This window comes from Echeneis naucrates, chromosome 15, assembly GCF_900963305.1.
Source record: "Echeneis naucrates chromosome 15, fEcheNa1.1, whole genome shotgun sequence".
NCBI lineage: Eukaryota > Metazoa > Chordata > Actinopteri > Carangiformes > Echeneidae > Echeneis > Echeneis naucrates.
Genome location: NC_042525.1, coordinates 5,562,348 through 5,629,997, shown reverse-complemented (window position 1 = coordinate 5,629,997; position 67,650 = coordinate 5,562,348). Strand labels below are relative to the sequence as shown.

The 67,650-nt window shown below is 42.0% G+C and overlaps 7 protein-coding genes across 16 annotated transcripts; 3 read left to right on the top strand and 4 right to left on the bottom strand.

The window, feature by feature from the left end:
* Positions 1-2,193: 2,193 nt before the first annotated feature.
* On the top strand, positions 2,194-27,863 carry micu1 (mitochondrial calcium uptake 1). Of its 3 annotated transcripts, XM_029520592.1 has the most exons (15): positions 2,194-2,336; positions 4,630-4,799; positions 5,762-5,951; positions 7,885-8,047; positions 10,653-10,696; positions 13,628-13,639; positions 19,697-19,702; positions 20,442-20,556; positions 22,107-22,189; positions 22,626-22,826; positions 24,061-24,198; positions 25,071-25,179; positions 26,807-26,896; positions 27,029-27,208; positions 27,320-27,863. In XM_029520592.1, the coding sequence occupies exons 2-14, from the start codon at positions 4,636-4,638 to the stop codon at positions 27,187-27,189; spliced, it is 1,476 nt and encodes a 491-aa protein (XP_029376452.1). In that variant the 5' UTR covers positions 2,194-2,336; positions 4,630-4,635; the 3' UTR covers positions 27,190-27,208; positions 27,320-27,863. The 3 variants fall into 3 exon arrangements, with proteins under 3 accessions (XP_029376452.1, XP_029376453.1, XP_029376454.1); XM_029520593.1 differs by lacking the exon at positions 13,628-13,639; XM_029520594.1 differs by lacking the exons at positions 13,628-13,639; positions 19,697-19,702.
* Positions 27,864-30,252: 2,389 nt separating this feature from the next.
* On the bottom strand, positions 30,253-36,482 carry nolc1 (nucleolar and coiled-body phosphoprotein 1). 3 transcript variants are annotated; one of them, XM_029520950.1, is made up of 15 exons: positions 36,340-36,482; positions 36,005-36,060; positions 35,503-35,666; positions 35,296-35,399; positions 35,103-35,202; positions 34,856-34,980; positions 34,636-34,741; positions 34,103-34,228; positions 33,956-34,027; positions 33,624-33,860; positions 33,187-33,456; positions 31,837-33,057; positions 31,497-31,624; positions 31,324-31,404; positions 30,253-31,225 (listed from the first exon to the last, which is right to left on the bottom strand). In XM_029520950.1, the coding sequence occupies exons 1-15, from the start codon at positions 36,448-36,450 to the stop codon at positions 31,067-31,069; spliced, it is 3,060 nt and encodes a 1,019-aa protein (XP_029376810.1). In that variant the 5' UTR covers positions 36,451-36,482; the 3' UTR covers positions 30,253-31,066. The 3 variants fall into 3 exon arrangements, with proteins under 3 accessions (XP_029376810.1, XP_029376808.1, XP_029376809.1); XM_029520948.1 differs by having other exon boundaries at positions 31,837-33,456; XM_029520949.1 differs by having other exon boundaries at positions 31,837-33,456; positions 35,296-35,396.
* A 401-nt stretch (positions 36,483-36,883) lies between these two features.
* On the top strand, positions 36,884-38,339 carry mrps6 (mitochondrial ribosomal protein S6). Its single transcript, XM_029521574.1, has 2 exons — positions 36,884-37,328; positions 38,221-38,339. Exon 1 carries the CDS (start codon positions 36,990-36,992, stop codon positions 37,320-37,322), a length of 333 nt encoding a protein of 110 aa, XP_029377434.1. The 5' UTR covers positions 36,884-36,989; the 3' UTR covers positions 37,323-37,328; positions 38,221-38,339.
* Positions 38,340-41,301: 2,962 nt separating this feature from the next.
* cox5b2 (cytochrome c oxidase subunit 5B2) lies at positions 41,302-42,709 on the top strand. The gene is made up of 4 exons (XM_029520717.1): positions 41,302-41,458; positions 42,114-42,184; positions 42,258-42,357; positions 42,456-42,709. Exons 1-4 carry the CDS (start codon positions 41,365-41,367, stop codon positions 42,566-42,568), a joined length of 378 nt encoding a protein of 125 aa, XP_029376577.1. The 5' UTR covers positions 41,302-41,364; the 3' UTR covers positions 42,569-42,709.
* Positions 42,710-43,000: 291 nt separating this feature from the next.
* herc4 (HECT and RLD domain containing E3 ubiquitin protein ligase 4) lies at positions 43,001-52,856 on the bottom strand. Of its 6 annotated transcripts, none has more exons than XM_029520714.1 (24): positions 51,108-52,846; positions 50,863-51,022; positions 50,558-50,634; positions 50,240-50,461; positions 50,071-50,161; position 49,976; positions 49,290-49,420; positions 49,028-49,154; positions 48,802-48,930; positions 48,486-48,610; positions 48,290-48,349; positions 47,848-47,959; positions 47,043-47,232; positions 46,772-46,944; positions 46,538-46,666; positions 46,349-46,447; positions 46,057-46,224; positions 45,732-45,875; positions 45,454-45,620; positions 45,179-45,245; positions 44,973-45,055; positions 44,613-44,796; positions 44,119-44,221; positions 43,007-44,019 (listed from the first exon to the last, which is right to left on the bottom strand). In XM_029520714.1, exons 1-24 carry the CDS (start codon positions 51,331-51,333, stop codon positions 43,811-43,813), a joined length of 3,177 nt encoding a protein of 1,058 aa, XP_029376574.1. In that variant the 5' UTR covers positions 51,334-52,846; the 3' UTR covers positions 43,007-43,810. The 6 variants fall into 6 exon arrangements, 5 of the variants coding, with proteins under 5 accessions (XP_029376575.1, XP_029376574.1, XP_029376573.1 ...); XM_029520713.1 differs by having other exon boundaries at positions 43,012-44,019; positions 46,547-46,666; XM_029520712.1 differs by lacking the exon at position 49,976 and having other exon boundaries at positions 43,024-44,019; positions 46,547-46,666; positions 48,802-48,875; ... (2 more) ...; positions 51,108-51,380; positions 52,743-52,856.
* Positions 52,857-56,195: 3,339 nt separating this feature from the next.
* Positions 56,196-57,621, bottom strand: LOC115055542 (androgen-dependent TFPI-regulating protein). The gene is made up of 5 exons (XM_029521431.1): positions 57,469-57,621; positions 57,252-57,377; positions 57,073-57,174; positions 56,871-56,986; positions 56,196-56,411 (listed from the first exon to the last, which is right to left on the bottom strand). The coding sequence occupies exons 1-5, from the start codon at positions 57,619-57,621 to the stop codon at positions 56,252-56,254; spliced, it is 657 nt and encodes a 218-aa protein (XP_029377291.1). The 3' UTR covers positions 56,196-56,251.
* A 1,313-nt stretch (positions 57,622-58,934) lies between these two features.
* On the bottom strand, positions 58,935-67,279 carry fam83ha (family with sequence similarity 83 member Ha). Its single transcript, XM_029521562.1, has 5 exons — positions 67,093-67,279; positions 65,495-65,948; positions 65,217-65,381; positions 64,035-64,159; positions 58,935-63,857 (listed from the first exon to the last, which is right to left on the bottom strand). Exons 2-5 carry the CDS (start codon positions 65,936-65,938, stop codon positions 59,801-59,803), a joined length of 4,791 nt encoding a protein of 1,596 aa, XP_029377422.1. The 5' UTR covers positions 65,939-65,948; positions 67,093-67,279; the 3' UTR covers positions 58,935-59,800.
* Between the last annotated feature and the right edge of the window lie 371 nt (positions 67,280-67,650).

Sequence of the window (67,650 nt, the reverse complement as noted above, 5' to 3'; positions counted from 1 at the left end):
GATTTGAAAATGTCTGTAGTTTGGGACACTCGTGTGGTTTGTGAATGAGATAACCCAATGCTGGAGTTAGTATTGTTGTGAGGTTCTTCAAAGTCAGTATGAACTTTCAGTAGTGGACAGTTAGATATTGTGATGGGAATACTGCAATAAATTGCTTGCACTAACGAGGGAGGGCTGCAGGCACAGTTAAGTACAACCTTCTTTATTAAAATGAGAGGAAGAGCGAAGGGAAGGGTTGGGGGTATGTATAATTGCTTTTTGTGAAAAAAAAAAAAAAATAGGTAGTAACTTGTAATAGAGAGGGTAACTGGCATTTTTTACCGTGGTATGAGCACATGATATGAAAGTGGTGCTCTGTTAGACAAATAATTACCATAATGTCAGTGAGGCTTTAATGAAAACAGTAGCTCAGATGCATGCAGCAGTGATAAAATATCGTATTGGCTCACAGAAAACACTCACAGAGAATTGCTGTCCCCTGACCTGACCACAGGTCCATTTGTTATTGCAATTGTTGTATTGATTGGGCAAAATATTGACAGAGGGCTCAGATTCTGGTCCAGCCTGTCTGTCCAGGCTGTTCCATTTATAAATTCATTAAATCATACCCTCCTCATGTGTCATGAATCCTCAGAGGAGAATCTTTTGAATTCATTTTACACAATTTGTAGCTTAAGATTCAGTCAAGTCATTAAACATCCTCTTATGATGCCTTGTACTGAACAAAATTTCTTTCAGATCTGATGATCTGGCAGAAGCAAAATTGCTGTGATCACATCCTTTATCTAACACAAATTATTTAACCAAAGATGGATGACAACAAAAAGAATATGTTGCTATCAACAATATGCAGGGTGCAGTGTTTATCACAGGAGTGATGCAAACAAAGAAGTAAATGGCCCTCATCTTGCTATTACAACTACACAAGTGAATATTTCTAGTCTGAATGATTGCCTAAACTTAATAACTAGATTTCTTTGCTTAACAAACTGCATTGAATCTTTTTACCTTACCCAAGAGCTAAGAGGTAAATATTACAGACCGCAGTGGCAACTGAGCTTTCTCAGAATTTTTTGTGTCAATGGCACTTAATAAAAAATCAATGGACCAGGCGTCTATCAGAGAGGCTTTACACAGAGCAATTTGGTTCAGCATCTTAAAATTGTTTGTAGGGTAGATTTTAATAACAGGGTATCAAGAAATATGAATGCATGAGTTGATTACACCGTGTTAATGTGTGGAGGGGCATATGAACTACTCTGGTATTTCTGTCATTTTTTTGGAGGACCCAGCTGGTGTTTGACCTCAAGTTAACAGTAGCTGCTGTTCAGCATTGCCCAGCAGTCTATCTTCAGTTCACTCATAATATCATTAACACTGATGCCAGGTCACATCAAGCAGAAATCTAACCTGCACTTTGATTTGATGTGATGAGCTCATGCGACCTGCAGTCATTTATGACACATTGTCAGGCAGCTCAGCAGCTCCCCAGGTTTTCCTCTAATATTATGCATTCAGTCCAGCAAATATGCATTCAAGGAAACAATTATGAAGCCACGCTGCAAAAAGGAAAGTCATTTGATTCTGATATATATTAATGTTGTCTCTCTATCAAGCCATGCATGTTGACAGCTTGTGTGACTCCTCATTTCCCAATCCTGTTATGTTATCAAATGAGTATTTTTTTTTTATCATAAAAAGAACTGGCCAAACTTTATTTATGTCTATTATGTCTATCTAACCCTAACCCTAACCCAAAAATGCACAAACAGACTATAATGAAATGGTAAATATTGTTTAATGGACAATCAGATTCTAAGTGACATAGGAATCACTTCATCTCTTCTCAATCTAACTTCAATTTGCAGCAGTAACATAAGAGTGAAACCGATTTAATCGAAACTTTCTTTAGCTTTCTGAAGCGTGAAAAGTTATTATTTTAATTTTAGCGTTTGGTTAATTGAAATTTAAGATCTATTATTTGCAAGAAACTGTGACCGAAGTGGAGCACGATATGTTTCTAATCATCTTCTGATTTTACTGATTAGCTATCTGTTTTTTTTTATTATATATATATATATATATATATATATATATATACATTTTTATTTCCTCCACATGAACGATCATCCCGGGCCGGGGAGAAGGGAGGGGAGGGATCCCGGCTGAGCTGCGTGGGGCGGGGTGCTGAGATGTTGCGCCACCCCGCTGCTGGAGAACACGGAACTGCTGCGATCCATCTCTGCGGACACAAGACGGACTCCTGAAACGCCGAAGACATTATCACATTTTTTTTGGAGGGGGGGGAACCGATTATCGTTTGAGTTGTAGCCGATGTGAGTATACACGTCTCTTCTTTGCTAACACTTCGATTGGCGTTACAACGAAGCTAACTGCTAACAGCCGCTAACAGCAGACGTTTGCCCCAACGTCTACTGTTAGCTTGCGGGCTAGCTAGCGTTAGCTGTCCTGCGAAACAGTTTCCTGGCTGCTGGACACAATGGCATCTTTTCCCCGTTGAAAATTTAAGCTGTAGAAACTTTGGCGTTAAAAAGAAAACGTGCCGGTTGTTCCTGGAGAGCAGACAGCTAACAGCCAACGTTATATCACCGCAAACGACGAGCTCAACTTGGAGCTAAAAACAAAACAAGACGCGTTTTCTTGCGCATCACGATGAAAGTTTGACTTCTAACTTTTCTGATTTGACATTTCAAACTTATCGATGATATGGGCTGTATTACATTTACGATTTGTGAACGTTTTCCGCCAGCTTTTGGTGATAACGTGTTACTGTCAGACAGACACTATATTAATAATCACATCAGCGTGAAGAAGCAGGTTTTATCTCCATCTGAAAACATCTCTGGTTCCCTTAAATATTAAAGACAGCTGAGTGGATTAAAATCAGTGATCTCTCTCTGACAGGTTGGCTTTTGGACTAACTTTTCAAACTTTTCCAAAGTAAACTTCTCAGTTTATTGGGAAATCTTTCTCTGGACCAAAGTTTAAGGTCAAAATGTTATGGACTTTAAGCAATAATCACATTTGTCAGCATTGATCAAATCATCAGCAGTACATAATCTTTCTATGCACTTGATATTCCAGTCAAGCAGTGAGAAGTGGCAAACTGTAACGTGAGTCACCACGCTGTCAAAATAGTCCAATATTATCATTTTTTACTATTTACGATTTACTATAAAAAAAAAAACACAAAACACCAGCTAATATTTTTTTCTATAATTAAAGTTGTAAGTTGTGAGTAAGTTGCATGCCTCCTAGAAATTGCAGTAAGTTTCTAAATGGGTGACTTTTGTTTTTCATAAGAAACTAAGCGTAGGAGGTAAACATGAAAACTTTCCTTCATCTGTGCTACTGGTTTTCCTGACGATCCTCTTTCTCTGTTTGTATTTACTGCTTGAAGGCAGAACACAGATGTGAACACCAGGGATATGCAAAGTTTAGCATCTTGGAGTTTTTAGTTTTTGGTTATTTGTGAAGAATGCATCACCGGTCTCAAATGAGGTCATAAAATATCATTGTAAGGGCTCCAGGCTATTGATTTGACCCACCCATTATACTTCTGCCACCTGGATGGTATAATTGTGAGTACCATCTAATCTTCACACAAACCACAATAAGGTGGTGGCAATGTTAATGAGTAAGAATGATTGTGATTCACCGTTCACTCATGTTTTCACCATTCATAATTCTTATTTAGTTTTGTACAAATTTAGGCCATTGGTCTTGTTGTTTGGTACTTAATTGGAATGCCATCTATATCAGCAGGTGCCACCAAGGTTTTACTGTTGCATTACACACATTTTTGGTGGTTTTTAGTCGTTGGTCACAGTGTTTTAAAATCAAACCATCTCTACTTCCATAAAAGATGTGAAATGGTGTGCTGACATACTTGCTATTCCCCTCAGTCTTTTCAGTCAGTTGTCATGGGCGGCTGAACAGCCTAATTAGCATATGCCATGTCTTTCTCTTTTCTTCCTGCTGAATCAGTTTGACAAAAGGTGTCTGAATTGTTAATAAGGTATTGACAGGTGGCAGCTATGGGTCTCTGTGCAAAGAACTCCTCAGTTCTGTAGTTTAAAAAGTGCACACACAGGAGCTACCGATACACACGAGTAGCCCTTCGCCTAATTGTTAATCTTCCTTTCATGACTGATTGAAAATGAAGTTCTGCAGCTTAGCTGCGCTTATGGCAATTAGTTTTATCCTTTCTTTTGTGTTGTTTATTAACTGTGGTGTGTGTGAGGATTTCAGGACATGTATGCATGTTGCCATTGAAGGAACAGTTTTGCCTGTAGTTCAATGTGATGACAGATCCCGAGAGTGGCCTGTTGTTGTTCTAAGCTTTGCCTCTTTAGATAAGTGTTAATTAGTTTTTGGTCAAATTCTCCAAATCCTTACCTAACACTTCAGCAGCTTAAGACTGGATAAGGAAAGCGTCTAACACCGTGCCTATTTCTGTGTCATGCTGAGATGACATACGTTATGTTTTATAGTTTGAAGCAGTTTCTCCTCTCATTTGTCAGTGTTTGCACCAAAACAAAATTGGACAGCATTGCTCGTCTCAAAGGGTGGCTTTGCAGTTTCATCACACATTTATTCTTTTCACAGTGCAGGATGTTCCGCTTGCGGGTGCTGTCCGCAGTTTCGGTCGGGCTCGTGCAGTTGTCTCGGCGCTACCATGGCGGGGCAGTGCACGTGTCTGGCCGCAGGAGGCTCATGCTGGCAGCCCTAGCTGGGGTAACTGGTGTTTCTGCAAGTGCTGGATTACTCTGGACAAGGTATGCTGCTTTATGAGTTACTTGCTTCTTTATTTATTCAGCTTGAAGCAAGATTGTCTCTCACCAATAATTTAAACATTGCTATATGTAAGGATGGTTGTGAGGTGCCCCATGTCTACAAAAAATGTACTTTCATCATAATTTCAAAAAATATTTTCAGTACAAAAGAGCAAAAGGGAAATTCCAAAAAAAAAAAAAAAAAACTGTATTGTAATTGAAATATCTCTATATTTCACTCCATTGGCATTGATGAATCATTAATTAGTGATGAATAAAAGGACACACCTGGATGCTCCCCCTAGAGTATGCCTGGGGTGAACTATTCAACAGCAAGCTGAGTATTGAGCATGGGCCAAATTCAATTTCACAGCATAGCACAAATGTAAGGAAAATCACCACATGATGCTGCTTACCTGCATTTCTTATGACAGTCCAAGCTCCCACCATAAGGGATGTCACAAGGTTTTCACGACTATTCATTACTAAGAAGACCTGTGTTTAGTTAAGGCAAAGGAGGAGAGAGTGTTGATGTGAGAGCTCTTTTGAGATACAATGACGGTGCTGCAGTAGCCAGAGTGATGGATGGTGCCTCAGGGCTTTTCAGACTGATGGGACAAGACTGTTCCAGGCCTTTACCCCAGGCTTCATTCTCTCTATGTCTCATTAAACTGAATTATTCAGCTTGCTCCAGCCAGACCCAGGTATTTATTATTGGTATTCCAATTTATTCGGAAAAATGGTGAAGTGGGATTTGGCTCTGCATTGAAGAGACAAGGAAAAACAGCGCAGTACAAGATTTCTCTCATCCCCCAACCTCTCTCAGTTTCAACATTTTACTTACAACACTCAGTTCTACTTGTGCAACAGTACAACAACAAGGGATATTGCTTTATTTTGACCTTCTGACAGTTAATATCTGGTATAATTGTTTTCTGATCTCTTTCTTTATTGAAAAAAAAAAGAGCAAATGCAGATGCAGGGCCTTCCGTTCGACACTCTGAGCAGCCAGCAGGACAGGAAGCGGATTTCGTGAGAGAGTCTGAGACCGAGTCAGAGAAATCAGTGGAATCCACCAGTGGAGATAAAGAAGGGGGTGAAGAAGGGGGAGAGGGGAAGAAAAAAAAGCCTCGCTCTGGATTCCGAGACCGCAAGGTAATCAATAAACAATAAATATTCAGCCATTCAAACAGTCCCCTCTTTAATTCACTTGGTAAATGGTGTTTGAACGCCCTCCAAATCAATGCCCAATATGCAAGTACATTTTGATGGAATATTTTAAGGAGACACACAAGTTTAACTGGTGTGCATTTCTGCTGTCATAAACAACAAAAATCTGCCACTTGGAATATGTTATTGCTGTTAAAAATGCAGCAGATGACAAAAGATAAGCAGAAAAAGAACAGGGAAATAGTTTTTGACCAATAAATGCCTGCACTTCACATAATAAGATGCAATGGTGAAATGGACTTACGGGTGGATGAGGAAATTGTATAATCAATCTTGCCTCTGCAACAGCAGCTATAGTCTATTAAAAACATAGATATCTAGGGAGAAAACGGCTTTAGCAAACTAGAGCAATAAAGGATTGTGGTGGCAGAAAAGTTTTTTTTTTTTTTTTGTGCCAGCCCACTGACTATTTAAGAGTTCAGGTTTGATAAAGTTCAAAGTTTGATATAAATTGCTCATGCTGTGCTTCAGGCTGAGATTCTGTCAGTGGTCAAATGTTGATTGAGGTGGGGTTGGGAAGACCTTAAACATGAATTATCAACATGTCAAATGTAATATGTATTTTGTTATTTAGAGTTATTTTGTTCTCCCATGTGCTTTTCTTTTTTTGTTTCTTGATGTTTTTAAAGGTGACAGGGATTGTGTATATAAACTCTTAACGCAAAACTGTGTAACCAGGGAAACTTTAGCTCCAGTATATGAAGTATAAAAACTCAGCATTTTCCCCCTCGTGCTTTAAAGCTGATTCACAACTCTTGCTTCAGATGGTACACAGCAATCTTTGAGAATCTGATGTAAAAAGGAATAACTAGCGTGACTTCAATTTCAACTCATCCGGTTGTGTACATGCTATTTTTGTAATGGAAAGAGAGAAGATAAAAAGGCTGAAAGCTCAAAAGAACAAATCCTACTTTCAGTCATACTGAGTTCAGTAGCCTGTACATCTGAGGAGATGAGAGCAAGCTGGAGATGACAGCGTGTCACAGGCTTTCCATCAGTCATACTCTCTGGCACTTCAACAGAACTGTCCTCTTCATAACACTGACTGTTGCTTTTTCTTGGGGCAACATGCTCCTGGTGATTTCCTTAAAGGCCAGTAAGGTCCAATGCGAAACAGGAAGCATCACAGAAACACTTAATCATAGCTACACTCTGAAGAAGAGAATCTAGCCTGATCAAATTCTATGAATCTCTGTTATCCACTTAGAGCACATAACTGCATCAAAAAGTTGGATGATGTAAATTGTGTTTTGCCTTTTCTACAGGGAATTTGTGTAGTGTACAACATCATTCAGTGTCACATAAAATAAGTGCCTATGCAGTGAACACTGTGACTGTTCTCAGCTACCAAACAGATGTTACTTTGTCAGTTTCCCAATTATGCTGCAAGTGTTTGAAACCTTCTCCTCAAGAGCGGATGGCAGTGTTAAAATAAACATTGACATTGCTAATGTGTGTGACAGAGCAGAATAAATTAGTTTTGTATATTTTGCAAAAGTTTGGCCTTCAGTATGTCGCTGATGCCACTCTGTCCTTTTGCAGAGCTGTCACAGCTCTCTAGACCTGCAGTCTCTCTTTCTGTTAATGCATCAGTCAGACTAATGCAGCGTCTTTTATTCCCAGTTTTTATTATGACGTGGCTGAGTCAGGAAGTTAATATACTTTCCCATCCTGCTACCTGTTATTTTTCTGGTTATCCTTTAGCCTCCAAGCAATCTTAATTCTGCCTCAAATTATTTGCTGCCCAAAGAATTTAAATATCTCCTAGCTCTGAAATTGAACTTCTTTATTGTTGAGGTATTTATGCCTAATGACCATAATTTAATATAATTAATTCTACTTCCTGTATGGTTGATAGGTGATGGAGTATGAGAACCGGATAAGGGCCTACTCGACTCCAGACAAGATTTTCCGCTACTTTGCCACACTGAAGGTCATTGGTGAACATGGAGACGCTGAGGTTTATATGACGCCTCAGGACTTCATCCGCTCCATCACACCTAATGAGAAGCAGCCTGAGAGTAAGTCACATTTCATACATTTCATTTGATTTCATTCATGTAGTCTTCTTCAGTAACTTCTTAACGACTGTGACACCACTATCACTCTTTTTTCCCCCCCAAAAAAAAATAATAATAATAATAAATAAATAAATAAATAAATATATATATATATATATATATATATATATATATATATGTGTATATATAATGGTATATAGTGGTATGCATTATCCATGGTGAGCTCTTTCCAGTAGACGGTGCAAAATTATACCTACCTCCCTTCACTGGTGGAGCTTTACCAGCCCACCTTTACACTGAGTAACTAAAGCTTACTAGCTTGTGGCAGTTCATGGTATGATGATCCCAGTGACTGTGTTCACACATGTAAAGGGAGGCGCAAGGAGGGAGGGGATTGTAAAGGCTGTCTGAACATGCTGGGTGGAGGGAATTACGACACAGCAGTTGGTGTTTCAATTAACAGGTCCAGACCAGAGCGTATCTCTGCATCACATGGAGCCAGTAAGGGATATTTGATCTTTAGCCAGGGGAGGGTCGGGACAGGAGGGCACTTAACTTGGCATTGATGCAATGTCACTCTTGTCTCTATCTGTTACTGTCTCATTTTACCATCCCTATATTTGGTTAAATATTTGACATTTTATTGCGTGACTGTATATAAGCCTCCATCACAGAAGAAGGTGAATTCTTTGTGTGTAATAACTACATCCTGAGCATTCATCCCCAGCTCAGGGGATACATTTATTTAGCACTTAATAAGGACACAACTGGATCTGCCATGTCTGGGCTGCCTTTTTTGCTCACCTCAGCCATTCTCTGTTAACCACGTTTAAGACTTAACCCCCGTGGGTCTTCCATTCTTAGACCCAGTAGCTCTCATCCCAACCTCAAGAGTCTGTGGCACTTCTTTATTTTGTCTTTTGCCCTTCCAAAATGGAATTAATGTAACAATGAACTAGGCCCTGTTGAATAAGAGAAGGTTCCGCAGAGCAAGTAAAAAAGGCAAAACTAAAGTTTATTGTATAGGCAGTTATTAACCTCTGTTTTAAACCTCTCAACCCAAGTGAGGCCAACAAGCTCCCTGTTCTATTTAAATCGTAATGGTGTCAGTTGCATTTGTTGTTTTAGTGCTCAACAGAATTTTTTGGCACAAGGATGACTCAAAAGGCATGCATAGGCAATGAGTGACTTAAAACATAGTTTGAGTCTTGTTTTAGTTTGAACAGGGAGTTAGAGATATGTACAATAGGTCACGAGGAGGATATCAAATCATCAGATTCAAATGCCCAGCCCCACTTGTTTCTTATTAACTTCTTAAGGTAAAATATCCATTTTATGACAAGGATGTTGTGCTTTATAAAACACATCGTAAAACAGTGAGGGCTACTGGGAATAGAGCACCTCTTCCTTTAAAATCTGGGTGAAAGAGAGCTGCCTTTTTCAGGTCCATTTAAAATAGCTTTTGAAATGGGACAGATCTTACTTGCACAATGTGTGGTCTAGAAATGTGTACAAGTTTAGCAGTCAAGCTGTTGAATTAAAGATAATCATTTAAGTTCAAGAGTTATTTACCTACAAGAAGAAAATTAAATGTTTTTTTGCAGTGGTCTTGGGTGTTAACTGGGTTTTCTGTAATGTTGATGAAGCCCACTTCAAGGAAAATGATGATAGGCTCTTTATTAGCATTAGCATTAGTGTAAAGGGATTATAGTCTAATCATCACCCTCAAAGTTAATCTGGTTTGAGTCTGTTGTATCAGGTCAGTGTAGTCTCTGCGTGATATAAAGAGCCGGTATCATTCTTGGATTTTCTTTTTACTGAAGTACTAAATCCTTCAGTATTTAACAGATGACAGCCTCTGCATTCTCATAAGAGGTCAGAAAATCACCTCAGCAAGGTTTGTTAGGATGAATTAGTTTTGAGTTAGGGTTGTATTTTTGATGAAGAATTCATAACTCATGTTTGATGTATATTTGATTCAATTTAGTGAAAAAGTCTGGAAAGTAACATTTCATATCTTCCTTGCAGGGAGTAGAATGGTGTTTTGCTAGAAAATGAATCAGTGACTTTTGAATAGAATGCAAACCCACAATAAGATTATTAAAAAAAACAGCAGCAATGCATTTTCCCATTTTCAGTTATATATATGCATTTTTGACATGATTATTCATTATCTATGCATTGTGATTTTTGATACATAATTTTCAAATAGTTATTTGAAGGAACTATGTATTAAAAACAAAAACTAAATGCAATTGCTCTTGCTGTTTTTTTGGGTGTTGAACTAGGTCTAGAAAATAAACCCCATATTGAGAACGGAGATGATTAAAAGAGCCAAAGCTCAATGCTGACGATTGTTTATTTTCAAAGAACTTGAAAAATGTAAATAAGTTGTTAATGACTGTTATTGATGTCAAGCACATGTCATTGAATGAAAGAGGTTCAGTAATGAGACCAACTTCATGCATTTCCTCTGATTCATGTTTGGCATATATCTTGATGCCCCTGCTGTGTAACTGCTCTGCTGCTCATCTAATTTGTTTCATATTTATTTATCATATTTGTCTCCTAATCAGAATTTCTGTTTATGTCTGTCTTTTTTCAGATCTAGGCCTTGATCAGTTCATTGTCAAGCGTTATGATGGCAAGGTAAGAAGTAGGCGTCTTGGTGACAGCTAGCGTAAAAATTCAGAATTGGCAATCATGGAGGTCAGCAGGAGGGAGTTTTTATAATTACACCAAGAATATTACATATCCCACGAAAGCCTTGTTTTAATAACATGTAACAGCTCACGTCTCTCCACAGGAGTTTATTCTTCAGAATGGCCAATGTTAATGACAGCTTGAAGAATCACTTCCTCAAATATACAAAAATCACATTCACGCTTATCCTAATTATCAATGGTGCAGTTTGGCCATGTAGATAATTTCAGTTTTATTAGCTCAGGTTTTAAAGTTTCTGGCTCTGAAACGTCTGCCACCACCACAATGTAACTGAGTTGACTTTAACAATTTAGATGTAAAATTGTAAGTTAAAAACCATGTCTTTCCAGAATGAATCTACAAGCTACTTTCCAGACCGAATTGTATTTTTTGGTGAAGTTTTATCAGAAACATGTTGGTTCTTATTTTCATTACAGAAATATCAAGCAAATGACACCTGTACTTGCTTAATAGGCTTCATAAGCCCAGAGTACATTTTATTTTTTATCTGCTTGTGTTTTGGTTTTAAAGATACCTGCAAGTAGAAAAAATTATGAGTGGGTTGATGAAAAGTAAAATCTTAATTCTGAGCGATAGTGAAGAAAATGTTAATGAAATAAAGTGACAACGGAAGTAATTTATTATTTCAAAAAGGGAAAAATCCAGAACCAGCATAAAATGACTACAATCATTCATCTTTCGGCTGAAATGACATTGAAAAGTGGATAAATAGAACAGAAGCAATGTATAAATTGAGGTGATAACTCAGTGTCATAGAAATGAATGAATACTCATCAGAGACAGCAGGACTGTTACATCATTGCAAAAGATGACATGTAGAAAGAGATAATGGGAAAAACAGAAAACACCGTAACATCTGGTCATGCCAGCACATCTTCTCAATGGGCAATTAATGTGAATTGAGATAAGAGAAAATGATCAGAATATAATAGTTGGTTGGGCCTGTAAAGTAGTTTTAAAATGTATTCAGGAAAATTGTTCAATATGCAGAGATCCTCTTCCTACCTACCCTCATTTTCAAAGCATTCAATTTGTTTAAACTAGTTCATGAAGGCTGAATCTTTAACAGAACAACTCATCAGAGATTAATTACGAGAGACTAAGTAGGCCCGCCCAGTACAGAGTGACCTATTTAAAAACAACAGCGGGTGAACCTTGGACAGAGCACCCACCCACACCTTCCCCTCCATGGCCACAGCCGTACTTCAAAATGGACAAGGCTCTGTGCTAACATTTCTCTGCTTACAGTCAGGAAAATAGAACACATCAATATAAATCTCCAACATCAGTATTTTTATATTTCTGCTTTCCTTGATATTGATTTGTGACCATTGCTGCCCTCTCACTTATCTCAGGGAGCATATCTTTCACCCACTAGCCAATGGTACTCATTCATTTTATAGTTGTCATTATTATGATTTGATACCATTGTTATGGTTTTTATAGCAATGATAAGTCTGTACCTCATCTCAGGTTTTACGCAGATTAACCACACCAAATCCGTGAGGTACATTTGTTTGCTACAATTTTCCTCTGTTCCCTCCAACCCTGCTCATTGTGCAGTTGAGTTTTACAGAGCCTTACATTTCGTGATGGATTTTTCTAACTTTTGGCTCACCATTGTAACTAAAAAGCTTGTACAGTGAGGGGGCAAAAAAAGTTTTGTTCTGCAGCAGCCTCCAACAGAAATGGAGCACTGTACATTAATGGGCCTTGTCTGCCTATGTAAATATCATTGCTATCTGCAGGCCTTGTATTTGCCTGGCAAATCTCTGGACACGTAGTTTTCTCTGACAGTCTGTATTTAGCTTTGGTTGTCCCCTGAGATTTTGCAGCCATTGCCAGAGCAGGCTGACAGCACCCCTTTCCTCTCAAAGGCTCTGTCCAAGTGCCCCTCAAACCCATAGACACGTGACTACTCATTGGCGTCATGGCCAGCTCTGGCTAGGAGGCAGGGGAATAAAAATTTTCAGTTTTCATCTAAGAAACCATGCCATCTAGTTCACATCAAACAAAAAAAAGTGAATTAAACCAAGGTGAAATGTCCAGTGGTGCAAAATCTGGTGTCGATGGAGGGCGTGGTGCAGTGTTACAGCTGGGAGTTGTGTGGTAAACTATGATTGAGGCAAAGGTCGATGGCAGACACCAGGACAGTGTTTTGTCAAGGTAACGTGAGAGCACTCTTAAAAGACCTCTGTGTGTGCAGCGCTACAGTTGACAGTTGAATATAATTTAAGAGTGTACTTGTTATAAACCTCCCACTGCACCTCCACCCCTCCCCCAACCCCACCCCAGCCCTCTCTCTGTGCACACTCATTTCTTTCAGGTTCAGTCCCTATGTAGACAAACATAACATGCCTTATGTGGATGTGTAAACGCTGTCATTCATATTGACTAACGCTGTTTATTTTATTTTTATTTTCCTGTCTATGGTAACACAGTTATTTTAGAAGCCTTTAAATTGGATTGCTTGGTTTGCTCTATGAATTGTTTCACTGCCTCTTTTCTCTGCTATTAATTCATGCCATCCCTGTAATTCCCCCTTCTACCCCCATTATGTGGACATGCTTTCAGCTGCTGTAATCTTAATTTTAAGTGACCTGACAATGCCATTGTTAACTGTTGATTGTTTTTTCATGCTTTTGTCACTCATTCTCTCTTATTCACATAACAAGTAATACCGCCATTTTTTCTCTCTTCCCTTCCTCATCATTAACTATCATCCTCAACTCCCCGTCTCCTGAAATCCCCCCTGTTCTCCCCTGTTTCTACTGATTCCCCTTCATCCAACCACAACCTTCCTGATCCAACTATTGTGTTCCCCCCCACCCCCTTTCCCTCCCTCCCTCTCTGCAGGACTTCTGGCAGGTATGGGGTGTGTGCCGAGCAGCATGTGTGCACCTGAATGAAAAACTGCACTTTGTAGTCACTACCTACTCCCTCCCTCTTCTTTGTACCTTTGCCTCTTCTTCTTCTTCTGTCTCTGTGATTTTTTTTTTCCTTCCTTCCTTTCTTTCTACTAGTCACTCTCTCACTTCTCTGTAGTAACATGGAGTACATAGCGAATCACTGTTTTAAGTCCAGGGGAACAGCAAAGTTTTTTTTCTGTATTTACCCCGTTCCAAGCTACTGGAAAATATATAAGAAATATCTTCAGTTCCGATAACAGCCACCCTGAATAGAGCAGCAAAAATTAAAAAAATGTGTATAATTCCTTGCAAGACATTAGTTGAATGGAATCGAAATGTGGAATTCACATCTAGCTTTTCTCTTACAGGATATAGATGCTGTAGGTGCTGAACACAGCCAGAAGTCAAACTGTATGAGGATGGAAATAGAATAAAGCACTGCCACATTATTTTCCTATATAATAGGCAGATTATATCATGGCCATTTAAAGTTTCTGATTGGCTGATCAACCAACCATTGGTAAGAGCCATTAGCCGTTTACATACAAACTTATAAGATAAGAATGCAGCTCCTCTTTTTGCCTCGGGTAAGTGGCCATGCTATAAGTAGAATATATAATCTGAGCTAACATAATATAGAAAATAACAAATTTGGTGGAGGAAACAAAAGTCTGACATTTGACACAGTGTACTCTGCCTTATCTGTTAATTTCTTCAAGCAGAACCCTTCATTCACTTATATCACTTACCTAAATGTGTATGACTTTGTTCATTTTAGCATTTGCTTGGTCTTCGTTTCCAGCAATGCTCCAAAATGTTTCTCCAGAGTGCATCTGAGAAGCCTTTTGTGATTAAAATGTTGTGATTTACACATTTAAGTTGGTGAGGGTGGATAAATCGGCCTTGGCCAGTAAGCTTTATCTGCTGAATGATTTGGCCTTAAACAGGTCTAAATGCCTCTGTCAATCAAGATAGCGTGAGGCGCAGTAAAGGACAGGTTACGACAGGCTCATTGTATAATGGCAGGGAGTGTCAGAGGCTGAAGTTAATACGCACCCCATTGTACGTGAACTGCTTTTCAAATATGCAAAGGCAAACTGTGTATTGTTATTGGGCAGGGGCGTGGAGATTGTCGTCTTTCTGTAGCTTGTTGGAGGCAAAGTGCCTGTTGTGCTTTCCCTACTGAATGAACGACTCCGTACTTACCCTTAGTGGTATTAAACACCACTGCACTGCTACATAATTTACATAGCAGTTAATTCACATATGTTTCTACTCCAATTCTTAACAGATTGTGAAGTTTTGCAAAGCTCAGATGCAAAGAGGAGCTAAAATAAGTAATGAATAAGGAACTTGTAATGTCAATGCCAAATCATCGTAGTGCTGTTCCCCTGCACTCCCTACGTCTTGCTATATACACGCACCTTTCTGCTCATCCTTTCATATTTTCTAAGAAATATCACCTCAAGCTTTCCACTTGCTTTGGCACTTTAGCCTTTTTCCCAGCATGCACCGCTCTATTGCCTGTCTCACAGAGAAAGTAGTTGCTGGTGGCGCCTCCTCTCTGCGCATGGTGGCATCACAGGGTGGTTTTGGACCCAGGAAATGGCTCTGTTAGCTAACATCGAGGCTGTATTGATGTGCTTGATAGCCTTCCCAAATCCTTCCTCTGGATTGTCCGGATGTCACTGCTGCATGATTTCTGTAGAGCATGGTTTAGAGTCAGTGAAGACAGCACTTGATCTGTCGATGTAAAATATATCCGAAGTGTTCATATGTGCTGTGGCCCTCGCTGTACATAAAGCCACAACGCCTGTCACAGGACCTACATCGACTGAGAGCAGACACCTGTCACTCAGAGGGGCACGGTGGGGGCTGCTCCAATGGAAACGAACCTATTATCACACCGACTGTTATCATGCTCACTCTCTCTGATTTTTCCAGGAAGCTCCCAGGGGCCACTGTAAAGACTGTCACTCTGTCTTTTCACACTATCTTCAAGTCTCAACTGCTTTCTTTGCCTTCTATGTCTATTTTGGTGTCTATGAATAAGAACTCGCATTTGAGCACATAGATACACATGCTTACTAAATCTTTTTCTAACCCTTTTCCCACTAGTCTAAAAGAGGTTGAGCTGTCTGCACACCTGGTCAACTAATTTAGTCTCCCCTGTCCTCTCATGAGGAAGCTGAAATTTGACTGACATCAGTTTACTGAGTGTTCCACTTCAGGATCCATTATTCTGAATTTGCTCCCAGAAAAACATTAGGAGCTATTAACAGTACACCTGCTCTGCAGTACCTTTGGGATGAGCAGTGGAGAGCTAAAACACACAATAATACACTAGTGTTTTGGTCCCAGCGTATCATCAAATTCAAGGAAAATTAGTCACTCTTGAGCACTTGGATAGTTAAGGGTGGTTTTAAGGCATGTACGTGGAAGGCTGTAATCATCTAGAGTGTGATTTTCTTTTGGGCTTGGCAAGTGTGCCCTAACTGTGTGAATCGCAGAACAGGGCCAGTCTGCTGAGACGCTGTCAGACTCTCAGCCTCCATTTAGAAAGGTCACACTCAGATTGGTGTCGACTTTACCCTCAAGCAGGTCAATTTGAATTCCCTGTCCCCTGAAACTTGACAGTTACCCCCAGAGCGACCACACAAACGCTGCAAAAAGGCACTAATTCATTTTTAATGTATTTGTCTGACCCTCTCCATAAACATTGTACACACAAGATTTTTTTCTTTAATCAGTATATCCCCAGTGGTGCAATGATCCAGTACACAGACTCGCCTGTACAAGAAATGAGAGGTTGCTCAGGAACAGGCATCACTCAGTCACACTCACACTCACCACACACGGATGTTAAAGGGAGCTGTTTTCCTTTTTTGTGACCTGAGTTTTCCATCTTTACTGGCAGGTCTCTTCCTAGATATATAAATTCATCCTTTTTTTTGGGGTGCTCAGAGGAGACTGCGAAGACAACAAGCCCATTTGACTGTATGTCAGAGAAGTCATTGTTTCTGTAGTGTGAAAGCTATTTTAAAACTGTGTGGCTTACGTCTCATTCTTTCATCATCCTCTTACTTCTTTTCCTCTCTCTTGTTATTGGGGTATCTGCAGCTGCAGTGTTGGACAGGGTCACAGATTTAATCAATAACAAAGCACTGCAGCCAGGACAGCAGAATTAGAGGAGGCCAAGTCTAAGCTGCCATCGCCTCTCCAGCAAAGTGTCATGCCACACAGAGCGCTTATGGAACAGTGTAACTAACACAATCCAAGCTAGCAGAGAATGGGTGGTTGGAGTATCCTGATGTTTGCATTAGAAGACAGCAGACTATTGTCTAAAGAATACTTCAGCTCAGTAACAGCCGCCTAAATGCCAATTTCCCTTTTTATTTTTTATGACTTGGTGATGTGGGGTGACAGGACATGGACCTTCTCATCAGCACAACTGTAATATAGTTGAACCTATCAGAACATGGTGGGTCTATATCTTTGTTGGCCCATTAACCCCTTATGCAGAAATAAATCAAGGGTTTAAAGAATATACTTTCCAGCAAGCAAGAATATACTTTCCAGATTTAGCAGTGAAATGTATTTGAGTGTGACTGTTTCTGGTTGTGTGCCTAGAAAGTGTTTCCTAGCCTCTTGTGTGTAATGAGCAGAATGAGATTTCAACCCTCTTGCGTGAGTGCCTCCGGCGGTGCTTTACTTGTCTCGTTTGATAGGGTCTTAAAGATTGGGCCTGATGAAAATTTGGCCTGCTGTGAAGCATGTTGTATGGTGTACAGTGGAGAGATTATCCCTGACCAACCTCTAACCCCATCTGTGTGTGTGTATAGATGACAGCAGTACAGTTGACTGCCCTGCCGACAGCACCGGCAGCCAGCAGCTCTTGTCAGCGCTGTGTTTCTGCATCAGCTCACAGGCTGGTCGGCTTGTTCACCATGTCAGCTGGACAAACCTCGCGGACTTGGTTGCTAGCACATTTATGATCACATGAACGGTTTCATCGCAAAAGTTTCAAAAGTACTGACGCTGATATTCATGCAGACACTTGAGAGGGTTGTCACTGATTAGCAGACACTCTGGCAGACAAGGTGTTAGCCGCTAATTAACTTGAGTGCTGCAGCAATTAGGTTTATAGTCACACGGACATCAGCAAAAAAAGAGAACGATCTACAATCTGTGTCAAAAGCCAACTCCAACGTATCTGGAAAAGCTTTAACAATAGCAGTATGGTGTCTAGTGACAGGATCTTTAGGTTGACAAATCAGAACTGGTGACAGACTAAACTGTTGAGAGTTAGGGTTAGTGTGCCAATTTTTGAGATAAACCCTTTTTTAGGTTTTTCTGATGGTATACATGTATTTCCATCTCCCCAAATGCCTTGTTGCCATAGTATCATCTACAGTGACACAAGGATGGAGGGTAAAGGGGGAAGACAGCGTCATATAGCATTGCCACAAGCTCCATGGAAAGGGTTTAAAAGAACAAGATTAAACCCAGAGCAGAGATGGACATGTACTCCCACACCTCTGTGTCTGCTTGAGAGTACACAGTGTTGCATCAGACCGTTGTTAGGAAGATGTACAGTCTGATAAGCCACTGTAGATGAGAGAGAAGGTGAGAGCTATCTTGTCAGCTCAGAAGTGAAAAATGTGGCCATAGAGATAGATCTGCAAAGAAAGAATCGTCTTGTCTTCTCTCTGGCACATCAGAGTAGTTAGTATGCAAATGCACATCCTGACATTTCTTATTTTATTGGATGAGTTTGCTATTTGGTTTCTCCAGTTGGCCAATTATATTTGGTTGGTTTTTCTTGAATTTTGGCTATTTTGAAGGGCTGTTGTCATCCCAGACATGGGACATGGGGAAGGTTATCATGCCTAATATGATCTGTACCCCTGTCCAGATCATTATAATGAGGCTGATGTATCTCTTATGTGTTTGGTCGTCTGTGTGGCAATGAATGTGTGCTCGGCCATTACAACACATGTGGACTTGAGATTTTTATTTATTTATTTATTTTATAATTTATTTTTTATTTTTGGACCAGCATCAGTACAGAGACTCACTTCAGGCATCAGAGAGCTTTCTCTGTATCTTATTGTTCCAAACTCAGGGGCCAGAGCCAACCTCTTTTACTCTCACGTTCCCATTTTTCCCGTCCTTCTCTCTCTCTGTCTAAACACTGTGTGAGTCCATTTCTAAACATGGAAACTTCTGAAAACCTTCAGCTCTTATTATACCAACAGTTCGAATATTGTTTTTTGTCACATCTGTCTCTGTCAACCAATATCACTGCTCCAAAAATGTTTTTTTTTTTCCCCTCTCGGACATCCCTTCCTCTCTCCCGTTCCCTTCTCCCCTTACGCTATAAAAGAGCAGCAAGCGTAAATGTGAAAGTTGAAACCATTAATTTAAACAAATTGGGAATTGTGATAGATTTTAGAACCTTACACCACTTGTCTATATATCATGAGGAAGGAGTCGGTCTGGGGGGAAAAAAGGGAAATGCTATTGTATGCTATTAAGGGGGATCCCACTAAATATTATTATTCAGATTTGCCTTCCCAAACTAATTTATATCCCTTTCAAGCGAATATGGAAGCTTTACTTTGTAATGTGCATGCAGCTCCAGTGACAATGCTGATGGGGAAAAAGAAGGCTACAAATATAAATGACTCCTAACCAGCTTTGTTAGTGGAGCAGCATCATCTTGTATTTAGGGAAAATGACATCCCTTCCTTGATTTATTCTTGTTCGGGCAGCCACTGTTGTTGAGACATGCCGGTTTTAATCACAGATAGCAGAGACCACAAAATATAATTTACTTAATTTGAGTGGTATCCCCCAGTGATCTTTTACTCTGTCTGTGTGCTGTGTGTGACAATATGAATGTACTGCGTGTTTTTGTCATTTGTCAAGGCCCTGCTAAAGAAAGCAGAGGCCATGCTGTTCTCTAACAGTTGTTTCTCCTCCTTCCTCCTCCTCTGAATTGGGACGCTTGCAGACGGAGGTAACTCCACGTGGGCTCAGAGTGGCCCAGCCTCCTCCTCCTCCTTAGTCATGCTCTGTCCATCTGTCCACTCTCTTTGGTGGAACATCCAACTAGTGGGACACTTGTGCTTCAAGTCTATCACTGAGTCTGTCGTGTGCATGTGATTAAGCCACACTTTCATGCAATGCTGTGAATACACACATGCTAACAGATAAACGGCTGTGTTGTCGTGTGTGTTTGTGAGAGAAAGAGAGCCAAGGTTACTTTGTTTTTAACAGTTACAAGAATCTTGCATTTTGGTTGTGTTGAAGGTATGGTTAATCACTTGTGTGTATGTTTGTGCTGCAGTCTCTTGTGATGTTTTCCCTCTCTTTGTGTCAGTCTCACACTGTGAGTAAAACCTCTGCAAACGTGTTTTGTACTTGTACTGACCACAGACTGATTGTCACCACCGCCCCCTCACCTGGCTGTATGGCTTCATATGTATGCAGCACTTGCATGAATGTTACAGTGATAAACTGTCTATATAAAGTCCAAGGCTACTTTCAATATGTGTGTCTGGAGGTACGGTGTGTGTGTTTAATTCTGTCTGAACGTCTCTAATTGAGCTGTGCTGTCAGATACACACGCACACTTGCTTGCGCACACACACACACACACACACAGAAAGCCACATCTAGGACAGCATGTGCCGAATCATGTTGAATGTTTTTAATAGAACTTTTTCCTTTTTTACTGTCCTGGCCTGAATGAGCAGAAGATCGCCCAGGAGAGGGAGAAGTTTGCAGATGAGGACAGTATATTTTACACACTGGGAGAATGTGGCCTCATCTCCTTCTCTGACTATATCTTCCTCACCACTGTGCTGTCCAGTAAGTACACTGTTGAACTGCCTTCCAACAGCTGATTTTGTGGTCCATCTTATCCTTAATGCCTTCCACACTGATCTCAAATCTAATCCTAAAACGATTTGATCAGCGTCTTCTCTCTGCTTCCTCCCTGCTTCAGTGCCAACTGAGAAATTTTTTTATATCACATCATTGGCCAGCTTTATGAAGCTGGCTGCAGATCTCAGTTCTGTCTAACTTATGAATGTGAGTCTCTTAAGCTAGCTGCATTTGGGGGTTTTGTTTTTCTCAGCGTCAGTTTATTTGAGCTGGATCCATGTGACTGCCACAGTAGGCACCTGGAATACCTTCATGCCTCTTTTCTGAATGTGTCAGAGTTCTGGATAATGAAAACAAAGTTCTGGCTCCTTCTTTACGATAACGAGCAAACTCCTTTCCACCATCTTAGCTCACCCATTTATTATAATCCGTTCATATGGAGTGTCTCTTGGGAAGCTTTCAAGGGCAAATCATTTTTAAGCAGACAGGACAGAGTGGCTTCAATCCGTTTAACACGGCCACAAAAATAGCTCAAAAGACCCTTTTATGCCGAACATATGCAGACATTAGTTTAAGCTTAATATTGCTACATATTTACGGCTTTCATTCAGTCTGAAGAGAAGATGATGCTTAAAGTATTTTTTGTTTATTTAAAAAAAAAAAAAAATTGAAAAACTATGTTTTGCTTCTGTGTTTCACAAGGGCCAGTGTAACAAATTACACACATTGTGTGCATATTTGCACAAAACAACCACCAGCTGTCCAGATTCAGGCAGTGGGGGTAAGGAACTAGATTTTAACAGTAAGTTTAAATTGGCAAAACAAAGAGAATAAATACAGAATATAATATAATAGATAATGAGGATAATATGAGAAATCCTTAACTATAATGGTTTAAATGGTTTCATGATTTCAGATTTGAGAATTAATGTTTGAGATAAAAATAAATGTTGCAGCATTTAATAAATGCTGTGTTTGATTGAATTTGCTCCATTACATTTTGGGTGTAAGCTTTTATATCTCATGTAAAATGGTTTTCTAAAAAAGACCTATCTAACCCTCTCCAGTTTTTTTTTTCCTTATTTTACCATCAGACTGTGGGTGTTCACATTTTGAACTAAGCCTTGTTATCGTGCTGTAATAAAAGCAGATTTTCACTTATGCCGGTTGTATGGTCATTAAATTGCAGTGGGTGTTGAAGCAGATGCTCAAAAAATGGAAAAACTGTAATATAAATAAAAATATAACTAGTTCAAATGTAATAATTCAAGATTGGCTCATATAGGCGATGCAGGGGGTCCTCTAGCAGCTCCCCTCTTGGCTAAGGGTATTTCTTATTCAATTTGTGGCACATCTTCAGCGCATCAAAATTGCCCCCAGTTTGCACCAGTGGGGTGGGATGAAAGCTGCAGATGCTGCGCTGATGAGAGTCTTCTGCTGGTGTCTGGGTCAATGCAGTGTTTTCATATTGTGTTGTGCTCATTTGACAGTGTGTGTGTGTGTTTGTGTTTGTGTTTGTGTCTTCTGGTGTCCAGCTCCCCAGAGGAATTTTGAAATTGCTTTTAAGATGTTTGATCTCAATGGTGATGGAGAGGTGGATCTGGAGGAGTTCGAACAGGTTAGCAGCTGACACACTCAACATCAAGGACACGCAAGGTTAAACCAGCAAGCCCACACATTTAGACGGCGCTTTAATGTTTACAGTAGCCCAAGAAAAATGTAGGTCCCTGCATTACTTTCCACCTCTGTGACATTTTCTCACCGAGAAAGAGTGAGCAGAACCAATGATATGCTGCCATCTCAGATATGTTTCTAAAGATACCCCTGGACCTGATAGGGTTTTTGATATGCGGTAGATTTTTAATGTGAGAGAGGTTTTAATATAAGAGAATAAATTAAAAGAATTAGCTCTGTATTTTAAATCATGCTAATCTTTGACGAATCTTTATTTACTATCATCATTTAAAATATGATTTCCTGACTTAATGGAGACTCTGGAGAGTCTTGCCACTGACCCTCATCCAGACTGATACGAGACCCCCCTCCATCCGCAGGTTCAGAGCATCATTCGCTCACAGACCAGCATGGGCATGCGACATCGTGACCGCTCCACCACAGGGAACACCCTGAAGACAGCTGGCTGCAGCTCAGCGCTCACCACCTACTTCTTTGGAGAAGACCTGAAGGGGAAACTCACCATCAGCAGTTTCCTAGAGTTTCAGAGGAAATTGCAGCATGATGTGCTTAAACTAGAGGTAATGAAAAATGGAAAGTGATTGCATGGCTGGGGTATTATATTGAGAATATTCATCTACCAGTTTACTGTGCTTTGGTGTGCTGTTGGGATGAATTCATTTAAATGTTATTGCTTTGTGGTAATCCTAAATTTTAGTCTCCTCTGTGCCTGTTCAGGGACTACACATGAAAATTAACAGCTTTCTAACTCAAGGGAAGTTAATCAAACTGTCCTTGCTCCCAGTGAGGAAGGAGGGACAGATGCGCATTATGCACAACATGAACAAAGATGACAAATGTGCTCAGAAAAGTTTGGTTTCCCTCTCTCACACTAACGTAATAAAAGTCCCACTCTGCCGCCTCTCTCTCAAACACCAGCAACTATCAGTGATGTTGAGCATATGGTAATTCTTTTAATTAGCGTGGGTAGTGCCTGACTCGTATACTGAACCATGATGGGTGCTGTCATTGCAAGCGCCAAGAGTAGGACTCAAGTTGGAGCATCTGCCAGAGCGAAAGCACTCTCTGTCAAGTCTTATTGATACCACCATGTTCAGAGAGTGCAGTCATGATGGCAAAAATAAGGTCATCACAGTTTTAATATTGGGTTATCTTATGCGCTTGCTGTCTTTATGGGATTTCTGAAGCTGCAGCTCAACCTGTTCTGTGTTTTACCAGCAGTAACCAATTTTTCAGCAGGTGTCAAAGTGCTTCTATCCCAAGTGGCTCAATTCCCTAGTAGAACTGAAATTGCAGCTTCAATTGAATGGTTGTATATCATGTTAAACAACAGAGAGTTCATTATAACCAAAACCTTCACCTCACAAATGGAATCTCCTCCAGGGGCCGGTGAATCGTTAGGTCATCGCTGAAATCTTCACTCCAGGTTTATTTTGGCTTGGTTATTAGCTGCCTCTTGTGCGTGGATCAAATTAATATTCTGAGAGGTCAGCACATTCAGAGAGATAGAGAGGGGCTGGAGGGAGCAGTGTGGCTGTCAAACAGCTTCAGACATAAATCAAGGGGATTGACCTGACACAGTCAAGGCCCTCTGCCGTGAAGCCATGCTCCATATTGTAAGAAAATTGCACATGTAGATTTAATGTCACCGATGCCACCTGAACACATGATTCAAGTTGAAGCCTGACGATAATATTTACTGTTCTCCATCTCACCATGCCCTCCTCCTCTCACTCCTGTGTGTCCCTCTGCATAGCACTCAGTCTTCATGACTCTCTCTTCCCCCTCCTCCAGTTTGAGAGGAACGACCCTGTGGACGGCAGAATCACCGAGAGGCAGTTTGGAGGTATGCTGCTGGCCTACAGCGGCGTCCAGTCTCGTAAACTCAAGCAGATGCAGAAGGGCTTGACAAAGATGTTTAAGGATGCACAGGTAGATATATCTCACACTGTGATAAGTGATTGGTACTCTGTGGTTATGTGGTGATGGAGTGTCTTCAACAATTGGCCTACATTGAAGGATGCATGACAGACAGTGTGTGTGCCTGAGGCAAAGCCAGATTGTGCTGGGACATTTTAAGTGTGTAAAAGAGACAGATGAGAGGTAATTCATCAGTGGGAGAGGGCACACCATTCAGGGCCCGTCTGTCTGAGAAGCCAGTGCTCAGCAGAAGACAAAAGCTAGTCCTCCATCCATCTGATATGGATTCACTGTAAGCTCTTTCTCTGTCAGTATCTTCCCTGCATCGGACTTGGCTCCGTTTACTTTGTAACGTTTTTAACTAAAAAGATTCTTACAATCCCGCCGCCCAGCAGTTCTTCCACCAAACACAGACTTATTACTTTACGCAGTAAAGCCAGACTTTTTCTCTGAGGAACGAGATGATACTCTCTTCCCATTCCTCAGTTTAACCTCTCCTTTGCCATCCTGCTGCTGTAAGTTAACCAGCAACATAAATTAGAAAAGTGATTTTTTTTTTTTTTTTTACTGCTGAAGACCAGCTGTTTGCTTCTCTTTACAAATTGGCTCATCAGCAGCGTGACAGCTGTGTGACTTTGTGTATTTATGTACATGTATATCTAAGATCGTCTGTTAAGTGGGTGTTCATCCATGTGTGTCGGCAGCTTCTGCCCACTTCTTCTAGTCATTTGTGTTACACTGTTGAACCAATCCCCCTCCCCAAAAAAATCTAATTGTGCAGCTTCTCGTAGAAACGAACACATTGGCTTAAGCAAAAGAACAGGAAGGATTTTTACGTGACCGGTCTGGTTCTGGTCTGATCTGGTTTTATCCTTCTTTCGCAGGGCATCACTTTTGAAGAGGTGGAGAATTTCTTTACTTTCCTCAAGAATGTGAACGACGTGGACACGGCCCTGAGTTTCTACCACATGGCTGGAGCCTCCATAGATAAAGGTACGCCGCCGCCTGACCTTTTTCCTTCTCTTTAAATGACTCCTCTTTAGAACTGACTGATGCCACTTCCATCGTCTGTGTTCACACTCCAGCTACCTCGATCTGCCTCCCACAGCTCCTTATGCCTGGCTTTGTTCCTGATTGTAGCTCAGCCATTAGTCATCTGTTTCTCCATCCGTCATGTTTCTTCACGTCATTTTCCTTCAGGCGTGAAGGAAATGCACATGCTTCAATTGATCGACCGTGAACGTACACATATGACAGTTGACTTCCTAATTGAGCTGCTGATGCTCATTGATAGGTTGGGACATGGCTGCATGGTTTCTCTCTACCTTCTGGACACTGGAAGGATGTCAAAATTTAAATTCTCAAGGTTAATGAATTATTGGCAACACATGTGGTTGCTTTCCTACCAATGAGTGTGATAAGAAGCAGTCATTGAGCAGCTCCAGAGAAGCAACCGTTTCCATTGCGGCCAAACAAACTTTGCTTTGTTTTATTAAGTTGGTCAGTAATTGGCCTTTTTCCATCATGTCATGAGTGTCTGAGCTTTGACGTGTGCTCCATCTAACAGCTCACACTTAGCGAAAATAAAAGTGACTCCCATCTTGTGTAGATGCATTTCTGATAAATGATCGCTATGAGCTCCAGCTATGTGACAGATACATTCAGCTCTGTGGCTTCCTCACTCTGTTTTCTGCCACTTGAACAGTTTACATGTGAAGCAGCTGCAGCTGAATGTTTTTGTTCTCTGCCACAATCAAAACTGCTCACAAAGCAGGAATACCTTGTATGGCTCCTGTAGGAAGAAATTGACTATTAATAACATCATAATTTGGGTTTAAGTTCCTGAAAAGGATTAATATATAATTTAATATCAGTTTGTCAATGTATCACATTCTGTATGCTGTCAAGAAGACCAATTACTTTATCTTTCTCACCACATTATTTTTCATCAAATTAATTTGGCTTTCAGATTCTAACAATGGGAGTTAATTTATTGTGAGAGATAGTATCTTTGATCATATGGCAGTTGTTTAGTGTTTCCTTATGTTTGCTGTCAGCACATCCATTAGTTGTGATTCTCAGATGAAGCAGCTGGGTGTTTTCGGGTGTGCAGGGTCTATCATTCGGTGCCTGTTCCAGCTAGATGTTTGCTCTGTAACAAGCCGTGTGTCAGTGTGTGTCGGGATATTTGTGCGTTTGTGGGAGCGTCCCAGTATGTGTCTGTTTACTGTCCATTTACTTCAAGCTTCTGCCCAATTTTCCAAACTCGATGGGCTCTTCTACTTCTTTTCTCTTTGTGTAATTTTTCTCTGCCATCTCCTGCTCAGAGGGGTTTTTCATCGTTTCTGTCATGTGTCTTACTGAACTGAGCCTCAGGCTTTTTCTCTGCCTGGCCCATGCCTTCACTTTTTACTCTGTAAACCTCCTACACCTCCCATCTTCTATCCATTTTTTTTCCCCGCTCTTCATTTTCAGTGTCTTTCTCTGCCGATGTTTATCAGATGGTCACCCTGGTGAATGGGAGCCCTGCCTGCTGTTGTCCACTCAATCCTTTTGCTATTCTCTTTCATAAATGCTGAATCATTCTGTCTGTCATTTCCTCTTTTCTCTTGTGTCCCAGTTACCATGAAGCAGGTGGCCCGCACGGTGGCCAAAGTGGAGCTGTCGGACCATGTGTGTGACGTCGTGTTCGCTCTGTTCGACTGTGACGGTGAGTCGCTGGCAGGTTCATCATGTCTCCCCCTGCACTTATTTATAGAAAGACATTGCTGTCAGATGTAAACTATCCTTACTTTCTCCTCTATTATTTCATCACCTCGCCCCCCCCGTCTATCATCCTTAGGGAATGGAGAGCTTAGCAATAAGGAATTCATAGCCATTATGAAGCAACGGCTGATGCGTGGGCTGGAGAAACCCAAGGACATGGGCTTCACTCGGCTGGTGCGTGCCATGTGGAAATGTGCCCAGGACACTGCCTGGGACTTCGCCATGCCGAAGACATAACGGAGACGGGAGACAGCATGTGAGTGAGACAGAAAGACAGTGTGTGAATAAAGCATCAACACATCAAAAAGTCATCAGCATTCACCTTCAATAGAATTTAAACAGACAATTAATGCAATGAACTCATTAGGACTGCACCTCTGAGGGGCATCATCGATCATCAACACGTCGCTGCAGTTCAAGCTCTCATTACAACGACTGAAGCATGCTGACACAGCGCCGAGTGTTCTGAAAGGCTTCTCTAATGTGCCTGTCTAAGTATTTGTATGTTTTAAGATGCACAATCAAACTTGTGTGCATTTATTTCTGCCATATTCTACAGAGGAATGTGCGTTAACGCTACAAACAGCAGTTTTACATCTGTATTTAACATGCTTTACTGCAAAAGTGATGGAATCAATCTTCTTTGACCTTCAACTGCATAAACGCTTTACTGCGTCTGCTCTACACCAACAGTAGACCCTTCGATATTTGTTCAGTGGGACGGACAGCATTAGAGGTCTCTAATCTTGTTAGCACCTCTTCATTCACTTCACTAGCTTCGGATGCAATGTTACTTTATTTTTGTCCTATGAACTGTTCAAAGTGTGTATTCCTCCAATTATTGTAGCTCACTTGAAATTTATATAAGATGGATGGTTATGGAAATGCTCTATTAAAGATGTTTTAATAACATGAAACCAATGAAGCTTTATTTATTTTGACGGTGACTGTTCTGCTTGAATTGCAAGTTGGATTGTTCTGCCATGTTCTCGTTTTCACAGCCTGACTCAGAGAAAAGCAGAGCGGAGGATTAACTAGAATAATCTGTGGGGCACGAAGGAAGTCATCTGTCATATGTAATGAGACATTTTTAGGCAAAAATGCCCGGCTGATTGGGCACATGGTTTTGTGTGTGTGTGTTGCCGAAGAGCTTTCAGCAGTTTTGTCTAATTGAAATGGAAAAGATGGGCAGGCCTCTGCTACCCATTTAAAGATTGTCCTGCAGCCCCTTCACACTGTGCTGCATCTGCCTGAAATGAGCTGTGTGCACTTTCACTCACATTGCAGCTGACAGAAAGAAGTAGTTCGCAGGAGTGATTGCTGGACATTGATTAGATTGAAGGGTCGCTCATCAGTATTCCTCAGAGTTCTTTCACAGCAACACAACCCTGCTGTCCAGTGAAATCCACAGATTAAAGATGTCAACTTTTCTCTAGCTAATAGTTTTCCAGCTTTGTGAAAAATTAATCAAACTGATTCGTCATGATTTTGGAAACTAGAATTCAGAAGAAATCAAACTCGCCTTTTCTGGCGATGCTTAGTTTTCTCTGGACAGCTTTTCAGCAGCACCAGTTCTCCAAAACTAAGGCTGTTAGTTATTTTCATGGATAATTAAGCAGCTGATTGTCAATTAGGTGAGTCACAACGTCCCCTCGAGGCCATGAGAAAGGTGGGAATCCAGTGATGGAGTGAGTGTGGCTGATACCACTGATACCAACTCGGCTTATCAAGACCTTAATGAAAAAAAACCATAAGACCAGTACGAGACAGTCCTCAAGGCTGCAGCAGAGCCAGAAGCAACTGTTAACAACTGTAAAGCAGCTAAACTCAATGCAGTGCCAGGAAAAAAAAAAACGACTTTCCACACAGCTGAGGGTGACATCTGTCCAGCAGCCAGAGAAACAAATTAAGTCAATTATTTAATAATACTAAAAAAAAAAAAACAGAGGCAGCCATTCCCACACTTGAGATGGCAGAGCCGGTGTTAGTTACAAGTCATTTAACACATGAATTCTTTGCTTAAAAATAAAGAGTAACTTTCTGCCAATCAGCTGTTGAACGAACCGTCGTCGGCACTAAACAATGACTGTTTTTCCTGAGCTCAGTGAAGGCTCCTGTGATCCATGTGGGCTGTTGTAGACAACTGAAGCCAGGCAACGACACCTCCAGACGTTTCAAGTTTCAGCGCTGAAAATTGTACTCCAACAGCTCTGCAGTAGGCTGGAGGCTCCCAATCCCTCCCCCCACACACAGAGCAGGCCAGCCATGCAAAACCCCAGCAAGCATGCTCTGTCAGGTTTCATTGCTTGTTTAGCACCAGAGCTGTGCTCAGCTGCTGTCAGAGCTGGGAGGGGGAGAGACCCCCCCCCCCACCAGGTCAACACCATCTTTATGTGCAGGCACAGAAATGTGCACATTAGCTGAGCGTGTATACATTTGAACTGTATGAACAGTAAATTGGCTGCTCTGCTGTGGATGGGAAAGAAGCTTTCTCTTTCCCACTGAACGCAGCGAGCCTGTGCTTCATCAAGCCATCTGTCATGCATTACGAGTGCGATGGAATAAGAAGCAAATGTCACCTAGGCCTGTTTAATGTCAGTTTGAGTAAAAACTAATTCCTGATACTTTCAATGAACCTAGATTTCACTGCCAACATGCAGCGACGTTTCCTAGCTTTGTTTTGTGGGTAAAACTGTGTCAACGTGTCACTGCTGAGCTGTTAAATACTCCCAGACTTCTAGCATTCAGTGTCTGAGCTAAACCTGTTCAGCTTCAATAGAATTTAAACAGACGATAAATGCAATGCACTGCAGTCCTAATGAGCGCACGTTAAGTCCTGCGTGTACCATTATAGGCAGACTGTGAGACCTCCATCAAAAACTGCCCCAAGGCAGCAGGTGAGGAGGCGACAGCTCATGTTCTGGTTCACATTAACAAATCATAAATCAGCGTTGGTGTTAAAGAGATGCCTGACTGCCCTCTGCTGGCTTTCCTGAGCCATTCAAGTTCAGCGTATTATCCTGCCCCCACTGGAGTTTCAGGAAAGAAATACTGCTGCTACACAAGTTTTACATATTTGCAAGGAGCGTTGGAGAGCTAATGCCTGCAAGCATGTCTTTTTAAAGAAAAAAAAAAAAAAAAGGCATCCTTTCCCATTTCTGTGATTTAAGTAAAACTGCAGCAAACAGAACTCTTATAGGAACGCAGCACACTCTAAATGAAGACAAAAAGGGGAGATTTAAAGAAAAATCTGTTATAAATATATCGAATAAAATGCCCATCACACCAACAAACTTAAATCTATTAGGGCTTTAATAACAGCTACAAGAACTGGTAATAAAAAAAACCTGACAAATTCATTAAGTAAATTTAAATCATTGAAATAATCATGGCTCTCTGTTATGTTTATGAATAATAAACAATACCACACAAACAGGGAGGGGTGACACTGGGCATCAGGAGAAACTGTTTCAAAGCAGAATGGCTCCACAGTAGTGTGGAAAAGCATCTGAGGTCCTAAACATGGAAGTGGAATAAAACTTAATAAATACACAGTATAAAATTCAGTTCTACTCATCATGTTTATGTAATGTTAAGAGCCCGAGCACACACCCTCCCCACATTTAAATTATGCCACAAAAATTATCAAATGGCTCAACAAACATCCAGACTCCACGCGAACCAATAAAAGAAAAATCAGCCTTTTTAAATGCAGAAGAACCTGATGGGATGGCTTGCTGTCTTTCATTCAAGGACAGTTTAACAGTGTGAAGAAAAAGAAGGAGAAAAAAAGGGCCCAACCAACACATTGGCTCTTTATCATTAACAGGTGGCCTGCAGCCACCCAGTGGCTATAAGTAAAATAATGTCACATGGATGTCAACCAGTTTCATCTGACGTCGCAGCTGGATACACTCCTGCTGCCACAGCGCCAACAAACAGTGTCCATTACAAACTAAAGGCAGGTAAGTTTGGCCAGCTCAGCTCTACGGGACATATTCTGTCAGTGTGCTGCTGCTGGGTGGGGATGATGGGGGACTAGATACAGAGAGAAGGAGCAGACCACCAAAGATCCCGGTCACAGATCTACAGTACAGTTCAAGGTTAAAGGTGCTCAGTCACTATCAAACTTAATGGAGTTGACCGAAGTGGAGATGGCTCCGCCGCGGTAGCTTCCTCTCTTCTTCTTCGTCTTTTCGTGGCGGAACGATTTGCCTTTTGTGAACTTTAATACGTCATTAGCTTTCTCACCCCAGTCGCCCTTGGCTCCGAACTGGAATTGCCAAAAAAAAAAAAAAAAGAAAGAGGTGACTCCATCAGTTATGTGGTCATTATGAGCAATGCTGCTGCACCGATGCTCACTGAACTCACCTTTGCATCAAAAGAGTTGTTTGTGAGACGGGGATCCACTTCCACTTCTTCCTCTCTTATTCTGCGGAACGGTACGTTGGACTGAAAGACAAGTCATGTCCCATCAAGAAAAATCACTTCACCAGCTGCCATCGGCCTCGTGTGTTTTAGAAAGCTTCTACTGGCAGTCTCACCTTTTTATTGGCTTTAGGGAAAGTCTGAGGTGTAGTTTTTACTTTCTTGTTTTTCGGTGTTGTGACCTCAGTCTCTTCATCTTCACTTTCTGATGATTCTTCGTCTGCTTTTCTCTTTCCATTAGTACCTGCATGAGTCAGATGAGAATTACATACCAGTGAACGCATTAGGTGTTCATTAATCCTAAAATGCATGAAATGATATTCCTTAAAGCCAATAAAGGCGGGATAAAAAGAGATGTCCTTTCGTGTAATGGCTTTCCGAGTGTGTTGGTTGCTCATAGATACATATTTTCCCTGTTAATGACGACGTTGTGTGCAGTATTTGCTTGAGACATACCATTTGTCACGGGGGTGGTGGGTGCTGTGACTGCTTTGCGTGGTGCTTCCTCCTCATCTGATGAACTGTCTGAAGAACTGCTGCTGCTCTCTGCAGCTTTAGCTGCTGGAGTCGTCTTTGTTTTTGCAGCAGGTGTACCAGCTTTTTGTGCAGTCGCTTTTGTGTCTTCCTCCTCCTCAGAGCTGCTCTCACTGGATGAAGACTCCTCTTGCTTTGCTGGGGCCTTGGCTGGGGCCTTGGCTGCTGCTGCCTTGCCGTTGGTGACTGCAGGCTTAGCAGCGGTGGACTTGGTCTCTGTCTCAGAATCAGAGCTGTCTGAGGACTCAGAGCTGCTCTCCTCAGCCTTCTTTGCTGGTGCAGTGGCTGTCTTTTTGACTGCTGGCTTGGGTGCCGGTGCTGTCGGCTTGGATTCCTCCTCGTCACTAGAACTGTCATCACTGGAGTCTGTGGGAGCCTTGGCGGCAGCAGCAGGCTTTTTGGCTGCTGCCGGGGTTGCAGGTTTAGCAGCTGCAGGTTTAGCTTTGACAGGTTCTTCATCCTCAGAGGAGGAATCAGAGTCTGAACTGCTCTCTGCTGCTGCAGGCTTGGCTGCAGGAGTAGCAGACTTGGAAGCCGGGGTTGCAGGTTTAGCCTTTACAGGTTCTTCATCTTCAGAAGATGAATCAGAGTCTGAACTGCTCTCTGCTGCAGCAGCAGGCTTGGCTGCAGGAGTAGCAGTTTTTGAAGCCGGGGTTGCAGGTTTAGCAGCTGCAGGTTTAGCCTTGACAGGTTCTTCATCCTCAGAGGAGGAATCGGAATCTGAACTGCTCTCAGCTGCAGCAGCAGGCTTGGCTGCAGGAGTAGCAGTTTTTGAAGCCGGGGTTGCAGGTTTAGCAGCTGCAGGTTTAGCCTTGACAGGTTCTTCATCCTCAGAGGAGGAATCGGAATCGGAATCTGAACTGCTCTCAGCTGCAGCAGCAGGCTTGGCTGCAGGAGTAGCAGTTTTTGAGGCCGGGGTTGCAGGTTTAGCCGCTGCAGGTTTAGCCGCTTTAGCTTTAGCAGCTGCAGGTTTAGCTTTGACAGGTTCTTCATCCTCAGAGGAGGAATCAGAATCTGAACTGCTCTCAGCTGCAGCAGCGGGTTTGGCTGCTGGAGTAGCAGACTTGGAAGCCGGGGTTGCAGGTTTAGCAGCTGCAGGTTTAGCCTTGACGGGTTCTTCATCCTCAGAGGAGGAATCGGAATCTGAACTGCTCTCAGCTGCAGCAGCAGGTTTGGCTGCTGGAGTAGCAGACTTGGAAGCCGGGGTTGCAGGTTTAGCAGCTGCAGGTTTAGCCTTGACGGGTTCTTCATCCTCAGAGGAGGAATCGGAATCTGAACTGCTCTCAGCTGCAGCAGCAGGCTTGGCTGCAGGAGTAACAGTTTTTGAGGCTGGGGTTGCAGGTTTAGCAGCAGCAGGTTTAGCCTTGACAGGTTCTTCTTCTTCAGAAGAGGAATCAGAGTCTGAACTGCTCTCTGCTGCTGCAGCCGCCTTGGCTGCAGGAGTTGTAGGTTTGGAAGCCGTTGCTGGTTTGGGTTTCACTGGTGCTGTAGATTTAGTTGCAGGTTTTGCTGGAGCCTCATCTTCAGAGCTGCTTTCTGAATCTGGGATGAAACAAACAGTCCTCTGAATATTTTTCAGGTAAACAAGTATATACAGCAAAGCAGGGTGAATAGAAAAAATATTTATGTCACAATTGACAAGAAAATGTATTAGAAGTGTCTAATTTGTAAAGAAATGCTGTTCTAGTGAATTTTTTGACGTCCCTTACCAGAAGAAGATGACTCATCTTTCTTAGCTGGGGTAGCCTTTGCAGGTCCAGGTTTTGCTGTGGGCTTCTTTGCTGCTGTGTCTTCCTCATCTGAACTGGAATCCTCCTCTGAAGAGTCTTTGGCTGCAACAGGTTTAGCTGAGGCAGCTTTAGCTCCAGTAGGTTTCACCGAGGCAGCTTTAGCTGGGGTTACTTTGGCTGCTGGCTTCTTTGCCTCCTCTTCATCTGAGCTGGAATCTGAAAAAAAAAAACAAAAAACGATACAAAAACGTTAGTCACACATTCTGGATTAGATCTTTTTTTAAATGCCTGACTTGAAGCATGCTCTTTACCTGAGCTCTCAGAGCTGGAGTCTTTCTTTGCAGCAGGTTTGGCAGCGGTGGTCTTAACCGGTGCAGGTTTTGCTGGGAGGATAACAATGCTGTTAAGTATGCCATTCAATATAATAATAGTTCACGTAAAAGGTAAGCACCCCTTACCAGCTACTTTTTCTTCTTCCTCCTCATCACTGCTGTCTGAGGAGCTGCTGTCCTTTGCTTTGCTGGCTGCCGGTGCAGCAGTTTTTTTCTGGATTGTAACTGGAGGTGGGACTGCACTGTATGCTCCTAACAAGACAGAGGAAAGGTCTCAGCATCATGGTAAGACAGCATGACTGAAATTCCACAGAATAATCACTGCAGATGGCCAGCTCTTCAGCGCAGAGACACATCGATGACATTCAACACCACAAGTGAGAAATTATAACAGATAACAGGTATAGGGAAGAGCGGGCAAATGAACATGGTGGTCATGTAACAATCTTATTTTAGGGCTTCACAGCAAAATAGGGAGACAAAAACAAAAACTTTGAAGATAGCACCACAATCCTACAAAATGAATAGACATCAAAACACTGTTGATTGACCTGTTAAAGCCATCCAGTGTTGGCATCGAGGAAAAAAACAAACAAACACACAAAACAAAAAAAAAACCAAAACAAAACAAACAAACAAAACAAAACAAAAACCCACACCTGCTTTGGCTTTTTTGCTGGGAGGAGCCTCTTCTTCAGAGGAGTCGTCTTCACTGCTTGATTCGGCAGCAGCAGCAGCCTTTACTGGAGCGGGTTTGACTGGAGCCTATTAGGACACAAAGTAATCAGTTACCCCCACTGATCATCACAGTACACAACATTTTAAACACAATCAAATCCATGTAGTAGTATTGAAATGCGCCCAGATTCTTTAGCATACCTTCGGTGGTTCTTCTTCCGAATCCGAGGAGCTATCCTCTGAACTGCTGCTCTCCTGCTTTTTCTGAACTGCACCTTTGGCAGGAGTAGCTGGTTTGGTTGTTCCAACTGCAGCAGCCTTAGGTTCTATTATTCACCGTTCATTAAGGGACATTAGATCAGTGCATTCCTATCATTGACTTAACTCAAGATCACAATTAAACACAGTTGTTTTACACAGCATTGACGGCATCTGGCGAAAAACTCACTTGGTGCTGGAGCTTTAGCAGGCGGCTCATCCTCAGAGTCAGATTCTTCACTGCTAGAGCTGCTGTCTTTCTTCCTTGCAGCAGCAGGCTTCATTGGAGCCTAGAAACAGAAGCAACATTTAAATAATATCTCTCCCTCTTAAACCTTTCAGCAATGGCTGAATGTCTTTAATTCCTTAAAAGCCCCTCTGACCTTTGCAGGAGCCTTCTTCTCCTCCTCTGAGTCGCTGGAGTCTTCGCTGCTGCTGGATTCAGCTTTAGCAGCTGCTGCTGCTTTAGCAGGTGCCGCTTTAGCTGCTGAAACAAGGAGAAATGTAACCAGCCAATGCTGTTTAAATGTCTTCACTGACAAAATTCAACCAACCGTGCCATTTCTTTGGGTCAAACCCATCGCAGTTACCTGCAGGAGCTGCCTTTGTCGGCTTTGCAGCAGCATCTTCATCCTCACTGCTCGACTCGTCGCTGTCAGAACTTTCTGCCGTGGATTTTCTTTTCTTGGCTGATGGACCGTTGGCAGCTTCACCCTTACCAGGCGGGGCTTTTCGTTTCTTGGCCTCAGGAGACCTTGAAAGGACCCATAACAATTAAACAGCTAAAACAGCTTTTAGTTCAGTTAAAATATAGTTAGTTTTCTCCTCAAGCCTTGACGTTGGCGTGAACTTGTGACAGCTCAAGTGGGAATATTATAACAGCAGCAACTGATAAAATGTTTAATATTTTGAGGGGGAAGAACACATTGAGCTGACGTCCTGGTTTCTATCCGTCTGTTAAAATGAAGGGGGGAACAGAATTTGACATGATCAAATAATAATAATAATGTTTTCCAGATTTATCGACATAGGAGTGAACTAACCAAATCTTTAGCTTTGAAACAAACGCTTAAGAAGACTTTTAAAACTCACTTGACCCAGAAGTTGTAGATGTTGACGAGGCTCTCTTCGTTCTCATCTTGTTGAGTCTGTGGACAGAAAACACGACGCACTGAGACCGGCAAGTTTACACAATTTCAACACTTTTTCCACAATCGGCCATAACGCAGAACACAGCCTGTCCCCTCCGGGCCACCGTCCGACCACCGTAAACCTCCGTTAGCTCGGGATCGACGGGCTGCAGCCTGCGCGTGAGCTCTGCACGTGCTGATTCGGCCACGGCGTCTCAACGGGATTTTGTCCTCGTGCGGTCCGTCAGCACGATCAGAGGCACGGCGGCGGGCGGCGGGCCGGTTAGTCGCGCTCACCACTTTCGTCTGTTTCAGGAACTGCTGCGCCGCCTTCGTGAATTTGTTGTCCACCAGAAACGAATACACGCATTTGTACAGATCGCTCGGCACCGTGTTCTGCGACGCCATCTTCACCACGCTCTTTCTGGAAGGGAAGAAAGTTTCCGGAGTCCGGCGCCTAATGATGACGTAGTCAAGGTCCCCTGAAAAAAAAAACATACTGTTTGAACATAATTAATATAAAGATTAGGTTAAAAAATATACAACATATTGTCTATAAAAGTTACGAAAGTTAGAGCTTTAAATAAAAAAAATATATCCACCCGGAAGTTGATAAGTTGAGACCGTTCATGCCAACTCGTGTGCGTTATGTTTGTTTAAAACGTTTTCAGATACAAATGTGCAGCCCTATGATCCAAGAATAACACTACATTCAATAAAGTGAATGCTTCACTTGATTGACACCACATTTCATAAACCTTTCCTCTTGTTTTTCACATTTTGTTAGCCAAGCCGTTGTCAACAGAGGCGCTTCTTTAATACGTCACCGCAAAGGACCTTTCCCGTCCCTCGTGTCATAACATGGTCGTCTTTATAATCGGGCATTGACACGGACTTAAAGGCAGCTGGATTTAAACACATGATTTGGGGACTTATTAGCTGAAGCCATGCCTCGATATGAACTGGCCCTGATCTTGAAGACAATGCAGCGGCCGGAGACAGCAGCTGCTCTCCGGCGGACGGTGGAGAGTCTGATGGAGCGGGGGGCCGTGGTGAGGAGCTTGGAGAACTTGGGAGAGAGACTGCTGCCGTACAAGATCACCAAACACAGCGAGAGGCACAGCCGGGGGGCTTACTTTCTGCTCGATTTTTACTCGTCCCCGGACATCCTCTCCGGCCTACTGAATCACCTGCACCGCGACGTGGACGTGGTGAGACCGACTGTGCTGAAGAAGGAGGCCCGGAGCCCCGGCAGCAGCTGCTGTGGCCCCACACAGTGACTGAATGTAAGGAAGGGCAGGTTAAGGTGCACCACAAGTGTGTGTCCCAGCAGGACTGACCGTTTTATGTACCTGTGTGCAGAACTTGCTGTTAATAGATTGTAAACAACCTGCAAATAAATCGGAGTAAATACATTTTCAGTCAGCAGTGTTGAAACTAATCACCAGAGCAGTGATTTTCTACACACTAACAGATTTGTGTTACTACGTTGTTAGTTAAAATGGGATTGGAGACTGCTGTAAATGACATAGACAGGCAGCCATCACCATCTTTTCATCAGCCAGGACTTTGGGTAGTCACACATTTAAAGTCTAAGCTTAAAGTTTGTGAGTAAAGTGTTTAACCTGCAGTCGCCATCACAAACGCATTACAGTGTAAGGTGTAGGTTACAAAAAAATTATCTTCAATAGCAATGGAAAACTAAGAGCTTGCATATTAAAGATTGTGGAATCTTTAATTATAATTATAATTATATCTAATTATAATAACAACAACAACAGCCACTATCGCCCCACCAGTGCCCACCTCTCTTATTAACACATGGAAAATGATGAGACCAATATTTGGGCATGGGAGGTTTTGCTGCAATAGGCTGAAAAATGTGACTTTGTCCACCAGAGAGTACTGAGAGTTTATTTTTCACTTTGTTTCACTCTCACTCCATTGGATCTTCATCTGATGTTGTGCGTAAATGACAAAAGATAGACAGAAACAGTTCATACATCAATGTTGGATTACAACTATTCTCCAACATTGGTTTCATCTTCGAAGAGCCAATGTCAGACAGGTTCTAAATGTGTTCTGTGCATTCCTGTTCACTGTTCATGACTTTGTTTTAGAAGCTCATGCTGTGCTGTACCTGGACCCTGTGTAATGATCATTCCCTTTGTTTTACAGGTTTTTGCAGCTCATTTCCAGATGATGTACAATGTGATGCTTCTGTCTTTGACCTCATCCATAGTTGTTGGCCTACAATGGGATCTTCATGTCATAATAAACTTCTTTTTTATATCTTATTTACAAGTTTTTCTCAATTTCTTCTTCAAACATTTAGATATTTTCACATACATAAAATGATGATTATTTAAATTCTGTAGTTCTGAAAAAAATCTTTGGCATTTTCATTAACACATGATAATTTTCTCTTAACAACTAATTAAATTTTAATAACTGGTCTGGAAGTTGAAGCACCAGTAAATTTATACCTGAACTGCTTTTGACTTTAGAATCTGGGGTCTTAATCGCAGTTTCATGGACAAGCAACAACATGCCTTTTCTTAATTCACTGATAGAAAAACAAAGATTTCACATTAGTCAAAGTAAATTCTGCATGAATGGGAGAAAAGGATATTTACTCTAATACCAAGTTTAGGTGCATGTTGGCCACTTTATTTAAGCTCTTTTATGCAGAAGGATTTGCTACAGTACACACATTTTACACACTATATTTAGTGATTTCTTTGGAAATTAAATCTTCTGGGCATCACCTAACTCTGGAATTAACTAGTATTTGTATCATGAGTGGAGAAAAGAAGAAAAATTTCCATATAGATGCAGATTGACATTCATGTCAAAGGAAGGTTTGCACTTTAGTGATCTGAGGCCACGAATAATAAAGTCACATCCAGGAACAAACAGAGCAGCTCAAACCACCAAGCGAGTTCAACTGAGCAGAAAAAGGCATCTGATGCTTTTAGTACTTACATCAGCCTTTTCTGACTTCTAACTTCCCCTGCAGTGTTTTATCATGTAGTCTTTCTCATAGTTACCGTAATGTGCTAATAAACCAAACTAAAGCAGCAGCACGTTAACTATGACAACACCAACAAAGCCAAACACAGCGAGAAGTCACTTCACCCGAGCAGATAAACTCACCGCAGTCTTCATTCTCACATTTTTTATCAGTCGATTCAAACTCTGCAGAGCCTCTTCTCCGTCAACTTCACCGCCAGGTGTCGCCGTCCACGACGGTGACGTCACCGACGCAAAAGCTAAAAGCCCGATCCGGAAGCGTGTCTCTCGCCGGGTGCGGTGGCGCGCGCCTGTAATCCAAGTTACCGGGAGGCTGAGGCTGGCGGAGCGTTTGAGCTCAGGAGCTCTGGGCTGCAGCGGACTATGTCGATCGGGTGTCCGCACTAAGTTCGGTATCGATATGGTGCTCCGGGGGGAGCCCCGGATCACCAGGTCGCCTAAGGAGGGGTGCACCGGCCCAGGTCGGACACGGAGCAGGTCAAAGCCCCCGTGCCGCTCAGTAGTGGGATCGCGCCCGTGAATAGACGCTGTAGTGCAGCCTGAGTAAGACAGCGGGACCCAGTCTTTATGCTGCCTCTACACACACACAGCGCCTTTTTAACCACACTACACGGCCCCATCCTTCCTCCTTTACTCCATCTTTTACACTGAAAACCTCCACAAACCTCCACAAACAGAAGGACACTGCCGCTCCAACACCGCCTCCACCTGGAGGACCGGATACCAACAACCACATCACACTGATCTCACTTCATTCATTACAACATGAGAAAAAGCTGCAGGACGCCGAATGAAGTGAATCTTTCACTCCATGTCTAAATGTAAGTGACCTCAGTATTTATATTTTTCATTCCGGGATGAAAGCTTGATCAGAGACACTCCGTTTATCCCTCTAAGCCACTTTTGTTGATTTCATTTATTTTTCTTTCCCCTTTTTCTTTTACGTTGTTTTATACAGAAAGGTGAACTTTTTTACTGAATACATACATATGACACATACATATGTATGCATGTATGTATATGCATGATACATATTTACTCTTTGCAAGTTAAATCTTCCGGACTTCCCTGAAATGAATGCATTAAAATAAAGGGGATGAACAGTGTTGGAGAGTATCATAGGCAACATGTTATTGGTATATGCAATTTGAATTAAATAACGAATGCAATTGGTCACTGCAGCAGTTAGTAAAATATAAAATACAAACGAAGTACATTAGTTCAGTTCAGAGTTCAGAGATGTTGGTATCCGGTCCTCCAGGTGGAGGCGGTGTTGGAGCGTTAGTGTCCTTCTGTTTGTGGAGGTTTGTGGAGGGTTTCAGTGTAAAAGATGGAGTAAAAGAGGAAGGATGGGGGCCGTGTAGTGTGGTTAAAAAGGCGCTGTGTGTGTGTAGAGGCAGCATAAAGACTGGGTCCCGCTGTCTTACTCAGGCTGCACTACAGCGTCTATTCACGGGCGCGATCCCACTACTGAGCGGCACGGGGGCTTTGACCTGCTCCGTGTCCGACCTGGGCCGGTGCACCCCTCCTTAGGCGACCTGGTGATCCGGGGCTCCCCCCGGAGCACCATATCGATACCGAACTTAGTGCGGACACCCGATCGACATAGTCCGCTGCAGCCCAGAGCTCCTGAGCTCAAACGCTCCGCCAGCCTCAGCCTCCCGGTAACTTGGATTACAGGCGCGCGCCACCGCACCCGGCGAGAGATACGCTTCCGGATCGGGCTTTTAGCTTTTGCGCCGGTGACGTCACCGACGTGGATGGCGACACCTGGCGGTGAAGTTGACGGAGAAGAGGCTCTGCAGAGTTTGAATTTGAGTTGAATTTAATTGCAGACGACCAAAGACCAACAACCACAACAGTCTGTGATCTGACTCAACTGATTTTAACGTTTGATAAAACTCTAGCTTTCATTTCGTTTTTAATATTTTTAATTGTAAAATAAACGATAGAAAATCGATAATCGATACAAATAGCTCAGACACTTTAACGCATTTTGTTATTTTTACTGACAAAATAACATTTGAATTTAAACAGTGGTGACTTTACTTTCAAATAAGTAGATCTAAAATAATCCCATATTGTTTTAAAGTGGTGGATTAATTTAAATCTCTCCATTTCCTCTGAATTTCTCAGTGAGTCCCACCTGCTGCACTGTGATTGGTCCGTCCAGCCGACATGCCTGCTCCTCATTGGTCTCCTCACCTGTCACTCAGGCGGTTCGGGGTCGCGTCAGTCCAGGAGACAGCTGTTTTCAGGTCTCGGTACCTGAGAGAGAGACCTGGAGTCATGGCCGGACGACTTCTGCTCCGGGCTTGTGCTACAACACTGAGGAGCAATGTGGCGCTCAGACCGCTGTACCGCAGTATGGCCTCAGGAGGAGGTGAGTCTGCTTTTTCTTTTTTATTTTATTTTATTTATTTTATTGTTTATCTATATCTATCTATCTATATATATATACATATGAAGATTTGCGCCTTAAAATAAATACGCAGGCTGCAGCAGAAGCGCAACTGTCATCGTCAGCGGTGTTGGAGTGAAGTTATATTTTTAGTTTATGGCGCAGTTTGTTGCCTTAAACTCAGTATCACACACAGACCCTCATTATAACTGTGTTAGTTCATACTTTTTTAATACAGAAGATGAGTAACATTGAAATTTTACGCATAATATTTCTTCTCATATCTTGTTAGAGGAGTCTTTGTTTTGCGGTGACATGTAGACACACAGATGCGCTCCACTTTGGTTTAAATCAAAATAATGAAGGTCATTTGGACTGGAACTCGCGGAAAGGCCCGTGATAGACCCGCCTCCTTTGGCAGCCGGCCGTGGGTTCGATGCCAGCTCTGTGATAGGGCACAGTGGCATGTTGATGTGGGAGGTGTCCGCTGCAGACGTGCACTTTCACTGGCACTGGAGCGCAAACGGCAGTCCCACTGTGACATACAGAGAATATCACCCCTGCCTGGTGACTCTGAAGGTGCTTTATAATTTAAAACCAACGTCTTCATAAATATATGTGCTGTGTCATTTTTCAGGAATTCCCACAGATGAGGAACAGGCCACTGGTCTGGAGCGGCGTATAATTATGGGCTTCAAAGAGGGAAAGGTATACAGGAAACTATTCAAACAAGTGCACCGAGTTTAAATTAGCACTCATTACTTTTACATTAACATCACAGGATCCCTATAGTGTGCGAGTACCCAAATCCTACAGCGCCACCAAGGAAGACCCTCAGATTGTTCCGTGCACTGGAAACAAGAGGCTGGTGGGCTGCCTGTGTAAGTGTTGTATATTCAACGTAATTCCCATTTTTCTTTTTTCCCCCCATGAACGCGTACATTCTTAAACAGATTACTGATATTCGAATTATCTGTAGGTGAGGAGGACAACACTGCTATTGTGTGGTTTTGGCTCCATGATGGACCGTCCCAGCGCTGCCCTTCTTGTGGTGCCTACTATAAACTGGTCCACAATGAACTGCCACATTGAAACTACACTGAAGTTTTTGCCCCGTTACGGATGGAATATCACAGACATTCATATTGGCCTCCTTCATGTCCGTGTACTGCAGTGTGTGTGAATATCATTCAACATGTACAGTTTATCATTAAAATGTAAAACTGATTTAAATTGCCCAAACTCTGCTGTCCACTTTTTAAACAAACTGAGTTCAGTGCTAAGACGACTACTGATGCATACATTCATACTACCAAAGACTGGAAGTAACTGGATTTGAGTGATCCTACGTGCATGCCACCTCCACTAGGCTCCTATCACAAAAAAATGCCAATTTCGCTCATGAAAAGGTAAAAGACTGTAGACTAAGGACACCCCGACTTCTTATGAACTGGATTCTAATGTTCCACTTGATTAACCAAACATTTCATGATGACAGGGCATCCTTAACAGTAAAAAAAAAAAAGAAAATGTTTTTGACCAAATAAAGATAATTTCTGAAACAATAAGATGATATTTTATCTCCAAAGTAACACACTGTAATTTCAGTGGCTTTACTTTGTTTTATTTGTGGATTGCTTCAGGCCTAAAGCCGAGAAAATTCAAAGCTCTGCACTGCTCTCAAGTCGATGTCACAACAGAAATTAACATAAAGAGGGTTAGCTCACATGTCTGGATTCAAATGTTTAGTACACGAGGGGGTGGACACAACAATCAGGAACACCTGTAAAATACAATGTGAGCAGCTAAAGCTACGCCATAAAAGAACAGTGTTGACCCAAATCTGTTTGTTCTGAGGCCACAGTGCTTGGACTTCATTAGATTCTGTGTTAAAAAAACAAAACGGTCCAACAGTATAAACATGACAGAAACATCTCATTTACAGTGTGAGCTCCAGAGCGGTAGAACTGCTGTATTTAATTATATCTTGCAGGTGTTCATGTTGCTGTATCTATGCCCTGTAAATACTAGTAGTCATCTTCTTAATACTTGCCATATCCAAACATGAATAAAAGCTTATGTACAAGAGCAATATCAAATGTGAGTTGACTTGTAACGGGGCATCAAATACTGCAATGGCTTTGAACAAAAAAGCTGAGAAACTAAAATCAAGATTATGGTCAAAGTCTAGTTATACAAGTCTTAATCATTTCTAGTGACACATGTCCTTCTTCCCTTTCCAACCAGTGTTCAGGTCTGCAGAAAACAAACTATTTGGAAGTGTGGTTTCCATCATCAGTCTCGATGCGGAGTTCTAGGCATTTCAGTGCATGTTCAGGCAAGATTAAAGCCTTGATTGTGATCTATAGCCTGTAGAAGCTTCTCTCGGAGCGTTTCCAGAGTTGTGTATTTGGGAAGGTCCAGCAGGTTGAAGCAGGTGTGGGCGACAGGTAAATAATGCTCTCCTCCCCCGGTGGGCTGGATCACCAGTTTCAGGCATTTCATGCCTAAGATGGGTATGCGGTCACTTCCTGTGAGGAACACTGGAAGGGAGAGAGACAGGTTTTCATTTCTTCAGCTGAACACCAGACATACGTGAAGTCACATAACCGAAACACGAGCTTCTCTGATATCGTACTTACAGAGGAACTGCTTTTTCTTCTCTAAGGGAAGAGAGTGGAAAACCTCCCAGAAGAGCCTGATGGTGGGGTGGTCGGCCCAGTACTCCCCTTTGTACTCTGTGCTCTGGGAGGCGAGACAAAAATCATTTGTACAGTTTAAGGAACCAGTGTGTGGTATTTACCGGCATGTAGCAGTGAGGCTGCTTATAGCAAACAATTTTATCCCCATCCTCTCACTTTCTATAATAGAAGGAGAACCTTTATTGTTCTTCAGGTGAAAGTCAGTTCTGGCAGTGCAACATGGCAGCTCCTGTTGTCTATGGAGCATGACTGGCTCACGTTAACCTACTTGTAGTACAACAATGTTTAAATATTTAAGCGATTATGTTCTTAAGAAAACCTAATTTCTCTCAATAAAGCACACCAAATTGTACACTCTATTCCTTTAAACTCGTTAGACTGACAAATTAAGTTGCTGACATGACATATTTTCATTTGCCAATACTGAAACAGACCTTTTCAAGCTCCGTCCAGTCATAATTGGTGTTGCCAATGACCATGGCTTGGAGTTCATTGGGTTGGAACAGCTCTAAAACCTTTCCGCCACACACTTTGTGAAATCCTGCATAGAAACACTCAAACAGTGGGGCCACTGATGTATTGAAAACATAGTCAACGTATGCATTGACGAAGTCCTGCCTGGAGAGAAAAAAGAGGGAATCAGTATGAAAATAAAGACAAATGCCTCATGCACATGAGACACATGAAGCAAGCAAAATGGGCAGATTTCAGACAGCAGACAGCTGGTGGATTTTGCTACAATTCCCTTAAACAAGATCTGCTATTGGTTTACAAGACAAATGAGAAAATTTTACCTGTTTGATTTATTTACATTGATGTCCTCGCCATTTGGTACTAATTCCAAAACCTCGGTGGCACCATAGTTTTCCTCTGTGATCTAAAAAAAGAAAACAGAAAGGCAGTGTTTCTATTTTATTTATACGATATGCAGACAGCACAACTTTATTTGAGGCTTTATGTTTCACAGAAACTGTTGACTCCTGTTTGGAAATGATCTTACTGTGAAATTCAAGCAGAAAGTTTCCTCAAGATCATCTTCTGTGTAGTCCAGCAACTGCTGCAGACTCCTGATTTTAGAAGCAACACAAATAGAAAACATTTTTGATTGGTATTGTTTTTTTAGACAACAAATGCATTTTTATGTCAACACTGTGTGGTAATATACTCTGACAATCATACAAGTTTAAATTTTAGATGCAGCAAAGAAAACAGTAGGGTAAACTGACGTTCAGCAACATGAAATGGAAACCTCAGATGACTGTTGCTTGATCTGACCTTCCCACATCTGGCATCAGCTCTTTCAGGTCGTCTAGTGTTGGCTTCTTCTTCAGGAGCTTCTTGTAAAGGGCCACAGGGAAGTTGAGCTCCACAATCGTGAGATTGTAGATAGCGAGACCACAGATGACCCCAATGAGGTTGAACAAGTCAATGTCCTCAAAGGTCTGCAAAAGACCATCACTGAGTCAACGAGTTATCCTGTGTGCCCCGTATTGAAGGGAGCAAGTGATATTTCAGCAGCGTGAGGATAAAAAGGAGAATTGTACAGAAAGTACCTTGTTGGAAAACCAGATGAGCATGGACTCTTCGTAGTAACGAAACATGCCATATTTGGGATCCAACAGCTCCTTCATGATCAGGAGGAAGAACTCCTTTCTCACTCCTCCTGCATCGACCGCCTCTTCTCCCACAAAGATCACCTGCCATGGACGTTGAAAACATTAGCACAACGGCACTACTTTATATGCCTTCACCTAACTGGCAACACAGAAAATATGAAATTGTGTCCTTTTAGCTACACATTCGTTTATTCATGCTTGGCTATCTTAAATTAGATGTATGAATACCATTTTGTATTATTTTAATTATTCATGATTTTACCTTGAGTGGCTTCTTGTAGTCAACGTTCTTAGACTTCCTGAGGACTTCCATGGTGTCTCCGACAATATTTTCCCTTCGGACGATGAGGATGAGGCATGGGTTGACGGATTCCACTGCTGGCAGGAACATGGAGCTGAAGTTTTGCATCTGTGCCTGGTCGACTGCCATCTGTGAAAATAAAGAACAGATGACTCGGGTGATGATGTTCGTTCTTGGTTGTATTAGATTCAGAAAGTGACAGGGATTAAAAAGAGGAATAAAAGCAGCATGTCTGTGGTTTACTTTGTATTACCTGCATCTGTATCACAGCATCAGTTTGAAGCAGAGTGGTCTTGGCTTGGGCGTCAAACACAAAGGGATACCTGCACAGAGTCACCACACCATCATGACCCTGGGGATGGAGAAGAATAAACAAATGGATCATACAGGCACCTAAACAAAACAAATGTAATTAAGTGAATCATGGCGCTGTCATCTACACCAGACTCACCATTGGGTACATCTGCCTCTGAATCCATGTGACATAGTCATTTCTGATGTCTATCAGGTCATCCAGCTCATGGATGTAGAATTTATCATATTGAATGATGTGTCCTGCTCGCTCATTCACCTGTAGCGCCAGAATAATGGATGTTAACGACAAGTTACTGTTTTAATTTGACACGTAAAAAGCTGCTTTGACATAAATCCATTCCTTTCTTTTCTCATTTCTCACCGTGTGCAGAATCTCCAGGAACCGCAAGGACGTGTCCAGGAAACAGGTGAATATTCTCTGCTCTACTGAGGGAATGCCCACCTTGTGCATCTGGAGCAGATATACCACCACGTCTTTGTACAACTCAACCAGCAACTGGAAGACTGGGGGTTCAAACGTAGACCACCAGTTTCCTGACGCAAAAACAAAAAATGATGAAAAACTAAAGCTGACATGGTGTTGCATCATTTTTGCCATTAATCGTGAAAAAACTTCATCACCATCCTCCTACCTAGCACCCTCAGCGCCGCCTCTTTTAGGCTGAGGAGTGATTTTGCAAATGGGATCACAATGGTCACATAATTATTTCGATCCTTGAAGAGAGGGCATTCTGGGAGAGTGAGGTAGAGCCGCAGGGCTTCAATGTCTGGAGGAGAACTGCTCAGTCTGGGAATGAGGTTCTTTTCAAGACTAGCAGCAATCTGAGGGAGGCAAGAGGCAGTAAATAGGCCTGCTATCATTGATGCAGTGATTAATGTTATGATTAATCCCAACACTATGCTGAGGGGAGGTTCCAGGGCAAAGTGAGCAATTACATATTAAGATAGGAGAGGCTGTTAAGGTGGCAGAAGATAGAGCTGATGCTGCTCTCCAAACCTGATGTCGCCTGATTTGTTGTATGTAGAATTTATGATGCAACACCATAAACAGAGAATTCTCATAATTTGCAGTATTTTTAAGTAATAACTTTGAAATAAAAAGCTTAAATGATCAGTATTTTGTGTTCTCAATCAAGAAACTGTATGAAAAGGTATTACAAAGCCAATGCGACACAGGGCCACATATTCAAAATCGTGGGCACTGTGCCCTAAAATAGACAGTTAGTTCGTTAGGAATATTCATAATCCACACATATAGAACATAAAGTAGTAGTAGTAAAGTAGTTTTTTTCCCCAAACAGAAACATGATATATGGTGCCAAGTATAATGTTGGAAAATTGCAAATTATGTATATTTAGAGCGATTACAGACCACATGAAAGAATACTGGTAAGGTAAACTACGCAGGACAGCCTCAGGTTTTTTTTTGTCACTGACCTGCTGAGCTATCTCGGGATGATCTTGTTGAATCACTCTGTGAAACAGGATGCGAGCCATGTTCATATCCACGCCTGAACATTTGCTGCTGGTACTATAGTGATCTGGATGACTGTGGAAAAGAAACAGACAGTCCATGTGAGACCATGTAGGTAATAGTCCAAGTATTTAGGTCACCTAATAAGAACAACCCTGCTGACATACTACGGTCTTAGAAATACATGTAATACATGATACTGACTTCAGCTCCAAACCAGCTGGAGTTGGATCAAGTCATTAAAAATGTTTTGTGTATCAGTTGTAAATCGTGTGTAAAGACAAAGGATCAAGAGAATAAAAATGGACTTGACAATAAATAATACAAAAAAAATGAATTGGTGATGATATATGAGGTTGTACTACATACTAAATTAAAAATATACCTCATTTAAAATGTGATTACCTCATTGAGAGAAAAGATCCATTGAGGCAGCTTGCTGAGGAGAACACGAGGTCAATCTCACTGAAGGAATCATAAAAGTCAAGTAATTAGTGCGACTAACCTTTTTCAGTTTTAAGAACATGTCTGCAGTGCACTAAAACTAGCCACACCATCAGTAAGATGTGGTCAGCTATGAGCTTATGTGAGAAGACTTTACTTGGAAATTTCCTGCGGGACTCTTCCTGGTGAATGGTTCAGCCACTTTTGTATAATGTCCTCAGTCAAAGTGCAAATCCCTCTGTGGGGATCTTTTATCCTCACATCGTCCAGGTTCTGGAGGTTCTAGAAAGAGAAAAATCACCAATTATTCAACAAAAACATGGCGCCATGTTCTCATCTGGTGCAGCTAATCTTTTCAGCCATGATAATTTGAAAATTCTGTAATCATGGTAGTTGTGTGTTAAAATACACAATTTGTATTATTTATCTATGATCTGAGAAACCAGAATGACTGAGAGCTCCTGAAAACTTACATTGGCAGTGCAATAGTTAGCAAAACTCTGATCTCCTCCAGCATAAATCCTCTTGACACAACATTGCTCCATTTCTGCAATACAACGGGATGGAAGCAAGAAATAAATGTATGGATAAATTCCTGTGGCCTTTGTTGTTTCTTTCAGTCCTGCAGTCTTGAAAAATGCCTTGATGGAGATTTATTTGCTGTGCCTCGTCTGTACCTCCTGGAGTATTGGAGGCCACCCAGGGACCTTTGACGGGGGCGGGACTTTTTCTGTTGCATGAGGAGCGTGTACCAAGCTGCCCATTACCACCAAGCCCAAAGGAGTCCATCTTTCCAGATGACGGTGTGAAAGCCAGCGTGTGCTGCCTTGTGATTGCAAAATAAAGGTTTTTGTAGTTTTATGACACCTTTATACTGATGACTCTGATGTTGGAACAAAACAAAAAGAAATTTTGTCACATTTCAGACAGAAGGCGGGAAATGAAAAAAAGAAAATTTTACCTTCCACATGCAATTTGTGTAACTACACTTCCCATGAGTTCAAACACTTTTCTAGGGTTGATTTCATGGTTTGTAGAGTTATGTCCAAGTTGTCCATATCCTCCTGCTCCAAACGTAAACACACCTCCTTCCTGTAAAATCAGCAGCACCAGTTATTCTGACCTTGTTGATGGCAAGAGAAATGCAAGGCCTAATGTAGCAGGCACACCATGTGGGACTGGAACGCAGTGAGCAGCCAAGATGCAATCATGTTTTGTGAGTTCAATCCAGGTTTTCCTTGTAAACTGTAGCGATTGCTGAAATTCAAGTCGACGTTTGTTTCAATAACCCTTACTTCTAACCGTTATTCACGTTAATTATAATAGCATAACCTGATATCTTAGCTGCTGGGAGATTATTGATTATTATGATTATTTGTAAGAGAAGGTTATGATGACTATAATTCATCTTCATTCATTTGTTTAAAACATAACTTTCAAATTAGTGAAGTCATAAAAACTTGAATAAATCTTTGAATTGCTTAAAACCTGAAAGGTTGCATGTCTACCCTTCTGCCCCAATATATCAGGAATTAAGCTGATGAATAAACAATCTAAAAAATAATGCAATATAATCAGCAATTAGGAATCACAGTCAAACCTGCGGAAACACAATGCAGGCTGTAAAAACCATCCACTCACTTATACCCTGCTTTGATTAAAAGTAACTACAAATTCAAATCAAAGACTTTGGCACACAGAGCTGCGGGTTTATCAGATGTTCACAAAGTATACAACTTAACTTGGTCAATGCTGCTGTGTGATCTTCTCCACAGGAGATGTAAATCACTCTCTGTGATCTAAGGGACTTCAGCAGAGCTGGGAAATGTCGATCTGAAAAAGACATTCTGACAGTTAGTTTGACTTTAGTTGTTGGATGCTCACAAGTACTTCAGGTTCCTGAAAACCCACCATTCGTGTCATTGAGACCTAGCTGACCAAACTTGTTGCGACCCCAACCGAACACCGCTCCTGAGAGAGTGAGAGCAAAGCTGTGAGCACCACCCGCTGATATCTGAGCAAAAGGGATGCCCTGGAGAGACTTGATGATCTGGGGTGTGGATATGCTTTGTCCCTTTTTTCCCAAGCCAAGTTGTCCGTATCGGTTCTGGCCCCAGGAGAAAACTTGGCCCCCTGTGCAAACAAACAGATACAACATCGGGATTGGATTAATGTGGTAAACATTAAAAGGTGAATGAGTGAATTTATGCAGCTAGAAACAATCCTCACCTCTTGAAAGTGCATGGGAGTGCCAATACCCACAGGCTACCTGAGTGATTTGTACATCTGACAAACTCTTGATGTTTCTGTTTACAGACACAGATAAACGATCATTGTTCGTCTGTTTTCGTATAAAAGTTAATGTAGTTTGCAATCGCGTTTCATCATCAGAGTAACTCTGACAGATAAACCTGTGCCGACAGATTCACCCAATTTAAGTAAATTTTTTTAACGAAGGAAAGAACATGCAAATGAAAAAGTGATGAAATGGACCCACATAAAAGAGAAAAGGTGGCAGTAATTGCTCTATTTACCTAGGCACACGAACACATTCTTCAAAGTTATTGAGGCCCAGCTGGCCATCTGAGCCCAGACCCCACGAAAAAATCTGCCCTTTGTCATTCAGGGCGAGTGTGTGGGACTCTCCACATGACATCGCCACTATGATCTGTGCATCCAGGGCCACGACCTGTTCTAGGAGAAGACAAAAACAAATGTTTGAGCATCATTATCATAATAATAACGATTAATAATAATAGTAATAATAATAAAAACCAACCTGGTTTCTTCCTGGACTTCTCGTGTCCCAGCTGTCCTAGGTCGTTGCAGCCACAGGTGTACACTGTCCCATCCTCCAGCAGGAAGGCTGTGTGTCTCCGGCCACACCCCACATCACACACTTGCTTCCCGTGGAAGTACTCACATTTGCGTGGCTCCAGCACAATCTCCTCATCGATCCCCCCCAAGCCCAGCTGTCCGTAGGAGGCATTTCCCCAACACAGCATCGTGGCAGCCCCCCTTCGGCCGTCCGGGGCCAGCAGGATCAGCGTCTCTGTGAAGACCAGAGAGACGCCTCGGCTAATGGAAGCCGACGGGGCTCATCCACACCGCCACAGTTTGGGCTGCAGAGATTCACTTCAGCTACTATCACCTAGCAAAGGAGCCCAAAAACCAGACGGCCAAACGCCACACTCGCTCCATACAAAGGACCCGTACGTGTGGCTATCTTAGATTGGATGAGGTCTCCGGGGTGTGATGGGTTTATGGTGACATCGGCCCGGTTCCGGCTGACATGTCAACAAATTAGCCAAGTGAGCTATAGTTAGAATAACGGAGGTAGGTGAGTAACGTTAGCTGAAATATAGGACCGCATCACTTCCGCTTTGGGCGAAACTTCAAATTAAAATGGCAAGTAAGTTCTGAAGCGAAATGACAGCTCGTGATTATTATCCGACCACTTTGGGTCCAAACACCAACACTTCGTGTTAAAGATGGGTTTTATATACACGGGGATGGTAGTTTGATGCTGCGATTTGGATGAACGCGTTTTAAACTCTCAAAACCGGAAGTTTTATTTTGGTTTCTCGCTGCTTGGTTTCCTCTTGACTACCCTTCAGCGTGAACACAACCGAGCCGGTTCGGTTTTCTAACAGACACAACTCAAATCCATCCGTCCGTCTCCTGCACCGGCCTGCAGGGGATCCTGTGGATGGACCGGGGCTCGGACCGGGGCGAGGCCGGGGAGGGGAGGAAAGGCGAGGGGGGGTGACAGGTCGGCTGTCCGATGCAGGGCCAACACATGGAGATACACAAACCAACAACAGCCATTCAATGCTCACACATTCACTCCACCTGCATGACCATGGAGAGAGAGGGAGAGAGAGGGAGGGAGGGAGGGAGGAGGGGGGGGGGGGGGGGGGGAGAGAGGGAGAGGGAGAGAGAGAGAGACCATACAGGCGGAGCAAAGAGCCTGCAAACTGCACACAGAGGCCCCAAAGCCCCGGGGTTTGAACCCAGAGAGTGACGCAAACCGACTGCCACAACTTGTCCAAGTTCATTCTGCATTGAGTGAATAACTTACGAAATAAAACCAGTTAGTTGTTTTTTTACAGGTTAAGACATTTTTTTTTCTTCAGATTTTAGCAGGCTAACATTAGTCAGGTCTTCACCTAGCATAGAGTTAATTTTGTTAGTTGGCTACACAGATAAATAAAAACAAAGATATTTGTGTTGTTTATTATTATTATTATTATTTCTGTGTTATGTGTAAGCCGTGAAAAGTTACAGCCATCTACCGACATAAGGGTGCAGACAGACAGCAGAAATCTTACCGACCCCGACAGATCTGACAGCCTTACTGTCTTTTCCCAGTGATTTGCTGACTAGATGGTCCGACTGTTAAAGGCCGACATACCAGCGCATCTTCTCTTGTTTTTAAAGCCGGCAGGCAGCCACCATGTGGCAGACACGATCCTCCACACGATCCGTCCGATCCGGTCACTGTCAACAACCACCGTGTGCCCGGAGAGACCCGTCAAGATGGCGTCAATACACACTCCACTTCCGGTTTTTCTCTCACCGATAAAGGAGCAGAGTAGGCTCAGAAAGGAAGGACGCAGAAAGACAAAGAGCATCTATACGTTTTCCTTTTCGCTAAATGGAGAAAGTTTTATCTTATTACCGTGTTTTGGAAAGACGTGAAGTGATTTTTAGAGTGTAATAAATGAAAGCAGAGTGAGTTTTAATTTTGAAGGTGCGCTCAGCACACCGGAAGCTGCGCTGTTTTTTTTTTGCTTTACTTGATGACGATGTAAAAAAAAAAACGTTGAGAAGAGACGAAAATGTTCTAGATGGAGCGCACGCGCGCATGCGTGTGTCTGCAGTTAAATTACACACACGTGCACGCACGCACGCACACGCACACACACACACACGTTTGCCAACATGAATATTTACATTAAGACAAGGTTATAATTCAATATCATATGAGTGTTTTCCATAAATAAAATAGGTTTTACAGGTTTTAAAAACGAGAAATAAAACAAGTAAAACATGAAACTAAAAAAAATATTTATAGAGAGAATCACTTGAGCTGCATCTTAATATGTTCTCTAACTGCACATATTTTGTGTTTATGTCTACATACATATACATCAGTAAATAATCCACACACGTCTGTGAATAAGACCCACTTCTTTAACGGATCCCTATGATGCCTGACCAGAGAAATAATGGACAGAAAATTCCCTTTTTTTTGTCTGAAGTCTTTATTTGGCTCTTTTTGTTTGTATCTTGTTTGTTACATCAGGCATTACACCCAATTCAAGCAATGACAAATACTTTTCTCCTAGGTCATATGTAACATTTGTGTCTTTATGTCTGCATCTTTATTTTTACAGCTGCCTTTTTCAATCTCTTTTTCTTTTATTTTGCCAAGCGGATGGTCTCATAAGTGTATGTATCAAATATGATATGCACCGTATTTACTGATTATCTCTTTTTTCCTTCTTCCTTTAGCTGTATCCGCTTTGTATCCAATTTAATAACTTATTATTACTTTATTTAGTTTTTCTTTTACTTAGGAAAGATGGCAAAATGCCCACTGTGTGACAAAAAGGGAATTTGAACTTTATTCTTGTGTAGACTGTTTACATTTTCATGCTCATATTTATATGCCAATGTGGGTTTAGTTGTCCGATAATTTGGTTGTTTGGTCACACAGAAAAGGCAGAAAAGCCACAGTTGTGTATCTGTCTTCAGTTGATTCACCTTAAAAGGAAATAAGAATAAAAACTGCTCCTGTATGTAAACTTGCATTCAGCTCCTGGCATTTCTTTACATTAACCAGACTTGATTTATTTAGATTCAAAAAGATACACCGCCCTTTGGGGGACTTCTTCTTTAATATTTATTCTGTTCTATTGGTGGGAACCTGATTTTTATCAAACAACATCAACACACTGTCATTCAGGGGAATTCAAATGAGCAGGTGGTGGTTTCATTTTCCCGATGATTGTCAGTGCTGTGACATATCTGATGGTCACAGAGAAGCTCTGACGTGAATGTATTTTAGAGGAACAATTAAAGACACAGTTCAGCCTGGAAACTACGTTACCACTTCAAGCTAATGAGCATCCTCTTTCAATAACAAACTCCCATTTACGCAATCTTTTGTGTAACACTACATTTGTCTTCTGATTAACATCCTCCAGTTGAAAGAATAGGCGTTTCTTGAAAATGCAGTGTGTCTTGTTGTTCTGGTTCTTCATGTGTGTTTTTCCCTGACTGAACATGTGATTATCTGAGGAGGAGGAACTTATTTGGAGCAGTTCAGTTGAAAAGCAAATCACTGTACAGAAAGGACAGAGCCAAGAAGAACAAAGATGTTGCACCTGCTGGGAGTAAGTAAAACAATTATACGTGACTTTAATCAATGATTTTTATTTTAGTGTACAGTGTTGTTATTGAGAACTATTCAAAGTTTTAATCTTGCACAATGACTGACTGCTCCTTTGAATGATCAGGTAGTTGCTGGTCTTCTCTTTATCATCATGTGCTTTTCAAAAGGACTTCAAGAGGTGAGTAGAATTTTACAGCATTTACCTGTTTTAAAATGAATGTCTGATAAAGAAGGAAACATAAAGTAACATTGAGTAGATAGTCTCAAAGACAGAACTGTACTGGTTAAAAGATGTGACGGATAAGAGGAAATAAGAAACAAAGTGTGATTTTCTGAAATGATCATCTCTTGTAGGGAGGCAAAGCTAAGAAGCTGCTTGACATCACTAACAACAGCATGATGGTAGGTGATTATATTAAAAAAAATGGGTTCAGTAATTACTTATAGCTTCTGATTATCACAACATCTAATTGTTGAAATCTCTGATGTTGACCTTTAACAGAGGGATCTGAGCAAAGAGGATGTACATTTACTGGCCAAGATCCTCTCAGTCGGATTGGTGGATGCAGATCCGAACTATCTCCAACACCTTAAAGGCTACAGAGACTTGCATGCAGCTTGATCGCCAGCCCTTCTTTCAGTCTCTCGGAAACACAACAACACAGCTGCTTCTGGAGACCTCGATGGATTTGTGATGACATCAAATCAGGATGGTTCAGCGTTGTGTTTTGGATTGCCAAAAATTGAGCTATTCTTGCAACCCCTCCAGATGTTCCTTGATTAACGGGAAATATGCACTTTATTCAGGTCAAACAGGAAGAGGAACTTCAATGTGCTTCAAATGAGAGTGATTATATTGATAGTGGATCCTCTTTGCTTGATTAATTGACTAACTCCAATTTAGAAGCAGTGAATTATGTGGAGGACAGGGCATGTATCGCATTTTATTGTGGATATTCCTTTTAAAATCAGAAACACAGCAACTATAAATAGTCACAGAAGGATTTCTTAGCCCCGCTTGCTTTCCTTCCTACTGTGAAATTCAGCTTGCATTATTCAGGTGTTTTGCAATGTCAAATAGCCTTTGTTTTAGCTTAACTATAAACTGTAATATTTAAATCAGAGATGTTGTAAACTGTTGCTTTTAATAGTACAATGCGACTTAAATGTTGAGCTGGTTCTTAGCATTTAGCTAAAGCCTATACTATGTATACGTAACAGCAAGTCACTCAGTAATGTGTGTTACTGAATATTGAGGTGTGTTAATATTATCAGGGAAAATTGTCTCGGACTTTTTATTCCACTTTATTTGGTAGAGGAAGGATGTGTTAACTCTTCAGTAAAAAGTGACACAGTCTTGCCTTAAGGCTTCAGCACTGTACTGGAGCAGAAAGTCACATTGTGCTTGTTGTTATCTTCATGTCCTTACCTAAAGCAAAGGAGAGAAAAAGAAAGCGAGGGAGAGATTAGATGAGAGTCGACTTGAATCCAGCTGTTCGTCTCCAGTTGTATGTTTGCTGTTGTCACTTACTCCACACATGGCTGTTGAGCTTGTCCCCCAGCAGATAGAACAGAGTCACCACAGACATGTTAAAAACGAAGAAGCCCCCCAGACCAGCAGTGCTGAAGTGACCCAAGAGCGGATACACCCAAATCCCAACAGACAAGTACACCCATATAATCCTGCAGAACGTGTTCAGAGAGAGAAAGAAAAAGCGCTGAATATATCTATCAGATCATCTTGCACTGTCTTGTCAAGCACATTGACTTTGTCTCACACAAATATTTACTTTCCACCCAGTGGCACAGATGATACTGATTACTGTAACAGGGAGACGCTATAATAATAAAGAAATGTCATCCTCAACTTGCAACATGTTTATTGATTTGCACCATCAGAAACAAAGTGGCCTACGTGCTGCAATACAGTATGTGACACACAATAGTAAAGCTTTTTACATTCAAGCTGTTTGCAGTGAAACGACACTAACCGGTCCAGTCTAGACCTGATACACTAAGAATGCAGTCAGAGCCACATTAAAAACATTGAATCCAGTAGGCTGTTGTTTTAAGATTCTGTCATAATCGACTTCCCAAGTAGTTGGGAAACTGTTGTCACGAGTGTGCTGACTCGTCACTTACCAAGACAAGTAAGCCAGGCCTACAACTCCTAAGGCTGCAAGTGCATGTTTAGTTTGGGGGTAGACGTGCGGCTGCACCATCACTTCTCCAAGTAGAACAGGGAGGACAAATGTGTGCTGAGGAAACAACAGTGGAGGAATAATTTATTTCGATTTGTGTACAATATTGTTTAAATAAAAACAAAAAGGAACACTTTTCAGACCATAGCGTGGTTCATCCAGGGAGGGAAGAAAGCGTCAATAGAAGCTGGGTAGACCAACTCTCTGTCGAAGGCAAAGATGCTCCAGAAAAGCAGAACAACAAACTAAACAACATGCACAGAGCAGAAATTGTTACAATCAGTCGATAAAAATGTAGGTTTTTACAGTGTGTGTTTCTTACCATGCCCACAGGGAAGGCAAAGACAGAGAAGAGGAGGTCTTTCCATTTGCTTAACGTTGTTTCTGATTTCTTCTCCAAATGTAGATCATTCAAAGCAGCCAGTCCAAAGAATGACATTTGTAATAACTGAAATACAAACACGATCCGTCCGTGATCCTTTTCCACATCTGCGATGTGCCGTTACTGTTAATAGATATCAGGGGTCATGTATGCTCACCAAATTCAAAAAGGTAAGGTACTTCCAAGGTCCTCCATAGACAAAGATTCCCGGTGGCAGCTCCTCTCCATCTTTAGCAGCCAGAGACTTAACAACAAAAGCATACCAGCTGAATGCTGTGACGTGATACACTCTCCTCAGGGTTAGAGTCATTCTGGCCTAATATTAAACTGACCCTCTATAAACAACGAAACTAAATCAAGTGTGCACTTTCCCTTTAGACTTGAGACACTCAAGGCAGCGAGGGTCCTTTAAAGATTAGTGTAGTTCAGTTCGACCTTATCAAGACATTTCCAAGACCCCACTGTTTCTGAGGCAAACCACTCCTTTCATAACCAGCACACTGCGGCATGTGACTGCAGGCAGTTACAGTCACAGCCAGAGCTTAATCGGTTTTAATTTGTTTCAGTGTTTTGCAAGACAAGCCCCACAAAGTAAATCACACAAATAAATCTGGACCATTTCATAAAGACGACAAGAGCTGATTATGACAGAGGAGAGCGAGTCGATAGAAGGCACGCTGGCATCATTTGAGAGAATTGTCCTGAGGATGCTGAGGTGTGTTTGAACAGAATCAGAATCAGGCTAACCAAAGTTAAAGCAAAAGCTTTAAATCACATGGCTGTTGAAACTTGTAGAAATAGTACACAGCACATGCAAACAACCTTCGGTACATTTCTGACAAGGGTATTAGTCAAATAGTGATTTTCACCGAATGCAGGTCTGCATATTGTTCCGTTTCCAGGGTTGGGCCTGTGGTAATGGGGCACAGTGCGAAATCTCTTCATGGGGTCTAAAATGCCTGGTAATCCCTGGTGAGCATTCCTCTGATGGTTTTGTGTAACAGTAGCTCTAATTTTGGCCTGCGGGTGGTGACAGAGGAACTTGTTCTGATGTGATCTCTGTTGACGAGATGTGATTCTCATGAGATGGTGATAATTGGTTGTGTAATGTTGGGAATCAACAGTTAAGTGAAGCACAATGCTATGATGAGGATGTCAAGATCAAAGATTTATGTGGGTACAAACCACAATTACACAGTATATTATATACAGGCAGGTCACATTTCCAACTCCACAAATGATCTCATTAAGGAGAAAAGGAAATGTTAAAATACTTTAAAAGCTAAGTTTAAATTCTGTGAAATACAATTAGTGTGATATTTTACAGCGTTATACAGAACTAATTATTCATTTTATATATGTATATATATATATATTGCAGAAAGTTTGGGTTCATTTAGAAAGTACATTTTGATTTTTCATATGTTTTAATATCAGAGCATGGGTGTCAATGATGATGCCACTCTGTCGTGGTGGTTCAAATAGCCATTGCTAATGTTATCAGTGACTTTGCTGTTATGATTTATGCATGCAAAATATTTTCATTCTAAATTTCATTAACAGGACAAGATAACTTCTGATTGATGCAATTCTGCAACATCAGACAGACAAGAGCTGAGGAAACACATTTCAAAAGACATTTTATTCACAAATATACATGTTGCTGAATCCACTGTGAGAGCCACAACTCTACATAGTTATTGATATTCTTTGTTTGGGAATCTGTAGTTCCAATGTACATGCATGGCAGGTTTTCATGCAAAAGGAACTAAAACAAATGTACAGAGACAATTAAAGGGTTTGTTCAAGCAAATGTAAAACTCCACATATATTTGTACTTTGCGTATTTTATATTGCATCTTTAAATGCCTTAGAGTGTTTAACAACTCAAATAGTAAATAAATTGGGTGATTTGGGTGAAACAACCCCTTAAGTCAGCCAGCTCATCTTGTAAAACTAACATGAAACCCGAATTTGTCCTATTAAATACTGTTCAATAGAAAAACTAAACGAAACCTCACATATTGTGAGGTGCGCAGTAATTCACACTGATATTGTGTGTCATTTTAGAGATGCTATCCTGTTTCAGTCTCAGGTTTATTTAAAATTGTTTTAAAATTCAAAGTAGATTTCAAAGAATTAAAGCTAGTTATTTACATGAGAATAACAGTTCTCTCATAAAAGATGAGGACGGCCATATTTATAGAAAAATCTGTTGCACAAATTGCACTTGACCCATGCAGTCTGTAAAACTATATTCAACCCCACTCATCTTTTCAGTTCATTAAGTTTTCATTCATAACAACTTGGCAAAACACACACAATAAGTCCTTGTTGAACATCTGCATCACTTCACGTCTTCTTTCTACACTTACTGTACAATTTATCCTCTTCTATTCTTATTTTTCTTTCGATACCAGTTAGGGTGCCATCTGTGAAAGTAATGGGGTCGTTCAAACGGGGAATTGCAGCAACAGTGCTATCTGTATTCATACCTCAAATCGACTGTAAACTTTCCTCTCCTTCCTCATGCTCTGGATTCTTTCCAGCAGCTTGTCCTTTTCCTGCGATGACTTAGGCTGCCCTCTGTTAAGTGTCCTGAGCCCTCTTTCTTTCTCCCTTTTGGCATTTTTGTCCGCTTCATCTTCTTTCTCGTCATCGGTGACAGGAGACTCTTTGGTCGCCTCGTTCCTGCTCTGGCTGTTGGCAGAAATCTGCTCCAGAAGCAGCTTTGTATCGTCTCTGAGGTTGCTGCTTGAGAGCACGTTGGCTGTTGATGAGTGGTAGCGAGACAGGGTTGATTTTGGCTGCTTGGACTGTGGCGATACAGGAACTTCTTCTGGTGTGATCTCTGTTGACTCGGAGCAGCTATTTTGGTTTACTAGATCACTTTTGATCGATTCCTGCGTTGGGCTTTTATTGACCTTATTTGTGACCTCGGTGTCCTCAGGCTTTTTGTTGGGCAATTCATTTACTTTGCTTTCTTCGCTCTGTTGGTCAAGTTTGTTATTCTCAGCAGGCACAGGTGACTCTAAAGGTGGGCCCTCAAGTGTTGGTGTTGGCTCTGTTGGGAGTTTTGAGGTAGGCTCAGTTTGGTGAGAAGTTTCTGTTGATGGGAGCACAGGAGTTTTGTTTGAGTCTGTTGTAACCTGCTTGGCAACAGTGGGTGCACCTGAGGGGCACAATGTGGACGTGTTGGTTTCTGCTTTTTCAGCCTCGGGGGACGTAACAGATCCAGCTGAGTCAGTTAGAGCAGAAGAACATAATGTTTCAACAGGAGCTGGAATGACAGATCCCGTCAGGTTGACTTCAGAGGGAGGGGCTTCTTCTGTTTGTGCATCTTGTGGAGATGCATTTGTTGTGGCTTGGGAATCCTTCGAATTAATGTCTGGATCAACAGAAGGGCATGCTTCTGAGAGGGTATATTTAGAAAGTGGGAGTGAACTAATCCTCTCAGCTTGATCAGATCTGAAGGCCAAACTCTCGAGGTCAGAAACATTAGCTACATCTGACTTAGGTGATGAAGGGCTAAGACAAGGAGGTGAAATATCAGCTTTAACATCTTTTGATGAAATAACCTCAGGTATCTGAGGGTCATTTTCTGAATCAGGTACAGACTTTTCTGAAGGTGTAGGAGCACACGATTCTTTGGGATCTGTCTGTGTGGTGGAGTTTAAGGATTTGTTTTGTTCTTTGTTAACAGCATGTGTGTCAGTAGAAACATCAGACTCCTTGTGTGCAGAGACTGTTGAAAGGGTCTCAAGTGACATCATTTGGGAATCGGGATCCAGATGAGCCAGGGTGGACTCAGATACTGCAGGAGTGTTGTCGGCTGTTTGTGAGGAGTCACATGACGAGGTGCTGACAGATTCTTGCACTTCTGTTTTGTCCAATTTTGGAGACAAAATGCTGGAGGATGTGGTTGAGTCAGAGAGATTTGAAGATAAAGTCTCTTCAGGAATGGAAAAAGGAGCAAAGGGGAGAGCTGAACCAGTCTGGGAACCAAAATCTGTCGGATCTTGATTCGAGAAAGAGCTTTCTACTGGTGGTTTAGAAGAGCTCAGCTCAGATCCTGTTTCTTGCTCGGGAAGCTGTGAGAGGGAGGAGATACTGGTTTCTAACTGGACCGATTCAGGGTTTTGGATGTTCAATCCAGCAGATGCAGAAGACAATGAAATGGGAGTGAACAAAATTGACTCCTTTGAAGTAGAATTAAAGTTTGGGCTTTCACTTTCATGCATATCTTCCATAAGAGGAAGGGGAGTAGCGGTTATTTGTGTAGGTGGATGAAGTGGGCTACTCTCTTTTACAGGTTTTGGGTTTTGGTTGCTCAGACAAGATTCTGTCTCTGCAGAAACAGGCAGCGATGTTGCTAGTTGGCTGTCTTTTAGCTCTGAGTTCTCCGCATCAGTTGAAATCGTGGTTTCTTCATCTTTAGAGCTTTGAGAGATACTGCAATCATTTTCGACTTGACTGTCATGCTTTTTAGTTTTATCGTTGGCATCTAAAGACAGACTGACTGACCTAGATTCTTCTGCAGGTATTGTTTTATTTCCTTCATCTGTGGAAACATTTTTTGGTGATAAATCTGCAGATTGTGAAGTATGAACCACCTTTTCTGAGACTTGGTTTGCTTCAGGTTTCTCCGTTTTAACAGCGGTGGTTGTTAGATCTGTTGGGGGTTTCATCGGGCCTTTGTCTTTGCTCTTTTCAGCTTCTGCAGCCTTGGCTGCTTTGCGTTTTGCTGCCATCTCCCTAAAAAACAAGAGCCTGTCATCAGGATTACTCATATCTACAGTCAGTGGAGTGGTGAGCAGAGATTTGGGTGGTTGTACTGGCTGATCAGTTTTAGGCAGCGCAGCTTCAGAAGCCTTGGATCTGGGCATTGATGGTGAAGATTCTATTTTCTCTGAATCTGGTAGTTTTGGTGTCTCCTGTGCCTTGCTGTTTTCCACCAGATCTGTTGAACGTTCTTCTTTTGATGCATACTGATCATCTGCCTTATTGGCTCCATCGTCTGTTTTGGGCTTTATGTAGCGGCTCCACTCAAAAGGCTCTCTTGCAGGTCGCCTTTTTCCTAAAACCTGTGAAAGAAAAGGTAGCGAGGTCTGCTCTGCCTCGTTCACCTCACTTCCCTCATCTGGTTGGCCTGCCGCACTTTTGGTATCTTGAGAAGTGTGCTGCTGCTCAAGAGAGCTGAATATCAAAGAGGATCTTAACCTGGAGCTCCTTGGCATTGCGGCATTGTAGTTCCTACGGAATGACTCCTCCCTTCGGAGACCGACGGTTTTTGGTTCTTTTTGTTCTGCCTCCTCGGCCTTTTCCCCTTCAGCCGTAGATGATGATTCTGAGGGGGTAGGTGTTGTTTTATTTGTAGGTTCATCGGGGGATTTCTTTGGCTGCTCTCGTACAGTGGTTTTGATATAATTCGGCATCTGACTTGCCCGAGGTATTGCGGGAATCTTAAACTCTCTGACATTTGGTATTTTAGAAGTTGGTAAATCCATGCCTGGTCCCGTCTGTTCGACAAGGTTAGAAGGCTCTTCAAAAGGGTCTGGTCCTTGAGGTGGCACCACTGGCAGGTCTTCGTCTCCTGGATTATCACATGCACTGAGGTATGAGCTAATCCTCCAGTTTCTTAGCCCCTGTTTTACTGAAGGATCTTTGCGGAGAGTGTTAGGTTCCTTGAAACATTGCTTCTGATCAGATGGATTTGAAGGGCTGGGGGAGGTCTGACAGGCATACGGATGGCCCAAACTCAGTCTTCTTGGATGAGCTGTTGAACTGAACGGTAAATCTGCATTCGGCAGTAATTTCTCTGAGTCCTGGTCAAAGTCCACATTTCTGGTAGAAGATAAATATCTAAGCACTGGGTCAAAGTTGTCAGGCGGTTGCATCTCTTGTGGTAAACCAGGTTCATAGCATTGATCTGCTGAATGATAGTCTTGACCCCAGGGCTTGTCATAGCCACTGGAATCGGCTTCCGGTCCGGGCCCTGGATAGGGCTGGTGCCCCCTGTGAAACTGCCTTCCCTGGTTCTCAGGCTCTGTCGTTCCCGGGTGCTGCAGGAATGGGTGAGAGAATCGACCATGAACACCCTCAGCGTAACTGTGACGTTTGAAGGCAGCATTTTCCATCATTGGCATCCTAGCGTAGCCCTGATCAAAAGGTGGATCCATGCGAGAATGCTGGGGGGGAAACCTCCTGTGCATATCTGACGGGCCATGCAGGGATCCCTGCCTTTCCAGAGCCACCATTCTCCAATCCGGATCCATACGTTCATCATAGTGTCTGAACCGGTCATCTGGATGAACGTTTTCCAAAGAAAGGAATTTCCGGGAATCCCTGAATAAAGGAGTTCTTTCGCTTGTGTACTGCCTCTTTTGCAAGCGGCTAAAATCTTCTACTGGAGCAATCACATTTTCAGTGATAAGTGGCTGGGACTGAGCGAACAGAATCCGAAACTCCTCATCAAAGGTTGTGACGAGTTGCCCGAGGAAGAGGTGTGCCATGCAGCGGTGTAGCTTCTCAAAAGACCACATGAAGCTGGACAAAAACATGACAAAAATGAGACTTAGTAGAATCAGGCCGTTGGATATTCATGTCTGGTTTTCAATATCAGCAGATGCAAAATAAAAGCAGTCATTAAAAAAAAAATCTCAGTATGAACGGCTGCCTTGTGTACAGGACAAAGCTCTCTGTGATAACTTTACATTTCCTCACCTGTAGTTTCCACTCAACACAGCCCTGCAGTCTGTCAACAAGAAGCGATCCATCATCTGGCCTTTAAAAGACTTCCCTGAGCGGCAGTGATACGTGATGCCAGACACTGTTCTCACTCGTAAAAACTGCAAGACAGACATCAAATCCACTAATTATGAGAAAAGTTGAGCTCAGGCGATCAGATGACAGTGATGTTAATCTCAGTCTAAGGTAGGTGGCAGCATTGCATGCACACTGCCACCCTTGAAAGCAGAAGAAAATGGCTGAATATCAAGTTCCCTTTTACAGGAAAATATGGTTACTGTGATTTCTTCCGATGGCAGAAATACTTTACAGCTACAACTACCATATTTTAGCAAGGACAACAAATATTAGACAACATGAAAAAAATAATGTGACCGCCCTTCCTAAACGCCTTGTCTGCACCTGAGCATGTACACAAAAAACAAGTCTCATAGAAGAACAGTCAACATCACAAAAGACAGCATAGTTTAGTGTGACGGGGCTGCACGAGAAGTAGAAAACACACACAATGTAGGAGAGTGACGGCAAAACAAAGCAAAAACTAATAACAGATCATTTAAAAGGAGAGAAAGACAAACAAGATTATGAAACACAAAAAAAAAACAAGGTGCTATTTAATATCTTTCTCACTGCTGTTTGGTCAGCAACGATCTCAGATATCTAATACATGTACATGTACAATACATTTGGAAAGTCAAGGCTGGCAGGTATTCTTTATTTATATTATGGAGTCACCTCTATGAACGGCTGTGCTGCACACTGCTGATAACTTCATGTGTTCGCTTAACGTGAGACAGAGGACACACAAACAATACGAGGAGTGTGATTCTGTATTAATGTCGCTGTTGACATATCCTTAGAAACCATAGCTCTCTGTGTTTTCCAACTTCCCCTTTTCTCGATGTGTCCCCAGGCTCCGAGCACATGCATTGCTGCCAAAGATGTCAAACTTTAAAAGTCAGGCTGGAAATATAGGTCGACATATTCGCTGTGTAAAAATAAACGACAATGTTCATGTTCATTTTGATAAAGGAACATGTCAACCAGTGGAGGAGTGTATAGAAGAGTACTGCATTCATTTACATTTTTTTATTTATTGAACTGAAACTCAAAGCCTGTACCAAAATGTAACGTTGTCCTGAAGGAACATTTACTCACTTGAATGCTCTGCAGATTGACCCTGTAGTTGGACACCATGTTGATGAAGTGATGCGCATTCTCCTCATCCAAAAGAATATAGACAGCGACGTTCCTCATGGCAGCGTTGAGGATATCCGCAAACATGTCAATATCAGTAAACATGTCCATCACTACAGCAATGACCTAAGAGGACAAAAGCCAAAGAGAGAACCAGCGTCAAGACAACACCGTGTGAAGAGTTTGAATGTCATAGTTCAAAGTTGGACATCAAGTTTCCCTTTGTAAAGAAAGCTGACCTGCTGGGCGTTCTTGATGAGTCTCCGTGCCTGCTCCTTGATGCTGGGCATGTCAGGCTCCGGGGGGTTGACCAGAGTGGTAACTTCTGTGGGCTCAATGAAGTGATGCACCTGGGGCCAGCCAAGGTCCAGGCCTGGGACCTCCAAGTCAGAGTGAATGGGCCAGTAAGTGTCTGAGGAGCCATCTCCAGCGGGCTCCAAAAAATGCTGTTCGGGGTGTTGGCTCAGCTGAGGGGCCTGAACAGAGTTCTGGATGTACTGGATCTCAGGAGTGGACAGGAAGTCCACCACATTAGCGTTGTAGAGGAACTTGTAGTATCCTTCCAAATCCTCCTCGACCAGTGCGTCGACAGCTATGCGATACTCTTCCCGGTAATGAGGAGGCAGGTAGTTGGGGTCCAGGGGGTTATCTCCAGCAGAGGAACACTGAGATCGACGCGCCATACTGCTGTCTCTGGAAGGCGAGGGCAAAACAGGAGACGTGGTTCATGTCGTGTACAGGGCTGATTTTCAGGGTGAAGATTCAACCGAACAATCCTGAACTACGGTGTTAGTGGAAATACTTTCCAACAGCTGTGATATGTTTGCTAATCAACAAAGGCCATAATGTTGTTAATTTCAGTTCCACTTTCCAGTTTGGCTTTTAGGTTTTGGACAGCTTGTCTAAAAAAAAAAACAATACACATTTAGAGACTTTACCCTGAACTCTGGAGATGTACATGACAATTATTCCAACAATGTCATACCAACATTCATTACCTTCAACAACAATTATATTGTGGCATGCTAACACAGTAATATTACTCAACTAAAGCTCAAAAGTGAATAACTCAACTAAAGCAATGAAATCCAAGACTGCAGCGTTGATTTGATGCGTGCCTGTTTTCAGGTGTGATCTATGATAGTGAAACAAGGCTGACAGCTTCGAAAACCAGCGCGGGTTCAAGTGGGCTCAAATGTTTTTTTCAAAACCGAGTTCTTACAATATCAGAGATACGATTGCATCACATCACATCCCAACAACAAGCACAATGGAAGCTTTATATACAGTTCCAGTCAGACGTTTGGGTGATTGATGACCTTCCTTCAAATGAATAAAGCGTGTCCAAACTATTTGACAGGTCCAGTTTGTTTCAGCCATCCTGCTCAGATCTGCAGACCGGACAGAGGAGATGAAGCCATGATGTGAGTGAATTACAGAACTATAATGGAAGAAAATCACACAGTGAAGGAGGGAAGATGGAATCTGACCACAGAATAGATGATTCTGGGTGTGGTTCTTCCTTCTGACCCAAAAAAAAAAAAAAAAAAAAAAAGTCTCTACAGGCCAGTTCAAGTAAAAGCAACAAAAACGAGAAGAGCTGAAAAAATGAACTCGGTCCACAAAATGAACACCTAAACTAAAAAACTAAAAATAACAACAAATCATCGATTCGACACTGTGCATTTAAATCATAGGGGGGTGAGGGGGGAGGAGAAGGAGGAGGAGGAGGGGGGGGGGGGTGTCTTAATCCTCAATGATCCTGTTAGATCGGCCTGTAAAATAAAGATCTGCCTCTTGTGTCTCGTCCGGAGCCGCCGCCGTGTGGAGGACTTACCCCGCCGAGGTCCGGCCTGTCGTCGGTGAAACTTTTCAGCCACTCATCGTGTGTTTCCTCTTCGCGTTTCTCTCTCTTTTGTTGCCGTGTCTCCTGTCCTGGTGGGACTCGTCGAAACAGTTGTGTTACATTGTTTTGTACCCCCACCACCTCCTCCTCCTCCTCCTCCCCACCCTTTCGCCAGATAAACCAGTTTACTGTAAAACTGGAAGCATCATGACTCCGGGCGCATTTACGCACCGAGCTCCACAAAACAGCCGAAGTTCAGCCGACAGCTTTCGCCCCGCCTCGACTCCAAGTTTGTTCACTTGTGCTGTGTGTGTGTGTGTGTGTGTGTGTCTGTGTGTGTCCCTTGGCAGCTGAACTCTGCACATGTGTTACCTTCCCAGCTGTAGAAACGACATTTATCAGCCAATGATAAATAACAACTCCACCGTACAAGTACATGTACAACACATTTGGAAAGTCAAGGCTGGCAGGTATTCTTTATTTATGTTATTTATATTATTTATATTCAGGAGATCCCCCCCCCAAAAAAAAAAAAAAAAAAAATCAATC

What these genes read in the sequence shown, in the direction of transcription:
- LOC115055542 (XM_029521431.1), bottom strand. Translation starts at nt 57,621, where the DNA reads ATGACTCTAACCCTGAGGAGAGTGTATCACGTCACAGCATTCAGCTGG. An exon ending in ACCTTACCTTTTTGAATTTG is followed by an intron (nt 57,378 to 57,468) that starts GTGAGCATACAT and finishes TTTGTATTTCAG; the next exon opens with TTATTACAAATGTCATTCTT. An exon ending in TTGCCTTCCCTGTGGGCATG is followed by an intron (nt 57,175 to 57,251) that starts GTAAGAAACACA and finishes CATGTTGTTTAG; the next exon opens with TTTGTTGTTCTGCTTTTCTG.
- herc4 (XM_029520714.1), bottom strand. Translation starts at nt 51,333, where the DNA reads ATGCTGTGTTGGGGAAATGCCTCCTACGGACAGCTGGGCTTGGGGGGG. An exon ending in TGTACCCAATGGTGAGTCTG is followed by an intron (nt 46,448 to 46,537) that starts GTGTAGATGACA and finishes CTCCATCCCCAG; the next exon opens with GGTCATGATGGTGTGGTGAC. An exon ending in ACTGGACGGAGCTTGAAAAG is followed by an intron (nt 44,222 to 44,612) that starts GTCTGTTTCAGT and finishes CTCGCCTCCCAG; the next exon opens with AGCACAGAGTACAAAGGGGA.
- mrps6 (XM_029521574.1), top strand. Translation starts at nt 36,990, where the DNA reads ATGCCTCGATATGAACTGGCCCTGATCTTGAAGACAATGCAGCGGCCG.
- cox5b2 (XM_029520717.1), top strand. Translation starts at nt 41,365, where the DNA reads ATGGCCGGACGACTTCTGCTCCGGGCTTGTGCTACAACACTGAGGAGC. An exon ending in CAGTATGGCCTCAGGAGGAG is followed by an intron (nt 41,459 to 42,113) that starts GTGAGTCTGCTT and finishes GTCATTTTTCAG; the next exon opens with GAATTCCCACAGATGAGGAA. An exon ending in TGGGCTTCAAAGAGGGAAAG is followed by an intron (nt 42,185 to 42,257) that starts GTATACAGGAAA and finishes TTAACATCACAG; the next exon opens with GATCCCTATAGTGTGCGAGT.
- fam83ha (XM_029521562.1), bottom strand. Translation starts at nt 65,938, where the DNA reads ATGGCGCGTCGATCTCAGTGTTCCTCTGCTGGAGATAACCCCCTGGAC. An exon ending in TCAATCTGCAGAGCATTCAA is followed by an intron (nt 64,160 to 65,216) that starts GTGAGTAAATGT and finishes TCTGTCTTGCAG; the next exon opens with TTTTTACGAGTGAGAACAGT. An exon ending in GTGTTGAGTGGAAACTACAG is followed by an intron (nt 63,858 to 64,034) that starts GTGAGGAAATGT and finishes GTTTTTGTCCAG; the next exon opens with CTTCATGTGGTCTTTTGAGA.
- nolc1 (XM_029520948.1), bottom strand. Translation starts at nt 36,450, where the DNA reads ATGGCGTCGCAGAACACGGTGCCGAGCGATCTGTACAAATGCGTGTAT. An exon ending in ATCTACAACTTCTGGGTCAA is followed by an intron (nt 35,667 to 36,004) that starts GTGAGTTTTAAA and finishes GGTCCTTTCAAG; the next exon opens with GTCTCCTGAGGCCAAGAAAC. An exon ending in CTCCAGCTCTGAGAGCTCAG is followed by an intron (nt 33,861 to 33,955) that starts GTAAAGAGCATG and finishes TTTTTTTTTCAG; the next exon opens with ATTCCAGCTCAGATGAAGAG.
- micu1 (XM_029520592.1), top strand. Translation starts at nt 4,636, where the DNA reads ATGTTCCGCTTGCGGGTGCTGTCCGCAGTTTCGGTCGGGCTCGTGCAG. An exon ending in GCTGGATTACTCTGGACAAG is followed by an intron (nt 4,800 to 5,761) that starts GTATGCTGCTTT and finishes GAAAAAAAAAAG; the next exon opens with AGCAAATGCAGATGCAGGGC. An exon ending in CCTCACCACTGTGCTGTCCA is followed by an intron (nt 20,557 to 22,106) that starts GTAAGTACACTG and finishes TCTGGTGTCCAG; the next exon opens with CTCCCCAGAGGAATTTTGAA.